This window comes from Cydia pomonella, chromosome 7 (assembly GCF_033807575.1).
Source record: "Cydia pomonella isolate Wapato2018A chromosome 7, ilCydPomo1, whole genome shotgun sequence".
NCBI lineage: Eukaryota > Metazoa > Arthropoda > Insecta > Lepidoptera > Tortricidae > Cydia > Cydia pomonella.
In genome coordinates this window covers 4,084,376-4,147,855 of record NC_084709.1, presented here as the reverse complement: position 1 = coordinate 4,147,855, position 63,480 = coordinate 4,084,376, and the positions used below count along the sequence as shown (strand labels likewise).

Here is a 63,480-nt window from a genome sequence, read left to right as displayed (position 1 = left end):
CAGTTGCCCCAAATACTTAATTAATTTCGATTTTGAATTTACACCATTTTATACTATAACAACCCAGGTACACCCCTAAAGCTTAATTTTTGTAAATAATTTACGAGAGTACTGGACGAGATTGTGGGGACAACTAATATATGCGTTGTTAAGCTAAATACACCAATCATCATCAAATAAAGGATTTAATACAATAAAAGCAGACAAACCTGGGGAAACTCCACCACGGCGCCAATATTGCCGCGATGCTCATCTGCATGTCAGTCTTTGCCGCGCTATAGTGATGTGACCATATCCAATACCGATTGTAGGCTGCACTCGAGAAAGCCTCATCATGGGTTACCAGTGTGCTAACCGCGATTGTCTTATGTGCTCCGTCTAGTAGTTGGGATGGTCTGTGTCATAATGTAGCGAAGAAATGTGGAGTACAACCAATGCTATTGGATGACTCACGTTAGGCCGGGTCGGGTTCAGGCCGGAGCTGCCGACGCTTACTTTTCTAAGACAGGTGACCGGTGGTCACAAGAAGCTTTCCAAAGAAAACGAAGCGCCGGAAAGTAGCAAAACAGAAAGGGGAGTGCTCTGTTTATACTCGAGGTGGTGACTGGCGCTGTAGGTACGGCCGAGCGAACAACACCGACCAACCGAAAAAACAGTGGATTAGTAAAAGATTCCGGGACATTCCATGACATGACTTGGAACAGCCCATTCATCGCCTTGGGAAAACTGGCAACTGTGTACATAGTTAGTTGGAACAAAGATTTACAATAAAATTCCATGTGACATTTAAATATGAAAACCATTTACTGATTCAAAAGGCCTATTACTTGATGAATGAGTTTGTTAATAGAATTTTGTACTAATCTTTATGCAAATTTACAGTATATTTTTCACTTTTATTTAATTTTGTATTTATTTTTTAGCTGAGTGACTTGTATATCACAGACAATTCATGATTATAAATAATATTATTATTATTTATTATAAAGTGGCATTAGAATTGAATGTGCTAAAGGCAAATTTAGAGTACGTGGATATGCATATCTTACTTTCAATGAACTGACAATTGATCTAACGTTAAATTGGAGCTTCTATTATATTATTTATATTTAAACTGTTATTTATAAACGCCTGATACTTTACGCCCGAGTAAAGTAAATAGGCAGTTTAGTACTGGAAGTTGACGTAATTATAATTAATTACTTACGTAGCTACTATTAATTATTCAGTAGTATGCTGAAATAACTTTTTTCGAGCGTAAGCGACGTGTCCACATGTAATGAGAGAGATAGTAACTTTTTTTTATGATATAGGAACGAGCGGACGTCTCAATATCAGCCACACGTTTGTTCCGGCTCTCGTTGACGTTTTCCCGAGAGATGTTGGTGCATAAGGTGTAAGGGGCATCACTTGTACTATCATCAGCTAATTGACGACCGGTTTGGCCTAGTGGGTAGTGACCCTGCCTACGAAGCTGATGGTCCCGGGTTCAAATCCTGGTAAGGGCATTTATTCGTGTGATGAGCATGGATATTTGTTCCTGAGTAACGGGTGTTTTCTATGTATTAAAGTATTTATATATTATATATATCGTTGTCTAAGTACCCTTAACACAAGCCTTATTGAGCTTAGTGTGGGACTTAGTCAATTTGTGTAATAATGTCCTATAATATTTATATTTATTTATTTATCAGCATAACAATGAATGCCGCTGTTTTGCAGCATGTCATTGATATGCAGAAGGAACAGGGTGGCTGATAGCACACATCCTTGGGGGACACCAGCACAGACATGTAGTCTGAGCATCCTCCGTCAACTACCTTTATGCTTCTATCTGATAGAAAGCATACACATAATATCTCGGGGAATCCATAGGATGGTCGCTTCGAAAGAATTGCGGGCATCCTCTTTTACTCCCATTAAGGCGTAACTAGAGTGACAGAGAAAGATGCCCGCAATTTGCGAACTTCGGTTTTCGCCGTTATAGCCCAGGGCGTTAGCCGCGTAAGAAGACGCCGGGTCGTATCCGGCCTCCGCCACTGGAGGACTTGGTTAATTTTTAGGGTTAGGGCCAAAGGGTCAAACGGGACCTATTACTGAGACTCCGCTATCCGTCCGTCCGTCCGTCTGTCACCAGGCTGTATCTCATGAACTGTGATAGTTAGCCAGTTGAAATTTCTACAGGTTATGTATTTCTGTTGCCGCTATAAAAACAAATACTAAAAACAGAATAAAATAAATATATGGGTGACCGTTTTTATAGTTAATGGTACGGAAATCTTCCTGTGCGAGTCCAACTCGCACTTGACCGATTTTATTCTTTAGTACATACAAAGATGTAATAATACTTCGTATATGATAAAGTCTAAGAAAAAAACGTACTCACCTCTGAAAAATCAAGACACATTTATGCTCGATAAGATGGCGCCATACCTTTGCTCTATACTCTAGTAGATGGCGAATTTGAAATAGAGGTGGATTGTCAAACTTTGTAGTCAGTAAATTTACAGCCATCTTTCAATACACAATTAAAACGTTTGGAACCCCAAAACTTTGTAGCTGCAAAGTTTTCTTTGACAATCCAACTCTATTTCAAATCCTCTGTGTATTAAATAACTTAATTCTCTTTGGTACATATATGACATCTACTTGAGTTTTTAATTTATAGGTACATAAATATAGTTAGTGTGACTACTTCTAATACAGTACGTTGTTAGACAAAAAATAGCTTAAATTTGAATTTTATTACGCAAGTTCAGTGAACAATTGAATGGATTTCCAGCAGACAGTCGTATTTTATAAATAGGTGTTGTTTCCATTATCTAAAGTTACCCTTTTATTCCCTGTTGATGTAAATTTACGTCATTTATAGCGTAGAAATTAATAAAATGATACCACAAACCTTAGTCGATGAAAATAGCAGTGACAAATATGATACGGGCGACCACGGGGAATAGTTATTTGTTTTACAAGAGGGCCAAATTGTTGTTTAACCGCTCGTGCTAATATTGATATCCGAGCAAGTGAAAGATTCCAAAATGGTTTGAAAAGTGGAATCTTGAGCGTTGCCAGGGTTGAAACTAGGCAGGAGGGTTAAACAAAATTTGCCACCGAGTGAAACACAAAATTGTTTACCACACTAAGCGTAACTGTAAAACATCAAACAAAATGAAACCCAATCAAATCCAAATGAACGTTATTATATATTTATCATTCGTCATCATTCAAAAGTCGATTCTACCAGCCAACATAAGGAAACAATTCAAAAATTGCATTAAATTACGTCTCTCGTGAATAAAATGCAAATTTCTCATCAGCTACTGAACAAACAAGACAGCCTTTACGAGCTGGTGTGTAGTTTAAAAAGGTTACATTAGTATAAAATAAACTTTAAGTTATTTTAAGTAACTCTTAAAACAACTTAAAGGATTATATATTGTTTCAATACATAATAAGAAACCGTTAAAAATAAGACCACATTAGCATATTCCATAAAGAATGAAAAGGTCCTCATGTTCAAATGAATAAAAGAAGAGACATTTATCGACCATCGACCTTTAGACGGTAACGGTTACAATGAAACTAACAAAAACAATTGATAATTATTTATTCACCATTTCCTATTTTATTGGTATCGCCGTACGTTTGGACAATTACTTTTTGTGTTCTGATGGTTTTAAGTAATGTAATCAAACGAATAAAATTATATGTAATGAAGATAAAAATATCGCTGGATCAATTTGGCATCATTTGTCTAAGTCCTAATTGGAATACTCATATAGTCTCACTTACAGTCAATTAATTTGAATAAAAATGGCCACAAACACAGTTCATAGAGTTCAAGAAAACACCTTACGTGATTGCAATACAATTTACGTATAGTTCGTTAACTGTTGCGATATTTGTTTAAAAGCTGTAGGTGGTTGTGATAATCTGCACCAAATAATGGGCCAATCGAGCTTTAGTTATTAAATCTCATTCCAATATGATACTGGTCTGATACTGATCTGTTGGTGTCATAAGTGACGTTTTTGGTTGAAGGTTGACATAATGCGCAATTCAGCAGGTCCTATAAAGGAGATCGGAACAGATCCATGTTAGATCAGTAACATTTTATTGTTGGAATTGACCTGTGATTGTGATCCAAAATTATTGGCCTTCCGTCTAAAGGCTAACTCTGCACCGGCTATGAAATAACAAAGCGTGGAAGTGACACTCTTTAATTCATATTTACATGGGACCAAAAAATCGATCGATGGGATTGGTGGGCTAAATTGGCTACCTAATGGACATCGCCGAAAAGAGATGGCGCTGGTGGACGACGTCGACGCATTTTGCAGCGATTGGTGGAAGCATGTAACAAACTGTAATGACTGGAGGAAGAAAGGAGACGCATTTGCCCAGCAGTGGGATAAAAATAAGGCTACTTAAAACATGGGACCAATTCCCATAAATGGTGGCACGTCCACACTCTGTTGCTGCAAAGCTTGTGCAAAGTTATCTTGGCCCGACTCTCTAACCATAAATGCGACTTATTAAATATACAACATAATTGGAAAATTACAAATAGTTTTTCTTCGCTAACAATGGCTTTTTGTCATACAAAAAAATACTAGCAGTACGTATAATATCAATTACAAAAATACTCATTGTGCTTATAATATTTGTTCAAATTTAAATTTAATATTTGTTATGTTATTTAAGTTATAAATTATCAAACAAATAAGACAACACAATTTATAAATAAATAATTTCGATGTCATATATAAATTGAGCAAATCGTTTATAGTAAAAATAAGACTAAGAATATTATAAAACTTAAACTACTCATATATTTCAAACATCACAAAATAATTGTCTAAAATAAAACCTCGTTACAATATAAATGGGGTATTAAACTCTTCATATACCTACTAACTGACTATACAATTAATTTAGATTTCATCCATGTTCACCTTTTACTTTAATTTCGTTTAGACTAAGAACTAAAACGAAGTAATATTAACATAGCATCACAAACTGTATCCTTACTTAAAGAAGTATTTTCGCTAACAATCCTTCTTTCCATCTGTAACATTAGTTTTTATATCTTCTTCATTAACTTCACTTGTTACTTTAACATGCCCATTAATTACATTGCTATCTACATTCTTAACTTCTTTTTTGATGTCTCCGTTTTGAACAACTTTTTTGTGTATTTTAATATAGTTTTGATAATAGAAGTTACCGAACATGTACAAGAAAAGACCAGCGTTTAACGAGAGCAAAAAGTTGATACCCTTCGGGTAGTTGCAATCACCGAACATGACCGAGAAATTGTGGTAGAAAATAATGCAGAACTGGATCTGAAAAGAAAAAAAAATACATTATTTCTGCTTTTGATGATTTTATTACTAGTAAAACCTATGCTGGCACCAACTTTTAAGACCCCATTGCCAATTCCATTATAGGTCCAGTTCAAGTTTGAATACACATACCTATATTATTCATGGAGGTCTAGCAACAAGCACTTATAAATAGTGTTAGAGCGTCTCTAAGATAACTTTTAATTGTTTTGCATGTTTCAACCCCCAACGCATTGTTTGACGCCAATGTATGTCTATCTGTGGCATCGTAGCTCTCCAACGGATGGACCGATTTCGATAGTGAATTTCATTACGGTAGTTCCTATTAGCTATGTTTCAAAGAAATCAATCTAGCAATTTGAAGAGTATCAGTTTTTTTTTCATAATAAAGTAAGGCATTTCTGGCATAAATTGGATTTTTGGCATATACCTAAGCGTAGGATGTTTTTAACATTTTTAAATGAATAGTTATTTATCAAACAATAATTGCACTTGGACAATTGAATAGAACAAATTAGTATGCTCTAATTCTCGTTTTTAATATTTACATTGGTTACTACATTTACATAGGAGAACAATATTACACGGATTAACCTGGCACCAAACTAAACATAGCTTGGATTGGACCTAGGCTCTTCTGATTGCCCGATCTTCTTCTATCTTCTCAAGGTGGCCAAGCCAGCGGCGACAATGTGCTTTGGTCTCACCAATTATATTCGGCTCGGCTTAGTTCTTCTATTTTAACATTCTTTCGGATCTTATACCTACCATCGTCTCTTTTGAAAAAAACAATAGGTATAGTTCGTGTTCCGCGATGACGCGCAGATTTGTCAAATCTAACCTTTTAATTAATTATAGGGAGCGTGCATGAACTGTAGGAGGCAGCACAGGAGCCGTCAGATTTTTGGCGCGAGGCGTAAATGTGATGTTTTTTGTTCCGATGTAGCCCACAAGATGGCAGAACCTACTATGCACAAGAAAGCACGTGACGTGTAAATGTGCATGTTTATGGTTCCGATTCAGACCACAAGATGGCAGACCCTCCAACGCACACGGTCCCTATTAGACAAGGCACATGCCTTGTGTCTTCGTAAACAACACGATCTATTTAAAATAAATGCTTACCAATTGCAGTGTAGTAACATGCTTCTTCCACCACAGATACTTCTGGTACTGCGGGCCCAGCCCCGAAATCAGGTAGTAGGTATACATGATGATGTGGATGAAGGAGTTGATGACACCTAAGAGCGTCCCGTGGCCTCCTGGAAGTTTTACATTAAGATAAAGATAGTTTATTATTCAAGAAGGCATATTACAATGCGCTTATGAACGCCAAATAAAGCTACACCGACTCTAACTCTACACTTCTGACCCGAGAAGATTTAAATCCTCCCTCAATTGGAGGCGGGTATCCCAATATGAACCGGCAAGAAACTCGGCGGGACACATCTTTTCAAAACATTACATCTTATAATTAACATGCATTAAGAAAAGAAATACAATTTAGATTACTATAGAAATCATGCAATTACATACAGGTCTTAAGGTCGTAAAATATTCTGGTAATTTAAGTCTGTCGTTTTCAAATGAGAGCAATAGTTAAATTGGATTGTATGGGAGCGGCTTTTAGGCTGCTGGTTCCTGTGACTCTTGAAAAAAGGAACCCTGTTCTTCATTAGCAATTTAACGCCACAAAATGTAGCCGCGGCCGGCAAAACGTCCCACTTTTTCACTTGCCATAAACACGCCTTGACAGGTTATTCGTATAAAGATACAAGCAAATCTCGTTCTTATGGCAAGCGACATAGTGGGGCGTTTTGCCGGCCGCGATCACAAATGGTGCTTTCTTGGCTCGCAATTTTTCTAGGAATACATTATCACACCCTGATCCCTGACATTCCTAATGACGATGAAACTAATATATAATTTAAGAAAATTCCAGAAACGAAAATAACCGACGAATTAGGGCCACCCATCCTCTTTTTGAAATCAGTTATTTAAATATCAAAGGTGAAACTATTTTAGAAGTTTTCAATCAAGGGGATTGAGGGGACGTAGGAGAGAAACGAACGTGAAAAACTTTATCTCAATAAATTAAATCCATACATATTTCCATATTAATTTTGAGATTATTATAATGTATGTTTACCTAGGTATAGGCTGTTATATTTATAAAAGTTGTTATGTATTTTTCATGTCACTATAAATGTTGTCCTTGAGGCCTATTTGCAGAATATTTTTTTAATACAGTTAATTACTATTTTGCCTCCTCTAAATGTTTAGGAAGGTATATATGTGAATTTAAAGCAATATTTACCTGGCAAGAATTTCACCCCAATCCAGGCACAAATGGGCATCATGAAATGATGGTACAGATGCAAAAAGGAAATTTGCCGATTTTTCTTCCTCAACACGAAGAAAACGGTATCCAAAAGTTCAATGATCTTTGCCATGAAGTACCACCATACTGCTGCTGCCATCTGTGAAATAAGTAGTGAAACTTAGTGGCGTAAAGAGCGAACTTTCGGACGTAAGCAGTAACTTCTTAATAGGTTTTAACATTGAGACCAGATGGCGCTGTATATCGCCTCACAATAAGGAGTATTACTGCAAAGTTCTGTCGCCAGAGTACATCACTAGCACATATTGTAAATCATGGAGTAACTTATACATAATATGCCGTAAACAGTTTTTTGAGAAGTTTTCACAGCGACTTTGATGCATCAAAGTGCTTTGTTTACAGAGAGAGCCTATCGCGAAATGCGAAAATCAAAATGTCGTTAGCTGCTTCTCTATCGCTCGAATATGCAATAGTGATAGAGAGGCAGATATCAAAATTTCGAAGACCCTCAGCACATGCTAGTGGCGCTCTCTACTCATAGTTTTATTTATTTATTTCTTATTTATTGAGAAACAAACAGTCTTAAAATAAACATATGAGCAACTTAGCTAATAGCTATGCATTGATTTCGTTATAAACCTATAGTATTGCGTAATATTCCCTATTTGCGGTACCTATCTACATGACTCGCATTTTAACATCCCTCTAATTATTCAAGTCAAGGACTTGATTTCAAAAATAATTCAATAAATATTATTTGACTGTATTTATATAATTAAAAATGTATGTACACTACAAAATAAATTAATGTACTAAACTTCGAAGAAATATTTTCAAACATTTTACGTGATAGCTTCGCCATAGAAAATGAACTGTAATAGAGATCATTATTCTGTGATTATTCCTATACACCGTGTTTTAGGGTGCATTCTCGAGCCTAAATTAAGTAACTTTCTCAAAGACACCGGTATTCTAATTACCTCAATTTCGGAGATAATCATTAATTATTTTTTTCTTATTATAAGGCCTTAACGAGCGTATACACTTACCTTAGGGCCTGTATACATATTGATTAGTGTTTAGTAGGAGTGTGTACATTTGATACTAAACGTAAATACTATTTGATTGATACTATCTTGGACGATTGATGTTTGGTTGAATTAAATGTAATGCCCGTGCTACAACAACGCTTTATGCAACATTTAATTAGTTTTTTCTTTAATAAAAAAAAAATAATTATAAAAAAAATTTTTTTTGTAAATTAACTACACCATTTAGTTTCCTTAAACGTACTTACCCATAACCCGGAGTTAAAGCAATTCAATAAAAACACGGTGTATAGGTATTGGTACAGTCAAGGTATTAAATATAGACACGGACAAAGTGCCAAAAATATGTATACACGCCTTTATTGGCCATACATTAAAGTAGTGTATACATATTTTTGGCACTTTGTCCGTGTCGATATCTAATACCTTGACTGTACCATGGTAAGTTTAAATTAGCAAATTCCTAACAGCTTGACTTGGTAACATTTATGGTACTTGACCATTATTTATTTTTACAGAATGCGCATTAAAATCAGAATTGTTATTAGGTCCGGAACTATTAGTGAAGTAGGTACATTTTTAAGAAATAATAAGACTGCAGTGTACATACAATATTACTCTAGTCTTATGGATCCTGTAACTATGTTATTATTCTTATTCTTACTTACTCTTTTTGCTTTGGGCGAATCCGAATAGTCCACTGGTTGGCAAGAGAAGTTATAGTCATTCCACCATCCGGATACTAAACCCTGGAATAAAAATACAGTAAGTTTTATTTAAAAATACTAACTAAAACTAACTAACTGCTTTGGCTCAGCGATCCAAAAAGAATCTTGGCCTCCGAAACGAGACACCACCTGTCCCGATCCAGGGCGGAAAATACAGAAAGTTTTATTTTAAAATACAGTAAGTGTTGCGACTGCAACTTAATATTATATAAAAATCAATGCAGTAGCTAAACGCAGCCGTCGGGCTCGGCTATTATTCGGAGGCTTTTTAAAAGCACCAATAGGAGCGCTCCACATAATCTGTATCGCGGCCAATTGGAAGCATTTAAATCTAAACCTTTTGTACTGAATAAGTCAAATATTGCAAATCACTCTTGCATCATCCTCCATACTTTCAACACCTACTTTCTACATTGAACCGTTTTGGCAAGAACCCTTGTAAACCAGTACCTTTTGGGAAGATTATACTTCACTTCATTATAAAACGAAGTTTTATTTAAGTCGTCGAGATCCTGACCTGCACGGCGGCTACAGTAAGTTTTATTTTTTAGAAAATTTGCCCGGGAAGGGTGTTATATCCAGTGTTATACAGTGTGTATTTTTGATATAACCACAAACTTAAACTAGACGTAGGTTTTGGTGCTATAAAACTATTTTGAAAGATTTTTTAAAATTAGTCTCAGCTACCAGAGCATAATTAATTTTTGATTTTATTTCGTGCGGCAATGTACGTCGTACCGTACGTCATGATCACTTGTGACAGTTGTGACATATAATAATTAGTGTTCATAGTTAATGTTTCTCTCTAGAGCATTAAGGGGTCGTGAAACCGATCTTTTTGTATATCAAGTTATATTAAATATTTATGTTATATTATTTTATGTTCATTAATCATGTTATTTAGCGACATGTTCACTTGACACATTGATGGTCTCAAGGTCATAGGAATTACGAGCGCCCATACGTCAATCACTACACCTTATAAAACAAAGTCCTCCGCCGCGTCTGTCTGTCTGTATCTTTGTTTGTTCGCGTTAAACTCCAAAAACTACTGAACAGATTTTCATGCAGTTTTCACCTATCAATAGAGTGATTCTTCATGAAGGTTAAGGTGTATAATTTGTTAAGGTTTTGTATAACCTGTTCGAACCCGGGGCGGGTCGCTAGTTACCTCATAAAGCAAGATATATCATTTACCTCATAAACCAGGAATACAGACATCAGCACTTGCGAAATATTGTACACAACTATGGTGTTCTTGAGGTCATATGGTTTCCGATCCCTCATGTAGCGAGGACCCACTGATGTGCAAAAGTACACGTATGTGGCTAAGATGGTCAGTAGGGGTCCGGGGCCTGACATCAGCGTCCATTCTTCTGTTCGGGGGTCTGAAAGGAAAGACAATTTAATAAATACACACGATGTTTTTTTTTTAAGTCTGTTAATTTCAAGGGTGCATTCCTGAGCTTAAATTAAGTAACAGTCTCAAAGAAACCGGTATTCTAATTTACTCAATTTTGGAGATAAATGATGATTTATTTTTATCTGATAAGGTCCCTAAAGAGCGTGTACCTTGTTGCCTTAGGCCCTGTTTACATATTGATTGGTGTTGCGTATGAGTTTATATATTTGCTAACAAACGCAAGTACTATCTGGGACGATCGATATTCGAAATTTCTTCTTATACATTTTAACTTCGAAACTAAGTAGCGGCTTTAAAATTACACCTTTGATCTAATAAATAATAAAATAAATATTATAGGACATTATTACACAAATTGACTAAGTCCCACAGTAAGCTCAATAAGGCTTGTGTTGAGGGTACTTAGACAACGATATATATAATATATAAATACTTAAATACATAGAAAACACCCATGACTCAGGAACAAATATCCATGCTCATCACACGAATAAATGCCCTTACCAGGATTTGAACCCGGGACCATCAGCTTCGTAGGCAGGGTCACTACCCACTAGGCCAAACCGGTCGTCAAAATAATATATAGATATACACAGACGGACGGGCGGACGGACGGATGGACAGACTGACATGACGAAACTATAAATGCCGTTTTTGCTATTTTGGCTACGGAACCATAAAATATATAAATAAATAAATAAATATTATAGGACATTATTACACAAATTGACTAAGTCCCACAGTAAGCTCAATAAGGCTTGTGTTGAGGGTACTTAGACAACGATATATATAATATAGAAATATTTATAAATACTTAAATACATAGAAAACACCCATGACTCAGGAACAAATATCCATGCTCATCACACGAATAAATGCCCTTACCAGGATTTGAACCCGGGACCATCAGCTTCGTAGGCAGGGTCACTACCCACTAGGCCAAACCGGTCGTCTAATATATTAAAATAATCCTAAAAGAGTAATCGCGTTTTTATTTCAGAATGGACATGTATCTACCAATTCAACTACCTATTCATACAACCTATTTTCGACATAGTGAAAGCAATTTAATATTTGACGACCTTGTCATTCCAAATTTTGATGGTAGTAGATAAACACAAAGATTAATTAAAGTACTCAAAACCGTGTAAAAACGAAACCTAAGCAATCATTGTAATGACTATTATCTTTAAGACATCTAATGGATTCGGTGCAATGCCAGTGGCTGTTTCATAATTGCAATTTGGATGATTGTTGGAAAGGCAAAGACAAAGATTTGTTGTTACTAACAACACTTTTAAGAAGTAAGCCAGTCAGAAGGGGACAGAAGATATGGCGCCGCAGGAAACTTACGAGGGAAGCAATGGCCATTCTGCGGGTTTTACTATTTAAGGGGCTCACTGATTACCAGTTCGCCGGACGATATCGGCCTATCAGTTATTCGCGATTGTTAGCTTTTGCGAATAACTGACTGGCCGATATCGTCCGGCGAACTGGTAATTAGTGGGCGCCTTTAGAGTTGGTGTATGGAAAGAGAAGAGTCATGGAAATAAGGATGGATAAATGATTCAATGATTTTAATCCCTCGGTTATATCACTAGCTATTTTATACTAAAATTATACAGAATGTTTATTGAGTCACCTACAATCATTCACGTAGTGAATATATAAGTCATACTGAGCAACTTTTATTTTCGGACCAACCGTGAAATCGCGAAAAAAATTGTCTGTTTCCTGCATTTTGGCTGTCTGACCTTGAATTTTTTATGGGAGAGTAAATTTTTTTGTGGAATTTCGGGATTGGTTCTAGTAAAAGTTGCTCAATATGACCTTTATATTCAGCCCGTAAATTATTGCAGGTGACTAAAAAAACAGCCTGTATCGATTCTGACATTTGCAGTAAAGCAATGGATTCAGCAGCAACGCGGCATCGCAATACCTACTGCATTCTGCGGACTTAGTGGCATGAAATTGAATTCTACGACTGTATTTGGCAGCAATGCTATGCGAAAATGCAGTGGCAATTGTAATAAAACTTTAAAATTTGTTAAGGTTCTAAACAACTATTTCGAGTGTGGCATTGCAGTCAATAATTTTAATATTTACCATACACCTTTTATAATATAGATACCTCTAAGTAAACATTATGTACATACACATATTATTTATGTAATCTATTATACGGACATGCGGTAGAATAATTGCAGCGATTAAATTGTGCTATCGATGAATCTTCACGGTCAAGTGGGGTTAAAGTATGACGCTGTCATAATTAAGTATTACCTACACATATATATTGTGTAATGGAATATTGATAAGTTTTCGCTATTTTTTTTTTCATATTTTATATGATGACTTGACAGACAGATAAGTAGGTATTTATTTATCTTTGGTGTGCCCCGTTCCCACGCCTCGCCACCAATTAGGAACACATACTGCGTAATTAATACCCTTTCTGATTTGTCGCCGCGTCAGTGCTCATGTATTTCTTTATTATTGGCACGGGTGTTTGAAAGCGTCAATCAGGTAGCAATACTGGGCCTTCATGGTCATCGCTAAGGGGGGACAAGACAAAAAATATGCTATAATTATCACTTTTCCTTCTTCCCCGCGATTTCCCGACATTTTGCCTCTGCTCATGGGGGCCTGGGCGCCGCTTGGAAACTATAAATGACGTAGGCTAGTATTTAAAAAAGCGACTGCCATCTGACCTTTCAAACCAGAGTGTAAACTAGGCCTTATTGGGATTAGTCCGGTTACGTCACCATGTTTTCCTTCACCGAAAAGCGACTGGTGGATATCAAATGATATTTCGTACACAAGTCCCGAAAAAGTAATTGGTACGAGTTGGGGTTTGAACCCACCACCACCGGATTGCAAATCGCATGTTCTTACTACTAGGCTACCAGCGCTTCATATCTTAATAATCACTTTCTCTCGAAACTCGAAAATTTGTAACCACTCGGTTACCCAGTTAGGGATTCTTTCCCTGCGCTATTCTATTCGATATTACTACATCAAATTCTTATAACTACGTTTTTCGTAAAGGCAAATATGCCTAGTGTATACCATCCTAGACGCCGACTCGGATTTAATAGTTTGTAATTAAATAAATAAATATAATAGGGACATTCTTATACAAATTGACTAAGTCCCACGGTAAGCCAAGAAGGCTTGTGTTGTGGGTACTCAAACCACGATGTATACAAATAATATAATAATTTAAGTATTCGTATAATATACACTAATACTTAAATTCATAAAAAAACATTCATGACTCAGGAACAAATATCTGTGCTCATCACACAAATAAATGCCCTTACCGGGATTCGAGACCAGGACCATATAAATATGTCTAATGTTATGACCCTGCCTACTTTCGGGCATACCAAACAGCGTGTTTGTCAAGGACATATCAAAACAACATCAAAATCTTACCATATTGTCAGATCTCAATCGGCTTCTATTCGCTATGTGCACGACTGTCACGCAACCTAGTGTCCGCAGCTCTAGGGGAAAAACGTCAATTCACTACATCCTATAAAACTACTCCAAAACTAAAAACTACTGCACGGATTTTCATAAGGACTTTCATCTATCAATATAGTGATTCTTGAGGAAAGCTTAGGTATATAACTTGTTAAGGTTTTGTGTGAATTAGTTCAAATATAACGATGTTGTCGGAAAAAATCACGCTGGCTAGGAGCTTTAATCGAAAACGCTGGAATGACCGAACGGGATAGTCTTATATACTTTATTGTTTGAAAAATCTAAAAAAATATATGATATACATTACCATGCAAACTTCCACCGAAAATTGGTTTGAACGAAATCTAGTAAGTAGTTTTTTTTTTAATACGTCATAAAATTTTAAAAATTTTTTTTCATCAAACCCATACGTGTGGGGTATCTATGGATAGGTCTTCAAAAATGATATTTAGGTTCTCATTTTTAGGGTTCCGTACCCAAAGGGTCAAACGGGACCCCATTACTAAGACTCCGCTGTCCGTCCGTCCATCCGTCTGTCCGTCTGCCACTAGGCTGTACCTCAGGAACCGTTATAACTAGACAGTTGAAATTTTCACAGATGAATTTCTGTTGCCGCTATAAAAAGTACAGAACCCTCGGTGGGCGAGTCCGTCTCCGGTTATTTTTTTATTCCCAGATCGTTAATTTTAGTATGGATTATGACCAACAAACCAGACCAAATTACGTAGGTTGTGTTTGGTATATTGTCAGGAATGTTAAAACGTGTTTTTAATTTAGTCGCATTGCGTATGTTCTGTCCCTAACGGCACGGGTATAGCACATCTATAAGATCCTACCTATATGAACACAGCACCTGCGCTTCCTTACGCAACGTTCGACCTTGACCGACGCCCGCGCATGCTCAAGCACGGTCTGGCGAACAACACGCACAAATGCAACTGCGGATGCATTACACGAAGCTTTAAGGTGCCGGAGGCTCCGGAGAGCGGAGTATTTGAAAATTTGTAACGATTTTTTTAGATAACAATACGGTTGCTAAAATTTGTGACAATCCATATCGAAAGGGACCTTATGGCGGTCGGCGCTTATTAACTGTTGTACAATTTTAATTCTGATATTTAACTCTCCATTCCATAAATAACGATACTTTCACATAAATTGATAATTCAAAGGACCCACAAGAAATACTATAAAAGTTCATACATCATTCATGTTCATGTTTTTTTTAAACACATGTGTTTTCAAATCAAAACAAATATTAATGCAGTACAGTCAGCATCAAAAGCAGCGGATCAAACAAGGTTTCAAAAGTATCTACCATTCTGTAACAGGTTAACAAAAAGTGATAGTTCTATATGTAGAATAATTAAGACGGTAAAAGATATACCTCTGAACATAAATTTTAGAGATTTGGAAAAGTTATACGGAATATCAGATACTATTGACGCGTTGTTTCATCCGCTACTATTGATGCTGACTGTACTACGCGACGTAAGCGCCGTCCGCCATAAGGTCCCTTTATGATATGGATTGACAGATTTAATAAGCAATTTTAAAGGATTTTCTCTAGGAACTTCAGCAATTCGAATCCCGATTTTATTTACTTTCGACAGAAAAAAATCACGAACATAACGGCCCGATTTGAAGAGTGATTAAGACACGTTTAAGATCTTGGAAAGATCTTTAAAAGATCGATAACTAAACGACATGTCAAAATTGACGTTTATTTCGATTCCGCTGTGATCCCAGTAAGATCTATCTACGATATTTCTAACGTCAAAGTGACATTGGTTGCCCGAATCGAGCTGCTTCTGTGAATTATACGACATAAAAAAGATAACTGATAAAGATAATTTGACGACCGGTTTGGCCTAGTGGGTAGTGACCCTGCCTACGAAGCTGATGGTCCCGGGTTCAAATCCTGGTAAGGGCATTTATTCGTGTGATGAGCATGGATATTTGTTCCTGAGTCATGGGTGTTTTCTATGTATTTAAGTATTTATAAATATTTATGTATTATATATATCGTTGTCTAAGCTCTCTCAACACAAGCCTTATTGAGCTTACTGTGGGACTTAGTCAATTTGTGTAATAATATCCTATAATATTTATTATTATTTAAGCTTACTTTGAAGATAAAGCGTTTTGCGTTTTGTTTGAGATGGTTGTAGTTTTAATTTTTAATTACATATTGTAAAATAAATGTTACTAAGAAAAATATTCCTAAAAAAAAGTTCCTAACGCTCATATAAATAAATAAATATTGTAATCTACTAACAGTTTAATAAAAACATTATATTACTAACATAATATCAATAATCAATCAATAGTCAATTTGTGTAATAATGTCCTATAATATTTATTTATTTTATTTTATTTTATAATATGGGCTTCATGCCTGAAATTTAATATTGAATTGAATTGGATTGAATTGAATTGATTTGATTTGCGATCCCGCACCGTCACAGTATTTTAAGTAGCAGTGTGGAGGGCACAAAAAAAACGGTGCGCTTACGGTCCGTCACAGCGATTCCGTCTGTCTGTCATCGTTTCAAGCAATTGTCGCCATCCGAAATCCGGATTAGTTCCCGATTCGCCGGATTCTTGTTTCGTCGGATTGTAACGTTCTAAAGGATATCCGGCGAAACAAGAATCCGGCGAAACAAGAATCCGGCGAGTCGGGAACTAACCGAAATCCGAACTTTGCCTACCTATATTCTAATAAAAAAAAAGTGTTTGCTTTTTTTTTTTAGAAAACAAACAGTCTTAAATAAATGAACTAAAACTAGGCCTAAAGCTTCCTACGTCTAAAAAAACTATTACATAGAAATGTAAATTACGCGATTATAAATTACTGGTTTAGTTGTGTACTACATGCAAGCAAAGTAAGAAAACATACAAAACTATGCAAAATATGACTGACTTAATTTTTATATTGCTTTTATACTACGTCGGTGGCAAACAAGCATACGGCCCGCCTGATGGTAAGCAGTCTCCGTAGCCTATATACGCCTGCAATTCCAGAGGAGTTACATGCGCGTTGCCGACCCTAAACCCCCCCCCCCCCCCCCTCGTTGAGCTCTGGCAACCTAGTTGTTTGCAGTGCTTTTACGCATATTAAACTGACGCTATTATTTAATGCCAGACATCGCACTAAGACAGACATGTAGATATGTAGCTTGCATAATAGGTGAATCAAGGAAGTTTCGTTATAATAAGGATATTTTATCCTCACAGTACTCAAACGCACTTGATCGTATTGAATTGAAAGATCGTATTTAAAAGATTGGCGCGTCACGGTCAAAATATCAAGAGAAATATATAAATAAGTTTTTCCCGAGATAAGAACTAACTATATCGAGTTTTCGCCGCCGAAAACCCGAGATCCCCGAAATAATTATACAAGAATTGCTCCTTTCGGTCTTATTTTTCAAACACCAGATAAAATTATCTGTCAGATAAAGATAGCACGCTCCCTTTCTTTCACAAGCAAGAAGAAAAAGATAGTGTCATCTTTATCTGACCTTATCAGACCTTAAGGGTATAGCATATTGTGTACATATTTACCAGTATATATATTATTTGAAATTTGCAATTAAATCCCAACATTAAATAACAAGTATCAAGTGTAATATGAACTCATAATAAACACTAATCAATGTGTATACAGGCCCCGGTATGAACGGTAGTTACGGTATTACCCCGCAGCCACACTTATCCTTATTGACCTTAAATAATGAACCATGTGACTTGGCTACATTTACATTGAATATCAAAGTTTTTTTTTACTACAAAACTTACTACGATTTTTTACATGATACGTTTTTGATAAGTAAGTTTACACACAGGTATATAGGATTTCACATAGTAAGGTGGCCTAAATGACTAGTTGTTGAAATTGAGGTTTACTACCTTGACTGGCAATAAACCTTAAATGAAATTACTAAAACTCATCATACTTTGTAATTTAGTCATTTAATATTCGATATCTCTAAAAAGGTTTTATGGTTAGTTTGTACTTGACATACACCGTGTTTTTATTGAATTTCGTTAACTTCGGGGTATCGGTAAGTACGTTTAAGAAAATTAAATGGCATAGTTAATTTTCAAAAAACAATTTTTTTTTCGTTTTTTTTTTACTATTTTTTTTGATAAAAGTAACTAAATGTTGCATATAGCGTTGTTGTAACACGGGCATTACATTTAACTCAACCAAACAATTAAAAACTGTGACATATCAATGTCATTTCGATCGTCCAAGATAGTACTTACGTTTAGTAGCAAATGTATGAACTCGCACTAAACGTTAATCAATAAGTAAACAGGCCCTAAGGCAAGTGTACACGCTCGTAAGGGCCTTATAAGATAAAAATTAATGATTGATTATCTCCGAAATGGAGTTAATTAGAATATCGGTGTCTTTGAGAAAGTTACTTAATTTAAGCTCAGGAATGCACCCTTGAAATTAACGCAAATCAAAAAAAAAACACGGTGTATAAGTAGTGTCATACATCTGATTTTTAAAGTTAATATTACAAGCATAATACAAATTGGCAACGATTTTATAATTTTATTTCATCAACACAATTTCATTTATTATATGTTAGAAAATTAAATTATCCCGTATTCGAAGTTACCAATGGCTTATACTAAAACTATGACTGTGGTAGGTAGGTTTTATTGATAGTTGACTACATACTTATAAGATCTTTTACATACGTTATATTTATATTACCAACATATTCAAGCTAGTCACGTTTAACTAGGTGAATCATGACAGAATGCATTATGCTCAAAGTGCGTACACCTATGTTTATCAGCTGGTCATATTTTGCATATTGATTCGAAAACAGCACCTTATTTCATGGTAATAAGGAATAGCACGCATAATTATGAGTACAAGTACGACTGGTTTCTAAAATTATATAATTTTATGGCATTTATGCATATTTATGCATTCCAATGCAAGTTGAAAGTCCTAGGATCAAAAAGTTAAGTTGGATGGGATAAGATACATATGTATTACTTAACATATATGTAACATATACATATATGTCTCTGTTTGACCCAAATGGTTGATGGTAGAATGTCTTGGGCATTAAGTCCGCCATTTGTCTTTTTTTTGTTTGTTTATTAAAATTCAAAAAGAAAAGGAACAATTGTATGAAATGTTAATTTATTCCTCGTGCAAATTTTGTGACAGTATAGAAGCTACTTTAATTTGACTTATTTCTTGTCTTTTATATTATTTAAATTTATGACAGCCGTGCTGTGATGCAAAAAAGCGCTAAGACTTTTTAAAATCCGTTTTCTGAACATACTACACCTTAACACATTACTGCAGTCAGTGTTGGCCGAAATGTTAATGCTGTAACCATCCGTTATGGGTTACGGTTCAATTTGTAATGGTTAATTTCAATTAACGTTCGGCCAACGCTGACTGCAGTACGGGAAGGTTCGTCCCCGTACGTGTACAAATAAAGTTAATTGCTTCAACGAACGTGTATTTAAAATTCTAGTATTATAATCATAAGAAACACGAAATCACAGACAAAATAGTTTGTATTTTAGTCACGTACATAGCTTATGGGTATTGCCCAATTTTATCGATTCGCACACAGGCGCCATTTTGTTAACGACTCTTTAATGATCATGTCAATTTATCGCATAACGGAGTCTAATTTATTTCCAAGGCTCATTATAATTATGTCATTATGTTTTAAAGTCATTGGTCTTGATGATTAGACATTGATGACAACCGCAAAATGCAGGTGCGAAAATGATACGGGTTTTTGTCTATTGGGAATATTAATTGGTCCAGTGGGGCTAAGACAGACGGTTCTTTATCATTTGTCACCATGTCTGGCACGTTCTATCGAGTATGTAAGTGCGAAATTGACGCATGATATGACAGGTGATAAAAATGGAACCATGATACCGCTACAGTAGGGCTAAAATGGTCGGCTCTTTATCATTTGTCACCATGCCTGTCACGTTCTAACAAGCATGCAAGTGCGAAAGTGACGCATAATATGATATGTGATAAAAATGCGACCATGATACCGCTGCTGGGTTCGAATCCCGGTAAGGGCATTTATTTGTGTGATGAGCACAGATATTTGTTTGTCAGGGATGTTTTCTATGTATTTAAGTATTTGTATAGTATATCTCTGAGTACCCACAACACAAGCTTTCTTAAGCTTACCGTGGGACTTAGTCAATTTGTGTAAGAATGTCCCTGTAATATTTATTAATTTATTAAACAGAAATAAATGTCATATACGAAACAAAGTGAATGACTAAGGCCTCCAGCTCACAAAACCTGGAAGCGAATCAGCGTCCACTCTATTCGCGGCAGGGGGCCTACCGCGAAAATCGAAGTTCATCAATTACGGGCATTTTTCTCTGTCCCTCTAATGACGTCTTAGAAAGAGTAAAAGAGAAAAATCCCCGCAATTGGCGAATTTCGGTTTTCGCGGTAGGCCTCCAGATGCCTAGACCGTTCACCCGGGCCACGGCGGAATGAGTCAAATCCTCTCACAATCCATGTATTTTGGTCTACGGCCTTTCCGGACTTGTCGGTACAGTGTACCTTCATAAACGCTGAGTTCCTTCCTGATGTGACAGCATAGTTCCATTTTTATCACTTGTCACTATGCCCGTCACTATCGCACTTACATACTTGTTAGAACGTGACAGGCATGGTGACAGGCAATAAAAATCAGGTGGTGACTATAGTTGATTCAAGGCCAATCGAATCTTAATAATGTATAAAAACGGTTTTTTTTACTTTTTGTTTAGCATGTCAATGCACGATGTTTATCTTGGCTAGGCCCCCAGGCATGTAGCATTGCACCGCACAGATTTCTTAATGCCAAGCTAAGAATGTGCCTTAGAAAGATACGAGTAGATTGGTGATATTTTTTCTAAGTGTACGTTTTTGTTTATGAAGCGCTGGTGACCTAGTGGTAAGAGCGTGCGACTTTCAATCCGGAGGTCGCGGGTTCAAACTCAAACCCCGCAAAGGTTACTTGTCACTTTTTGACATCTATCAATAAGGATATAGACTATAAAGCCATCAAAGAGCCGTTTTGCACTAAGTTACAATAAGTATATGTTTTTTTTAAATTGGTATTAACTCTGAAACTAGGCGAAATCCAGAAAAGTTTATATGACATTTTAGTCGCTAAATGTTATCAGGAATACACTATTAAAATCTTTCGGTTTCCTCATGTTACACCGTGTATAGTCCACGCTTTCCACCATTGAAATAGCATGTATTATTAAACGATAAAGCGATTAACATACCGAGTAATAGAATTATGTCTATGATCTCATCTAAGCAAAGATACGTAGTCAAATAATACATGCAAATATTACGTATACGACGCCGTACGAGTTATACGCAAATCACACACCCGGATTTTATTTTTTTTGCAATGGATCCGACAAAAGAATCATAGATTACTTGAAGAATTTACTATTAAGCTACTAATTGACAGGAGGTACAAAAACATGGTAAGGCACCAAAGTTTTGATTAGGTACTTTTTCTAATAAGTATGACGACATATAATAAAAACTTTGACATTACGGATTACTTTTTATTTAATCGTAAAGTTTAGTTTTTGAGGAACACGTTTGTGTCCTGTCCATGTTTGATTTAACTCAGAGACCATTAATAGGGGGAATTCGGGAGTATTGAACCGGTTTATAAGAATTATAAGAAAAGGTTAGCAGGTATACTTGGTTTTTTTCACAGTTCATATCCCGGTCGATTTAAGTCTAGTGATAGCATTATTTTTTGGCGCAACCCCAGTGGGGTTAGGTACGATAAATATTTTATAAACGTATATATAAATAATAATTCAGCCTATATACGTCCCACTGCTGGGCACAGGCCTCCTCTCATGTGCAAGAGGGCTCGGGCTATAGTCCCCACGCTAGCCCAATGCGGATTGGGGACTTCACATACACCTTTGAATTTCTTCGCAGATGTGTGCAGGTTTCCTCACGATGTTTTCCTTCACCGAAAAGCTAGTGGTAAATATCAAATGACATTTCGTACATAAGTTCCGAAAAACTCATTGGTACGAGCCAGGATTTGAACCCACGACCTCCGGATTGAAAGTCGGACGTCATATCCACTCGGCCACCACCGAACGTAACTGTATTTTTTTTCGCGTAAAGAATATACACCGTAAAATGTGACTATTTTGCTCCCCACTGGGTAATTTGTACTCTAACAGTTTTTATAATTATATGTAAACAATATCACAGCCTCATTTACGTGTCATGTACGGTCAACCAATTTGATTCCTAGGCCACTATAGAACCATGTCATAATGACTTCTACGACAGTGCTTATTGAGTGATGCATGTCATGTATAGAGTAGTTAAAGCAACAAGGTTCTATAGTGGCCTAGGATTCAAATTGGTTGGCTGTACATGATGGTGATGGCCCACTTTAAATCAGCATATAGGTACAGCGTGTATTTTTGAGACAACCGCATAATCAAAGGATTAGTTAAGGCTTTAATGAACACACTTTCATAGATTTCATAAAAAAATGGACGACTTTAATTTTTCCATATATAATAATTCAGTAAGCAATATATCACTACTTTGTTTTAACTAAAAACGTGAAACGTGAAATACATTGCCACTCGAAAAAAATTCAAAAATTAAATATGATCTGGTAGTTAAGACTTAATTTAAAAAATTCTTTCAGAATTGTTTTATAGCACTAAAACCTACGTCTAGTTTAAGTTTGCGGTTATATCAAAAATACATACTGTATATCAACATACCTACCACAAAATAATAATATTATTACAATTTTAATTTAATTTCTAATTTTGAAGCAAAGTAGGCACGTTTAACGGTATCTCAATAGTGTTAATATTTGTTACCGCTCAGCCAATTGGGAAAATCCATTATAATACAATGCTGATTTTCCTTATTCCTTACCGTCCGATTATGTGCCTAGCAGCAGAAGTCAAGCGGGCTCACAAATTAACTGAACACAACTTTATCCTCCTAACTCCAGGAAAATTTACTCGAATTTCGAGTTATAATAAAAGAATGTTCCAAATTCAAAACTACAAAAACTGCTGGGAATTAGGAGGTAATTGTTTAGAGAATAACGTGTGAAGGTCATTTTGAACACCTCAGCCGTTTAGCTCCTTCTACTCCTGCGTGGCTCGCACCAGTTCGGCACTGACATAAACGCTATCGAGAACGTAACTTACTTTCTATGCATCTCGCTCGTACTCGTATATAAGTGCAAGACAGATGTGTAGAAAGTTAATTACGTTTTCGATAGCGGATATGTCAGTTTTGACATTGTCAGTGAGTCATGGTACGGGTACACACTGTAAAAACTAAAACCGACGACTGGACGCACGCGGCGCGCGGCGAGTAGAGCGGGTGGCGGGCGGCGCGGCAAGCCGTCGCCATTTTCGTCCAAAATAGTCCCATTCAAGTCTATAAGGTAGAAGTACTAGTGCTCGACGCTGCAATAGTCACCGACATGGGCACTTTATTTCATGGAAATATAGGTTAAATTTGAACAACGAAGATTTTTCTGTATTCGAACTTAATCCTTGTCACTTTGACATAAAGTGCCCATGTCGAGTACTAGTGCAGCGTCGAGCACTAGTACTTCTACCTTACATTTTTATTCATGCCGCTCGAAACCGTGCGATGCGAACGGCGTGGCGTGCGTCCAGTCCGCGGACTAAAATATTTTGTAAATAACTTACCGCTGTTTCGTTCCATAAATCGCTTGTACGAGTCTATTATAGACATGTTGAATGGAGGATTGGCTACCCCTGAAACAAAGGTTTTTTTTTAATTAGTGTTAAATATATTTCAAATTAATAAAATATTATATGACAATATTACACAAATCGACTGATTCCCACAGAAAGCTCCGTAAGGCTTGTATCTTGGGCACTAGAGGGCAATATTTTATTTTATTGAGAAACAGTCGTAAAATAAACATATGAACAACTTAGCTAATAGCTACAAATTTATTTATTTCAAACTTTATTACACAAATACAAGTATAACGTACAATAGGCGGACTTAATGCCTTGCGACATTCTCTACCAGACAACCACTGGACCAAACAGAAATTATAGACCATTATTAGTTTTAGACCCATAGTTTCCTAATTTACAAATATCGATGTAGGGTACAATTTGACGACCAGTCTGGCCTAGTGGGTGACCCAGCCGATGGTCCTGGGTTCGAATCCCGGTAAGGGCATTTATTTGTGTGATGAGCGAAAATACTTGTTCCTGAGTCATGGATGTTTTCTATGTATTTAAGTATTCACATATTATACATATATGATTAGTTGTCTTAGTACCCACAACACAAGCCTTCTTGAGCTTACTATATGACTTAGTCAATTTGTGTAATAATGTCCTATAATATTTATTTATTTTATATCTGCGTTGTAAAATGCATTGCAAAATTTCATGTTCAATGCCAGACATGTATTTCACATTGAACTGATTGAAAATTCAGTTTTGGAGAAAGGTAATTAGATCTAACTACTCGTTATGGTTTGATGACTCGCGAAAGATTATATCTAAGTGCGTTTTGTCTCAAGGTTAATAATTAGAGGGGTCCTAACAGATACACTCGGCCCGATTACAATGTATCTAATATCTGTCAGTGTCAAATGTGACGTTTTTTGGTTGAACAAATGTCATTTTTGATACTGACAGATCGGTATCGTATCGCTGTGACTTCTTATAAGGATTGTTCGAATCAAGCTGACTCTTAATGTACCATCGTTGTCTTGTCTTTCTAATGATGTTTGTAAACGCAGTGGTGAACGCATGCGTCAACTGAAGAAATAATGATAATGCGCTTGCCGCTGCGTTTAACGCGTAAATAAATGTAGTGCCATTAAATTGTTTGATGTAAAACAGGTGTGCGACAAACGCATCGCGTGAAACGCTGCGTTTGTCGCATAAAACAACTGCGCGCTTAAATGCTTGCAACCAAACGCGACTTACGCAACTACAGACTGTTTAAAATGACCCAATGGCAGTGAACTGTCACTCTGTCTGTACTCACACTGACAAACGCTGGTTAAAATAAATGAACTGGGTAACATGATTATAACGGCTCTCTTGGAGTTTGTCAATGTTTGATCTCACATGTTTAAAACTTATTTTTAAATAATATAATAAATTCAATGCAAACGTAATAAATGTTTTATTAGTAAACGTTAGAGGCTATTAAATTCAAATTATTTATTTTGACTGAAAATACACAGTGGTCATGGGTAATAATGTCATCAAGGTTTTTTTTTTTATACTACGTCGGAGGCAAACAAGCATACGGCCTGCCTGATGGTAAGCAGTCTCCGTAGCCTATGTACGCCTGCAACTCCAGCGGAGTTACATGCGCGTTGCCAACCCTAACCCCCTACCCCTCATTGAGCTCTAGCAACCTTACTCACCGGCAGGAACACAACACTATGAGTAGGGTCTAGTGTTAATTGGCTGCGGTTTTCTGTAAGGTGGAGGTACTTCCCCAGTTGGGCTCTGCTCTAGATCTGGAATGACATCCGCTGTACTGTGCCCTACCACACAAAGCGAGATGACATTCACAATGCCCATACCTCTCTTTTGGACGTAGTTTAAGGACGTACCCGGGTCCAAAGTGTTTTATAATAGGTACCTACATATGGTAGCTATTCAAAAGTGCATAATTACCAACTTTATGAATCTTTTATTGTCTTATTTTTCTTGCGATAAGTTAGATAATTTATAGGTATTTAGAATTCAATCAAAATCATTATTTATTCATTGTTGCTGATATTCAGTACATTATACAATACACGGTGTTTTTGTAAAACTCCGTTAACTTCATGGTATGGCTAAGTACATATTATGAGAAAATTGAATGGCATAGAACATTTTTTTTTCGTTAAAAGTAATTAATAGCGTTGTAACACGGACATTATATTTAAATTTACCAAACAATTGGAAACTATGACATATCATATAATGCATAAACTTATACTAAACACTAATCAATATGTAAACAGGCCCTAACGCAAGTGTACACGCTCGTAAGGGCCTTATCGGATAAAACTAAATCATTGATTATATCCATAATGGAGGTAATTACGAGAAGAATACAGGTTTCTTTGAGAAACTTAATTTAAGCTCAGGAATGCACCCTTGAAATTAACGGATTTAAAAAAAAACACCGTGTATACAAATAGATTACCCACTCATACACTTTAGCAATCGTACAAACCTCTGTTTAAATTTTCTCTTTCTAGCATTCAGAAATGTCAAAATAACGGATAGGGACAAACGATTATGGTTTGTTAGATTTGACAAACTTTTTAAGAATAAATTAATCACTTTTATTCACTTACCAACTTTAAAAGTGCGGAACTCCTTAACACGAGTGTTTGTTACTTAAAAAACTAACAACTTTTTACTGTAATCTATCTAAAAACTTATTAATATGTTTACGTATTGAAATGAACTTGTTATTTAAAACATTATTTCACTTGAATACTAATTTCACTACAGATAAATTTTCAACTAACTAGATGTCAGTCCCCGACTGCATCCAAATTTGCAATGACCTCAATAACGCTTTGATTGATCAGGTACCCCTAATTACACTATACGTGACTTGTGAAGCATTTAAAAAATAATTAAGAATGCAATCGTTGCCTGCAATTAATAATAATGAGACTAATTTCTCCTGAATGATGAGTAATTTGGGGAGTTGCATTTTGTTATAGAAAATGGTGGATTTTACGAATAATCTTTTATAAAAAGAATACACAACACAAACACCAACAATCAACAAATAACACTAGACCCTACTCCTAGTGTTGTGTTCCTGCCGATGAGTAAGGTTGCCAGAAGTTAAGGTCAGCAACGCGCATGTAACTTTTCTAGAGGTGCAGGCGTCCATAGGCTTCGGTAACCGCCCACCAGGAGAGCTGTGTGCTTGTCTGCCACCGTCGTAGTACAAAAAAATACAAAGAATTAATGTGAGTGTTTCCTTCGAATTTCTTGACTTTACGCCCCCACTTAGATGCTAAATGATATGCATTCAGACACAGACACATTACTACATATACCAAGGTCATTTCTTACTTCACAAGCAGGTCATGCATGCAAAAATACACTTCAGTTTTTCTCCACGATCGAAACATTCCCAGCGTTACACCACGTCAACGGGAAATGCTAACAAACGAATAGATAATTACCTTATATTTTGATTAGTAACTATGTCACACAATACGGCATTTCCCACACCAAAAAACTGAGATTTACCGCTCAAAGGAAAATGATCTCTTTGCTTCAGTGAAAGGGTTTTATTTTCCTTGTAAATTTCCGGTGAGATATTGTTCCAATATCGATGTAGAAAGATTACTGGAAATGTCTCATTAGTTTTTGCCGTAATTTTAATTAGGGTTGCATTAGAGCGATTGGTAATTAGTGTAGCGGTTTTGCATTCCGAATCAGTTTGGAACATTTTGAAAGGATGGAAGGAAATGGAATTCTTTTGGACCTGTTTACAGATCGTCTACAGATCGCTTCGATGTATCGATCTGTGCGATCAAATGTCGAAACTTTTAGCAGTTTTTAAAGTTACTGTTTTTTGCTATTTTTTTTCTAACGGAAAATGAACCAGGTAGGTTAATGCAGTTCAATCTGTTCATTACGAATAGGTATCACAAAAAGTCAATTTCAGAAAAATGCCTAATCTGCTTTTTACAATATGACGGATTGTCCCCAAGTATTTAATATGGGAGCGCGACCCCTCATTTAAGTAGATTCCTCATTTTAGACCTGTAATAGGAGCTGTATGTAATATATAAAAAAGGTTTTTAGGAAAAATTTTGGCAACTACTTTAATTTTTACTTTTTTTCTATAAACTAACAACTTTTGGGTTATTTCGGTATTGAAGAGGTCTCTGGGAGTAGTAATAAGAAATGCAGAAGTACTTAAGTACGGAACGTGTCACACAATCACGACCAGCGTGGTGTAGTACGGTCGCATTTTTTATCATTTGTCACTATGCCTCTCACTTTCACACTTACGTACGCGTTAGAACGTGACAGGCATAGTGACAAGTGATAAAATGCGACCGTGCTACAGCTGCAGGAAACTACTCAGGAGCGAGCTATACGTTGGACCTTCTGTAGGCGTGCGGAATGCTGACAATACTAAGCTGTCCCTTCATTGATTAAAAGAAAGATAGAAATGTTGGGTGTAAATACTATGACGGACCACACAAAATGTATGTTAATACGCGTCACTTGTGGATTTTTAGGGTTCCGTAGCCAAATGGCAAAAAACGGAACCCTTATAGATTCGTCATGTCCGTCTGTCTGTCCGATTATGTCACAGCCACTTTTTTCCGAAACTATAAGAGCTATACTGTTCAAACTTAGTAAGTGGATGTATTCTATGAACCGCATTAAGATGTTCACAGAAAAATAGAAAAAAAACAATACATTTTGGGGGTTCCCCATACTTAGAACTGAAACTCAAAAAATCTCTTTTCATTTTCCTTTTATTTCGATAGTCCTCCTAATTATGAGTATAAAGAACCCGAAAGTTTATGGTATTTTTTAAAGTAAATAGTACCTACACTGTTGGTTGACAATGCCCACATAGGCGTATAAAGTTTTAGTTTGGACGTATAATTAAAAATAAACAGCTGATGATCGTGGCCTTGATAACCGTATTGAGGCCAAGTCCGTTAGGCGCGAAACCCATTACTCTCCATTTTTGGAGTCGGTTATCACCGGCGTGTCACTGACACGTAATGTTTCTAATACTTTGTAACTATTGGGATTCTTATTAAGCTGGCACCCGCTCAGGCTTTTAACATGAGTGGTGGTGATTTACCGCGTCTGACTCGATCGTTTTACATTTATGTATTTTTCACCACACCACCTGGTAAAGGCCCTCTTTATTGTTCAAACACGGATGAAAAAGTTGCATTTTATCCACAAGTAATCTAATTGGCTGGTAGAATCATCATTTAAAGATGATTTTGAATGATAGATACTTAATAACATTAATTTTGAATTGATTTGGTTCGATTTTGTTCGGTATTTTAGAGTTAGTATTTTCCTTACGTTGGTATGGTGAACAATTTTGTGTTTCACACGGTGGCAAAGTTTGTTAAACCCTCGTGCCTTGAAACCCTCGCAACGCTTAAGATTCCACTCTTTGAACCACTCAGTACGCTCGTGGTTCAATTTGGGAGCCGCTCGCTGGCTAGGGTATCAATATTAGCACGAGGGGTAAAACAACAACTTTACCCCCGGAACATGCAATAAAATGGAGCTAACCTGATGATGCAGTCGGGAGGTAGCGAATGGAACGTATCCATGGAAAAACACAAATAAACGAGTTTCTTCTAATCTTCTTCTTTCTCGCGTTGTCCCGGCATTTTGCTACGGCTCATCTTAGCCTGGGGTCCGTTTGACAACTAATCCCAATATTTAACGTAGGCACTAGGTCTTTTAATTATTTTTTTAATTTTTTTTTATGATAGAGGAGGCAAACGAGCTGACAGATGACCTGATGGTAAGCGATTACCGCCGCCCATGGACAATTTTTTACGAAAGCGACTGCCATCTGCCCTTTCAACCCAGAGGGTAAACTAAATTATATTATATTCATTAGTATTATATATGGAATAATATTTACAACATCAATAAATTGCTCTGATAATTAGCTTAAGATAATTATATGTAATACTGTCTTACTATTCATAAGTGCTTGTTGCTAGGCCTACATGAATAAAGTATATTTGAACTGAACTAGGCCTTGTTGGGATTAATCCGGTTTCTACACAATGTTTTCCTTCACCGAAAAGCGACTAGTAAATATCAAATGACATTTCGTAGAAAAAACTCCGAAAAACTCATTGGTATTTGCCGGGGTTCGAACCCGCGACCTCCGGATTGCAAGCCACACGCTCTTACCGCTGGGCCACCAGCGACGACAAGTAAACGAGTTTAAGCTCATTAAATAGACATGTATAGGCAATGAAGTACAGTTAGCAATAAAAGTAATAATCAAAAATATACTTAGGTACAGTGACTTGAATTTATTTATTTTATTAGTGCTGAAAAAATCGGAGACCACACAATCATTCAATACAAATTAAGGATAAAATAGAAAATATAAAACCTTAAGTAATAATAATGGTTTAGGTTTTTAAATGCCAGCTGAGACTGGTTCACGGGTATCTATTGCTATACCCATGAATTGGTTCCAGCAGGTGTTCTACATGACATCAAACTCGTCTTCAAGGGCCTTTGCGATGTTGGCTTTGGTCCGACGCATGTCTCACAAAGGCCTGGGACCCCATTGTCCCGAGATAATGGAAAGACATGGTTTAGGTTTTTATACAAATTTAGACATCATTTTGCCATTTTTTTTATCGAGGCAAATTAATTAAATCGTGTGTCCATAGAATCACCTACAAGTATGAAATCATTTGACGCAAACTTATAAAAATAACTATTTTACCTATCATAGTTTCTGACGGATATGAAGACTTGCAAATATTAAGTTTTTTGCTTCTTACACACGATTAGTAATCCGGGTGAATTGACCTTCAGGAAAACGTACAATAAGATGTTAATTTTCTGAGTGTAGGTACTTAAAAGCTATTGCTACTGATAATTACTATTTCTTCCAATTTTAATTGAATTATATGCAGAACTGACAGTATCAGTAATAACGACGTAATGATTGCGCTTTCCTCAAATCATAATCTTCCTCGGGTTGTCCCGGCATTTTGCCACGGCTCATGGGAGCCTGGGGTCCGCTTGACAACTAATCTAAAACTACGGAAGCTATTGTCATCTGATCTGTGTAGGAACCCAGGTGGTAAACTAGGCATTACTGCGGTTTCCTCACGATGTTTCCCTTCACTGAAAAGCGACTGGTAAATGTCAAATGATATTTCGTACATAAGTTCCGAAAAACTAATTTGTACGAGCCGGGGTTTGAACCCGTGAACCCATTATTTAATAGCATTAGCGTCTTACCCATATTAGAGTACTAAAAAAACAGACATTATAATAAGATGCACTTTACACATGGGTTTTACCGTCCGTGCTTTTTCGGCCTACCGTATCCGGGAAATAAAAACTTAGAGAGAGAAAAATGTTGAGAAAAATTCCTAAATGATTCCCATTATAACTAACATACCTAATTAATTAAATGATTTATCTATTAGGTAGTAATTAGTATTTAATGACTTCAAATATTGAATTGATTGTGATACAAGTATGCAGTGAGAACAGATAATTATGCCGATGACATAAAAACTAATTTATAACAGTCGCGTCAAAATATTCGTAGGCAAGCAGCTAATTTCCCTGAAAGGGATAAGTTGGCCTTTGTACAAATGATGTATGTTCTTTCCCGTTTTATGTTTCTTTCTGTACAATAAAGTGTTTTACTACTACTAGTACTACTAATTTCGCTGTTGTATTAAAAATGCTTAACTTGTTTTAAAATGTGATGGAAATCGAGTTTTTAGAACTAGTCGCCCCACCATTCGTACTACATATAGAGACTATACTTTTCTTTCCACAGGCAACTAATATTTATCGAGAATTCAATTCAATTCTAGCAACCCCAACACAATTAGTTTGCTAAGATTAGATATAATTTCGATAACCATGTGTTGGATCAAAAGGGCAAAAAATTATTTGATTGTTAGTGTCTTTTACAATTGTGTCTTAAATATGTTATTATTTTGTGTTGTCCTATCACAGAGTTCCCATGGCCACCATCAGATCATCAGATCAACTCCATCGTATCATCATAATATCGCATTGTCATCAGATTTACATATTTATGCAAAATTTCAGCTCCATCGGAAATCGGGAAGTCGGTCAAATTCAGCTTCCAAAATTTGGCACACACTAACTAATATATTATATACTCTTACTAACAGCGCAAGTTAAATAAAGGCTTGTAATAACAAAGTTAAGGGTCGTAAAGCCTACTTTTTTATTAAACCCTAATCCGCGTAAACGAATAGGCGATCCAACTGTGTGATAAAATAGAAATGGACTAATATTGGTAGTGCAGATGCTACCAAGGTTAGGTTAGGCTGACGTCACACACCGAGTCAATGTTGCTTGGCAAAGATAGTGAGTCCTCACGGGTGTTCTCTGTGACCGAAGAATGCCGATCACAACCAAAGGCAAGGTGTATAAAACGGCAATAGGACCTCTGAGCGCCGCCGCCGGGCACTGAAAAAGATGCACGAACAGAAAGTCCACACCAACGAAGTGAGGATGCTGCGATGGGACGGGTGTAACTAGAGTTGATAAAGTGCGCAATGAACACGTCAGAAGCACCAAATAGCACCCATGACTGAAAAACTCGCCGAACAGAAGCTGAGGTGGTATGGACATATTATGAGACAAAGACGCTGGTCCTCCAGGAGACCAAAAGAGGACCAGGGCGCCGGTCTGCTACCTGGTAGTCCACCGTGTCAAAAGATTTAGAACGAGCCCAATTACATCCACAGACGACCCAGAACAGATAATCCTGGCGCATGAGAACGAGGAGAAAGAAGAGAAGACAGTGCAGCGATGAAAACGAATTCAACAATAACTGGCATAAAATTAATAAATTACAGCATTATCTATTATTTAATTATTACTGATTGTGTCTAATCCACAATATAAGCGCCTTTCTTAAGGATAATATACAATTATAAACATTATTAAATCATACAATTATAAACAGAGCTTCAAGAAACCATTTCGCAATTTATATTATATAAGTACGATTAGCTGTAAAATGCTATTGATTACAATTATAATGTACCATGGAAGAGTATGAGCGTAACACATGTTATGTTATGAATGTCAATACGCATAATCTGACCATTTGCATACTAAACATATGACGTTCACTGATCGCTTGCGTATTTAAAAAGTAAACAAAGGTTGAAACTCTAGGTCCATGGGGTCCCAACGCGCAAGTTTTTTGCAAAAATCGCGAAGCGTCTGGTTGACGTAACTGGTGACCGAAGAGCTGGTGGCTTCCTCGCAGAAAGTATCAGCATTGCGATACAACTAGGAAATGTATCATCCTTGGTACAATGCCTCAAGGTTCTATTTAACATTTAAGCTAGTTATAGTAATAGCACGGTATATATCCATTATGTATGTATACTGTTATTATAAATAAAACATGTAGTTAACGAAAGTTTAATCAACTTCAGGATATCGCAGGAGGCTCAATTCGTCGAAATCTTTTATTTTTACCGATTTCTCGATGAATGCTGCAACTGTATCGTAAGGGTCTCCCCAAACTAGTCGACGCCGTTTCGGCAAATCGCGTACAGAAAAAGCTTTATGTCAACGCAATAAGAGCGAATAAGTCGTAAATCGGCTCGGCCCACGCGAAACGACGTCTTTCGACGGGAAAACGGCGTTTTGCCGTAAAGCTGTTCGCATTCGTACGACGCTGTTTGCAGCCTACCGCACACGTTCGCATTCATAAATCTCCTTATGTCGCCGTACGGTGCCGGAAAGAGTTGAACGCCTCCGATCACGGCCGAGTACCTACGATAAGGACCGGTCAGAGCTGGCGGAAGCCGTTCAGCGTCTTCGACGGCCGAACATAGCTGACGACGGCCGAACAGAGCCGATGACGGCCGAAGTAGCTACTGATGCGTTTGTATTTGTTCATTTGAATTATTACCCACATTAAAATCTGCAATAGATCTGACAACACGGAAGTAATAATGACGGAGGAACATTTAATAATATTAGTCGGTAAATATAAGTGTTTATATGACGTGTCTGACTCTAAGTATAGTGATCAAGTGTACAAGTAAAATATCCATCATCACAGGTTATTATATAATATGTAACAATTACCTAGGAAAATAATCTTACAGGTCTGTTCAATTTCAAACTCAGGTTGTTACTAACAACCAGTCTCCAAAAATTAGATTTACGATTGCCGATCACCCGCTGTCCTACATCTGTTCGTCGGACTCAACGGCTGTACGTGTGCTGTCTGACGTCTCGACGGCAGGACGGAGCACGGGAGAGCCGACCGTCGCTTTACAACTGTTGCGATAGCAAGTCGCAGGCGATCGGGCGTCTCTACGGCCGCAAGGAGGATGAGACTGCTAAACGCAGGTGTCCAACCGCGGAGACGGTCGATCGGCTAAATGCGAATAGTGTGGTGTAAAACACTCGGCGAAAGCCGACTCCGCGTCGACTGGTTTGGGGAGACCCTAACAAGAAGTGTGGTTAAGAGGCTGTCAATACCTAAAGCGCGCATACTGTCTATTTGTATCAGAGTAAATGAGATAGTACTGTCGCATGTTACTGGGCCTGGGCAAGGGAATAATAAGAAAAATATTTAAATAAAAAAAGTGGATTATTAGTGTAATATTTTACTCAACAGCGGTTTAGATATAAATGTTTTGAAATTGTTATTTTAAGACCAATCTTTGCAATTATTTTCTATCGAGCCGATTTCGTTCAATCATGTATCGAGTACAACCACGGTCTTTGAAATATAATTAATATGAACATATATTTTTCTTACTTGACTAAAACAAATAGTCTTTCTTAAAAAAACTGTTTAAGTAACATCAATTTCAAGGACATTGGGTGTTGACAGCCTCTTAACATATCGCAAGCGCCCATAAGCCATACAAAATGTTGTATTTTTGTTGAAGAAACGTCTGCAAGTAGGGCCATCTCTAATAATCCACTGAGGACACCGAACAATGAAGAACAGCCTTGGCATTAAGTAAATTGCTTAATAGCTGTTTGGCCAAGACTGATTAGTACTTGGAAGATTGAGTATCAAGACACTATAATTTCCTATTTTGAAGTCTATTGAGCCTTTTGTTTTGTAATGTACTTTTGAAAGAAACAATGCGGGTTTTCCATATGGATTTTTCTAGACGTTTTAGGGTGTGGTAATTAAAAGAGAAAATTATTGTTTGTGTTTTTGATTGCATGGAAAAATTTATAGTTTTCCGGCCTCTTATTTTGTTTGTTTGATGTTTATGTTTGTTTCTATATTATTTTATGTTTGTTTAATAATTAATAATTCGTAACTATAAAATGATTTCACAGAACGGTTTTATTTATTTATTTATAGTACATATGGTGTTACTTCATCGCACTACTGTAGTGCGATAATAAGTACATACGTAAATATGTCGAAAAAATAAACGAAAAAGTTGTACGATACATGTGCCAATAGGTAATTCGCAACTCGTGTCGATTTCAAACACTCCTAATTTATCGCCACTCGTTGCGAATCTCCTACTTTTCGCACTTTTATCGTAATGTACTATTATGATATAGAAGGCAAAGGAGCAGACAAATTGCAGCAATTATCGTCGTCCATTGACACCTGCAATACCAAAGGGTTTGCAAGTGCGTCGGTGGCCTTAAAGATAGGAGTACTATCTTTTCTTGAAGGTAACCGGTTGTATAGGTCCGAAAATATCGCAGGCGACGGTTCATTATACAGTTTAGCTGTGCGAGGTAAGAAGTTTCTGGAGGAATGCACTGTTAACATAAGATCATAATTCAGATTAGATGACGCGTGACAATGGGACCATCTGTGAAAAGCCCTTCCAAACTAAAACTAAAGAATTTCATAATCAATAAAGCCATCTTCGCGAAATCGGGGACCATATATAACTGTGATAAAGTTCCCGAGTACTTGTACAAGTACAAATTAAATTTGAGGGTAAAACTTTTTTAGAAAAAAGAAAGTTCCAAATTTAAAACCACATAAAATTGCCCTGGGTTTTAAGAGGACTAAAAACAAAAAAACATCTCGACATTCTCGACGAATTGCGATCCTCCTCCTTTTTTAAGTAATTTAAAAACAGAAGAGTTTGTTATGTTCTCAATCAAAGCTGTTATGACAAGGTTACAGTTAACACTCCGAATTTAGTACCTACAGGACAATGAGGGAATGTTAAAAGGGGGAGTTACATGTCATTTCAATGTTTTAAATTCTTGACATTCACAGTATTGCTCGTCACTTTGATCTGTCCCGTTCATTGATTCAATGATGATATTGATAATAATGAAGGACATTTTTTGTAAAACTTCTACTGGTAAAGTCACGTCTGTAAATATCGATACGGACAAAGTGCCAAAATATCCATATATTAAGGTGGTGTATACATATTTTTGACACTTTTATGCGTGACTGTACATGTGTATTTATATGCAAAACTGCTGCTTACTCGAATTTATTTGTACTTATTACAATTTCTAGCAACAAAAAGTTCGTTAATGTGCACATGTGTTTTTTTTTTAATTTAAGCATGTCATGCTAAAATGATAGCATAAATTTGATTGTATGGGCTCTTAAATAAATAAGGTAAGGTTAACGTCCTAGAGATCGATATGCTTTGCTATAATAATAATAGTATTTTTTTTAAGGCACAAATACATTTGCTGTAATGAATGACACCTTGCTGTCACCTCTAATTGCTATTGACGTAAATTCAGAGGATTATATACCAGACACGTCTGAAAACATCAACACGATTGAAGTGCCAAAAATAGGTATACACAACTTTATGGGCCATATATTAGGGTAGTGTACATATTTGTGGCACTTTGTCTTTTTGATATTTTCAAACGTGACCGTACTGGGGGAGTGAGAATCAGGCAGGCGTTTACCTTAAGAGGACGCATTGTACATCTTGTTTTATCTCAGTAATTAGAAAAACATGATAATATTATTTTTAGAACTGGTTATTCATGACATCGACTTCATTTCTGTAGTTGCCGTTACAGGTGGGTTAACTTTCATAGCAGAGAAAATCGTATCAAAGATGCCTCTTTTAAAACAAACATTTTCATTACACCCATACATACATATAATCACCCCTATTTCCCGAAGGGGTAGACAGAGACCACGGATTTCCACTTGCTACGATGCTGACATACCTCCTTCGCTTCCTTCACTTTCATGACATTCCTCATACACTCTCGTCGGTTTAGGGTGCTCTTGACCTGGCCTTTCTTCAGGATTTCCCCGATTTGATCAAAGTCCGCCGAGGTCTACCCCTTCCAGCTCCCTCTTCTACTTCTCCCTTATACACTCTCTTTGTTAACCTTCTTTCACTCATTCTTTCCACGTGTCCAAACCATCTCAACATACCTTTCTCAATTTTTGTCACTACATCTTCGTTCAGGCCACACTTTTCCCTTATCACACTGTTTCTAATTCTATCTTGTAATTTTACACCACACACACGTCTCAACGCTTTCATTTCCACTGCATTCACTTGACTCGGATGTTGATGACATTTTCATTGTACAGGCAAATGGGACTGATTCAGGCCTCTAAGTTTTCCATGTATAGATAAATCTAAGTACACACTTCAATTCTGTAGTTATGATTTTTCGAGTAATTTTTTTATAACTTTAAATGGTAAAACCCGTTTTACCGCATACGAAGAGTTCCGATCTGATCATCATCAGCAGTTCCAATAAAAAAAACGGGTATTTGATGAAATGTCAGTTTTTTATCATGTAAATGCTTGATTTGTTGATGAAAATACAAAAATCAGTATATGATGTGAGCCTTTAAGATTTCAGGAGTTCCCTCGATTCCCCATGGATCCCATCATCAAAACTGAACCAATCAACCAATCTCTAAAATGGAACCAATCTCTTTGTGCTTTCAATCATAAAAAGAATCTTTTAAATCAGTCCAGAAATGACGGAGCTATGGACTGTTAAACATAAAAAAATATACAACCGAATTGAGAACCTCCGCCTTTTGAAATCTTGAAGTCGATTAACAAAACAGAACAGTGTGCATTACGAAGAGACCACTCAAAATAATCCCAGCTGTAAAGCTGCGCTGGTCTTCCGTAGTGCCAAGCCAGAAGGTATGAATGATATGTGCAGTATGTCAGTATTGGGCAGTGTATGTGACGAATGTGACTTGTCTCAACTTTTACTTTTTGTTCGTCAATCAAAGAGAAACTGCACTGAGCCGATGAATTAGTGGGTTTGACGTTGCTCACGGCTGTACAATGAGCTTTCCATACATGTAATACTAAGTAATAAATGGAATAATATTATAATAACAGGGTAGCAACAGAAAAATAGAACAAAATACTCTCCCGGTTTCAATATGGTTTCAAACACTAAATTCCAACGGCGATCACTCGTTGATAGGTAAATACTCGATTTATCATTGTCAATTGCGCAAAAATTATATAATCAATGTTACTTTATTACTTAAATCTATTAAAAATCACTAAATATTTAAAAATATAATTAATTTTCAATATTTGAAATCAACTGGTCTCAGAGTCAACATGACAACTCGGCGACCGTTCGGAAACTTCCATAACACTTCCAGAAATATTCTTAACATAGGATTATTTTTATCCTCAAAACACATTTCTTTTTATATCACATTCTAAACATGTTAAAAGTCAAACCTGTTCATTTTGTTAAAGTATAAAGTGAGTCTCAATTCCTCTAGTTCATTCAATAACCACCAAACAGTTTATATAAGTAACACCAATTGGTAAAGGCCCTTTTGATTGTTCAAAAACTAATGAGAAAGTTGCATTTTATCCACATGTGGGGCAAAGTAATCAGATAGAAATTTTTAGTTGTTTCCTTAGGTAGAATTGACTTTTAAATGATGATTTTGAATGATACGTTATTTATTACGTTAATTTGGATTTTAAATGGTCTAATTGTTTTGGTATTTCATACTTTTTCCTCCCGTTGGTGTGGTGAAATTTTTTGTATTTCACTCGGTAAGTTTGTTTAATCCTCGTACCTTGAAACCCTCGCAACGGTCAAAATTCCACTTCTCGAACATAATTCAATTTTGGAATCTTTCGCAAGCTCGGGTATCAACATCTTTCCCCCGTTGTAAAACAAATAACTATTCTTTGTCATTGTTTGGTCATTGTTTACAAATAAAATATTTAGAAGGAAATGAGAGTTTACGCAAACCAGATAACCTTGCACTTACCGCAAATGAATACTAAAGTTACCTACGGTTTATATGTTTTCTCATAAAATGCGGAATCGGATTGAAAAAAAAAACTAGTGACAGTAACTCAAGGTTAAGCAATACCTATAGGCCAATTCGAAACTATAAATTACAAACTGTACCCCTAGTGTAAATAAATTCGATTTCCAAACGTGACGTACGCGTTTGCGTTTAGTCTCATTTTGTATTGAATTTCGAAAGAGCGCGCCAAGCGGGACGTTTTGGAAACTCAAAATCCTATACAAAATGACACTTAACGCAAACGCGTTCGTCACGTTATGATGTCGATCAAAGTTACACTAGGGGTACTGTATTATTTATAAACGTATAATTTCATACAATTTTATGATTTTTTTTGTCATTTTACTCTGTATTCTGACCCTGCACCAATTAGGATCTTTCGGTTTGGCTCTTGGTTGACTGGTAGAGAATGCCTTCTGGCATTAAGTCCGCCATTTGTACTCTTCATGTATTGTGCAATAAAGTTTAAATAAATAAATAAATAAATCTGATATGAGAGCGTTCCTTTTTTATGCTACTTTTTTGCCACTTTTGTGTTATTTCTAGTCAGGATTGCGAGACCTTTTTCAAACTTTTCCATATATTTTTCAAACTTTCCTTTTTGTTATCACTACACAAAATATATGGGAAAATGGCAACGAAATAGGAAAAAAAACTCTGGGACATTTTTTCATTTCATCAAAATCGAAAGAGCTCGTGATTCTGAGTGGACATAACACAAAATTTATAAAAAAATACAAAATTTATGTAAGTGGCATTTTTTTCAAGAAACGCACATGATTCCATATAAAATGACTCGCACTCGCGTGTTCCAAAACGTAATTTATATCATATCAATTACAAATCTGGGTTGGCAGCATGGTTCCATTTTTATCACTTGTCACTATACCTATCACTTTCGTGCTTACATATTGTTAGAACGTGACAGCCATGGTGACATATGATAAAGAGCCGACCATCTTAGCCGCTTAGCAGCTTAGTGTTAAGATTTTTTTTTGGTTTCGAATAGATCTCCAGTTAAATCTTACTTCGTTAGAATGACAAATGATGATGAATGGTGATGTCAAGTTTCTGTTTAACCCAATGGTTGACTGGTAGAAAATGTCTTAAGACATTAAGTCCGCCATTTGTACAATTTTATATCGTGCAGTAAAGTTTAAATATATAAATAAATGACATCACCACTTCTATGGGCATAAACACACAAATATTTGTGATAAACACACAAAAAATAAAACACACAAACCTCCACCTTGCAGAAAACAGCAGCCAAATAACACTAGACCCTACTCAAAGTGTTGTGTTCCTGCCGATGAGTAAGGTTGCCAGAGCTCAACGAGGGTGCGGAGTGTTAGGCTCAGCAACGCGCATGTAACTCCTCTGGAGTTGCCGACGTCCATAGGCTACGGAGTCCGCTTACCATCAGGCGAGCCGTATGCTTGTTTGCCACCGACGTGGTATTAAAAAATTGCACCTACCAGGATTTGAACCCGGACCTCCTGCTTCAGGGTCACTAGGTCACTACCAACTAGGTTAGGAGGCCTTTAAAAAGTTCCATGATAATTAAAAGTCACCTATGTTCCGGTCGCTAATGATTGTGGTTGTTAACCAACGATTATAATTCAAATGTTTAGATCACTTAAGTATAACACAATATTATTAGCGCCCGATTCAGATTAAGAACTTGTTACGGTTTTGATATTATTTTGATATGACCTTGAAGATCACTGGCGCTGATTGGTGCATGCGAAATGAAGTGAAAGTCCCGAGATGCGCGCCAATCACCAATACTATCAAAACCATCAAAAATGGTAAGACGAAAGGGGTCTGCTTTTCATGCGCTAATTACATGCCCACTGCGACAAGTAATTAGTTTAATATAATTTAATTGATAATTTTAATTTAATTTAATTGATAATTTTAATGTAATTTAATTGATAATTTTGATTTAACGTAATGAATAATGTTAATTTAATTTTATCCGTATTTTTAATTTAATTTTATGTAATTTATATGGAAATATTTAGATTGTTTGTTGTTTTGTGTTTTTGTATAGGCATATGGATCTTGTCCGAAATAAATGCTTTTTATTTATTTATTTTCCATACAAACGTAGTCCCCATTTTCCTCTCTGGATATTGACATAATGAAAAATATTTTTCTATAATTTGATGTATAATAACCATAGCTAGGCCCCTACCTTTAACTTTTTTTGAGTTTTTGATGATTGTAAAAACCAGGTGCGAAAAACAGATTTCATACAATTTTTTAAATACTCCTAACTCTTATAATAAGTAAAAAGAGAAAAACAAAAAAAGAGAAACGGTTATCGCTGTTTAGCGATAAGTCCGCATGTTGTTACCTACATATTTATACCGTTTCATACTATGTGCAATAAAGCATTTTATTATTATTATTTAAATAATTAAAAATTCGAAATATATCAAGGGGCTTTGTTGTATGAGGGGGCTCCAATACATATTTTATTCTGTTTTTAGTATTTGTTGTTATAGCGGCAACAGAAATACATCATCTGTGAAAATTTCAACCGTCTAGCTATCACGGTTCATGAGATACAGCCTGGTGACAGACGGACGGACGGACAGCGAAGTCTGAGTAATAGGGTCCCATTTGAGCCTTTGGGTACGGAACCCTAAAAATGGAACCATGCTGCCACCGCTGGTCTCTAATGAGTAATGATTTTGGTTGTTAACCGACGATATGTTTGTTATGCTAATATTAAGATAACTCAAGTTATATCACAGTACCTGGGCGACCGAGCTTAGCTCGGTTATAACTATTTATTGTAATATGGTGGTGTATAGGTGACAATCTTAACTACATTTTTTACTAAATTAAACTTGTCTAAAACAATAAAAATTTAAAAATTATATATAAACTTGAACATATAAAAAAAAAAACAAAAGTTAGTCACCGGGCGAGATTCGAACCCGTAACACTCGTTTAGCAGTCCGCGTCTTAACCCGCTGGACCAGACTGACAGTGGCCGGTATCACGAAATTAGCGACCATATTCTGCGTCGAAAGAAAAACGCATGAAAACTCGAAAACACGCGTTTTCCCAAACATAAGACTAATCTAGATCAATTGTTTACCCCCAAAAACCCCCATATACCAAATTTCAGCAAAATCGTTAGAGCCGTTTCCGAGATCCCGGAAATATATATATATATATATATATATATATATATATATACAAGAATTGCTCGTTTAAAGGTATAAGATAATACGATTGTGGTAAAGTGACGCACATACATTAATTCAAGCATGCTTGATGTTTATCCTCTATAACTTTGTTTACATAGTTTGATCGGTTGAAAATAAACCTTATTCTCTATGTCATATAGTTGTATTTTGAATACAGTTGTTATTGACTTGTTACATTTTGAATTTATTATTCAGGTACATTGTTGAAGCGTTTAACCTAATCTGTGCAATATCATGTGCTTATAAAATAAAAGGTATTTTTATGTATTTTACTGCACCATAATAGTACTTTGCGATACAAGTGCGAAAAATAGGAAATTCGAAACGAGTGGCGATAAATTAAAACACGACCGAAGGGAGTGTTTTAAATCGACACGAGTTGCGAATTACCTATGCGCACATGTATCGTACAACGTTTTACAGTACATATGGCCCTTTAAATGTTGGACACAGTAACGTAATATGCTAATTTTCGCACTAGTGCGGTAAAGTACCACCATATGTACTGTAAAAAATTATAGTCACCTCAGCGCGTTCCTGGTCGAATCTAAAGCCAGGCGTCCATTCTGGAAACCTAATCCCAAGATTGGTACTGGCACTATTTTAGTTTTTACGAGAACGACTGCTCTGTGACTTTCCAACCAAGACGGAAAATAATTTAAAATTATTCATTTATTTTATTTTCTTTCATCTTTATTGCACAAAAGAAAACGTTATAGTACAAAAGGCGGAATTAATCACATTATTTAGGGCTTATTGCCAAACCTTCTACACCAGCAGCCTGCGGGTGAGTCATACAATACGCTCAGAGTTCTATATAATAACATATTCAGGATGCTGATGAAGCTGCCGCGACGTTGCAGTGCGTCGGCTATGTTCGCAGAGGCGCGCACTGATGGCTTTCACGCCGTCAGAAGGAAGAGAGTAGCGTCACTGCTGAACAAAGTACGCGGCAGCCCCAACACCATCCTGAGCATGTTCGCTGAGCGCTTGAACTGCCCCATGACAAAACACTGGGAAAAAATTTCTACCTAGTGCCGCTAATAATTATTTAAATTAATTTATTTTTGTGATCATTTATTATGTTTGTAGCTGCTAAATTTGTTATTTAATCTATGTCTTGTGGGTTGGTATACCTGAAATAAATTATTTTAATTTTATTATATTTATTTTTTATTTATTTAATGCCCATATTATGGGCTGTATTGATTTCGTTTACTGGAAATATCTGGAAGAAGCCACCTCACTACCGTTCAACTGGTAAGCGAATATCATATTCTTTTTAGGGTTCCGTACCCAAAGGCTAAAACAGGACCCTATTGCTAAGACTCCACTGTCCGTCCGTCTGTCCGTCTGTCACTAATAGGCTGTGTATCATGAACCGTGATAGTTAGTCAGTTGAAATTTTCACAGATGATGTATTTCTGTTTCCGCTATAACAACAAATTCCAAAAAGTACAGAACCCTCGGTGGCCAACTCGCATTTGTAAGGTTTTTAATGATATAGGAGGAAAATAAGCAGACGAATCGCCTAATGGTATGCGATTACCGTCGCCCATAGACGCCTACAACACCAGAGGGTTTGTAAGCGCGTTGCCGGCACATAAGATGGGAGTACGCTATTTTCTTGAAGGCTTGAAGGTCGTATCGTTTTTGTCTTTATGTCCCGAAAAAAAATCGGTACTAGTCGGGGTTCGAACCTACAACATCTGGATAGAAAAACCGATTTTTTCAAATTGGAAAATAATTAATAAATATTATACGTTCCTTTCTTTAAAAAAAAGGGAATCAAATGAAAATATTTAAAAATTATTAAAAAATATATGTTTTTATTTTTTATCCAAATTAAAAGCGTTTTATTTATATTTACTAGTAAAATCTTAAGTTCGATGTTTATAAACAAATAGTCCTAGATTATTTTAGAATTAAATGTTTGTGACGTAAATAGAGGAACGCATAATTTGCGTTACAAATAAACATTATGAACAAGGTAGCGAACAAAAAAATAAAAAACCTATAAACAGTGGAAGAAAACGAAGATATTTTTAGATAAACCGTTCTAGAGTTGTCGTACTTATAACATATGTGTGTGACACAATTCAAGGACGTTAAGGGTTGTATACAATATATGTTTGCTTTATTTTTTATGTTTTATCTGCAATCTGCCATGATTTTTAGTTCCGTACCATTAGTGGTGGTTCCTTTAGAGGAAAAACCCTTATAGGATTACTTTTTTGTCCGTCCGTCTGTCTGTCTGTCAAGACCCTTTATTTCGGGAATACGTGAAGGTATCGAGTTGAAATTAAAACCATATATCAGGTCTATCTACAGTCCCTTGAAGCTGTGAAAATATTAAACTTCTAACTTAACGAAAAAATAAGATATGACCAATTATGCCGCAATAAACGTATATTTTGACACTCTTAAGGAAACATCATTTATACGGTACTTCCTGTTGACCTAGAACTATGAAATTTTGCAAGTAATATCGCCTTACACTACAATTACAGGGAAAAATCTGAATACAATAAATTTGTAAAAAAATAAATACAAAAAAGTTACATTTGTACGGAACCCTCGAGTGGGCGAGTCCGACTCTCACTTGACTGGTTTTTTACACTTGATGGGCCCATCGAATGATCAGCGCTAGCATTTTCTATTTTTATGAATCATCTAAACTAGTCGGCTGTGACACTGACTATAAAGCTGGAGGTCCCAGGGTCGAATCCTGGTCAGGGCATTTTATTTGTGTGTTTATCTCGAATATTTATTCCGAGTTATGAATGTTTTCTATGTATTTGAGGGCTACATGCACCATTTTCACCCTGTATATGTAAATGGTTAACTCCGAGTTAGCTGGCTAAACCTGGAACGCACGTATTTATTATTCTTACTATTTTATATGTTAAAGTTTACGAATAAAGTACTTCTTTTCATGTGTTAACCTTGTTTAATGCAATTTTTTGAAAATATTATACATTATTATAAAAAAAGTAAATACACAATCAAAAACTAAAAATAACTACGCAATGAAAAAAATATTCCATCCAGTTAGACCCGACCTCTCATCGACATCTAACTTTTCCAAGGCTATAGTTAGTTTTTTAGCACAAGAAAAAGGTAAACAATCTTGTAATGTTTTTTTTTTCTCAAGTTGCAATGAAATCGATACCTCCTAAGTATACTGAAGCAAGTGACATTTTTATGATTTACGTTTTTACATATAGGTACCAATATTTAAATTCCACTGAAATTTCATGCTGAATTTCGTATTCGTTTTGGAAATAAAGTGTCGTATATGGATGTAACTAACATGTACACGAACATCGTATATTGAGGCAAGTCCACACACACACACAAGGCACCACAGTACGCGGGACAGTTACCGCGAAGGAGGGTAAAAAATTAATTCATACTGATACAACGTACCAGGTTAACGACGTGGTAAAGAAACTGATAATAACAATTCTAATTACAGTCATTTGATTAATAATAAATGTTTTGATAATTGGTTAACATATAATTCTAATTTACGTAATTTACTTTCTATACATCTCGGGCGATATGCGAGTAGGTACGAGCGTGATGCATAGAAAGTAAGTTACCTTCTCGATAAATTTGAATTTTTGAATTTTGATGAGTAAAGACGATATGTTTGAGAAAACCACTACACCTACAAATCTCGGCGAGAAATGGGGTTGCCGGCCGCGTATTCCTATCCGGTCTATATCTATTTGGCCTGCAACCCTTCGTTTTCCGGCCTCTTTGGTAATGTACTATTATTGAAAAATGCTTTTTAAAAATCAATAACTATTACTTATGTAGGAAAAATAATTAAAATTTACGATCCAGTATATGATTTTTCAGGAAAACATCGTGAGGAAACCTGCATACATCTGCGAAGAAATTCAAAGGTGTATGTGAAGTCCCCAATCCGCATTGGGCTAGCGTGGGGACTATAGCCCGAGCCCTCTCGCACATGAGAGGAGGCCTGTGACCAGCATTATTATTATTATTATTTGTCTGTCTTACCATATCTCGGGACCATGGGGTCCCGGACCTTTGGGAGGCATGCGTGGGGCCGAAGCCAACAGCGCAGAGGCCCTTTAAGACAAATTAATCTAAAAGCAAGGGATACACGTGGCAGATACCATCCCCGAGCGCACAACATGATACATCCGGAGATGGTCCCCGCCAGGTGCAAAGACTATTGCAGTGCAGCACTTTTGTGCTGCGATGGGATCTAAGGTCATAAGGCTATTGATTTGAAAGTTGGATGGACTGGATAATGGGCTATGGGAGGAGACTAACGGACACCTGCCGTGACAATCAGTCTCGGAATTGTTTAAGACAGGTGGTGACTCGCCAACTCATTGAGTGGGCCCCACAACGGCCGCACGCACAGTGCGACAATAGGGCAACACTTTGGAGCGGCTGTGAGGTTGTCGAGAGGTGAGTCTGCGGCAGCCAGATCCCGGTAATCCGTTCAGCAGGCCGCCGGCGTTATGACATTTTACACTTCCAACCTGGAGCATAGGTCCCGCTCTTGCGACTCCACTCTGGCCGGCCGGTGAAGGCAAGCGCAGAGGCGAGGGCCAAATAAAAGGACCCTCTGGAATAGGGGTCCGCGGTGTCGCCACTCACCGTCAGCTCGCCACAATATTATTATATGATTTTTAATTGTTATTATTATTATTATTATTATTATTATATCTCCTTGGATTTCACGGGCCTATAAATCCCGGTCTTTTGATAGGCTTGCATGGGGATATAGATCCAACACGTAGAGGCCTCTTGGAGAGCTTTAATGTCATGTAGAACGCCTGCTGGAACCCGTTCACGGGCGCAACAATAGACACCAATGAACCGGTCGCAACAGGCATTGGGACTATTGTAGTAAAGTGAACAGTATAACGGTCTATGGATTGAAGTTTGGGAGGACAATGAGACTGGGTTATTGCAAAGACGTCCGGACACCTGCCATAACAATGTTTTCACTAGTTATCGAGGCAGGCGGTGACTCGCCGCCCACTAGATGGGCCCCTGAAAATGCCGTCCTGATTATATGATTTTTAATTGTTACATAGTTATATACCGTGACACTCTTTCAAATGTTTTTCAGTAAGACACGTCAAAATATCTTAGATTTTTTATAATTCTTAAAATAATAAACGAGCTATAGGATTGGTTAAGATGCAGTTGGTTCATTCAGCAGAGTTTTTGAAAAATCGTAGTGCTTTTTTCGATCATAATACGGTTGCCAATGCCATGAATAAAAAATATGATATTTCTCTAGTAACTTCATCGATTCTAAATCTAATTTTCTAAATTTCGCTCAATAGAAAACAACCTTCAAAATTTGTAATCATTTTGCACAAAAGCTAAAAATATGAAAATTGCTTCTAAAATGCGCAATTTTATTTTGTAATCGGATTCATCGATAACTTTTTTTGTTATAAATTATATCCGCAATATGGGGCACCTGGCTCACCCTTACGCTCAATAAGAGTGAGAAAGAAGAGAGAGTGAGAGATGGCTTTGTAACTATATACGGAGAACCTCCGTAGACCAGTAGGGCTGATGGTCGGCTCTTTATCATTTGTCACCATGTCTGTCACGTTCTAACAAGTATGTAAGAGCAACAGTGGCGGGCATAGTGACAAGTGACAAAAATGGAACCATGCTGCCACCGCTGGTGTACCAAAAGCTAGTAAGAAATTTTAAAGTAAAGAAATACCGAAAAATAATTATCTGTCGAAGGCGCTTTCTACATTTTCAAGGCCATATACTTAAATAATTGTATGATAGTAGGTAATAAAATATATAGCGAAATAATACGTGCGTAACGTGCGCAGAAACCTATGTAATTGTAATATATACATTACAGTTACATTACTGCTATGAAATAAAATTGAATGCAACTGTAAGTGCCGGTTGTATCAAATTGTTTGTCACTGTTACGTCACACGAACCCGCTGACAAAAAGCCGCTTCCAAACAAACCATACAATTCAATAATATTTAATGTCATTTACAACCTATTCTCGGGGCGTTATAGAAGCTGTCAGTTCTTTATTTACAAGACTTTGGTAACAGTATATTACTATAGAGGCCGGGAAATGAAGGGTTGCAGGCCAAGTAGATATCGACCGAACGCAGCGAGGCCGAATAGGGATACGCGGTCGGCAACCCCGTTTCTCGGCGAGATTTGTAAGGTGCTTTTCTCAAACTTGCAATGAAAAAAAAATGTAGTCAATTTGTTTTATTCGTAGGTTGACACAGCTAAAGGTATATTGTCTTGTTAGTGGCATAGCTGTGTAATAATAAACTCTTCTCATTGGCTGTTACCGTTTATGTTTTCCATCAATTATAACAGCAATTAAATATTCAACTATTCATACTAGTCGCCAGTTGACGCACGATGTAGGTATATATGTTCTAGAAAAAGCTGCAGTGAACATGAGTAAAGATCTATATTCTGATAAATAATTAAAGATATGATTTTGGATTTGTAAAATATGTATTACTTTTTTTGTTAGCCTAATTTAGTCCCATTGCTGAACAGGGGCCTCCCCTCGTTGCCTCCACTCGATTCTGTAGTTTCTATTTTCCCGCCGATCCAGATAAAATGCATCAAAATCGTCCCGCCAGCGCCATCTCTTAGCTTCCCTTACTGACCAAAAAACGCACTACAGACTAGCGAGTCACAAGAGACAGTAGGCAGCATTTTAAAATGAAAGGCTGGTTCGGACTTCATTTTGTTATATACATATAAAGCGTTACAAGCAACGTCAATCACAATGATCATAGCGTACATTATTATTAGTTATATTAATAGTACATTTTAATAATTAATTTGTATGAAAAATAGGAAGTCTAAAAACTTCCAATTGTTATACATTGTTAAACAAAAGCTTTAGCATTTGAGGAGTACGTTTATATTATTTACGTTTTAATTATTTGCTCGTGTTACAGGGCCCACATTGTATAACAGTACAGTTTACAGGAAAACCTGCCCATTCCCATTATCAAATTATATTACTGGCCTTGGTTGATAATAGCTGCATTGTTGTATCGTTAAGTTTAAAAGATCGCGTCTTGATTTGTAAGTAGTTTATATAACGACGCATATTATTACTTTTTTTGGATAAGTGCAGTCCTTGGCAGAAATTCGATAATTTTACTATTGATTTTGAAGAGTTTTTGACAGGCAGAACTAGATGGTGCTTTATGGTTATGTTGCCATATATTTCGTGGTAAATGAATTTGTCTAAAATTATCTTATGGCGAAATCACCAAAACTATAGGTATAAGCTACGGAACCGTCCGGAACGAGTCCACATCTAATTTTACCTAGTTGGCCGTTTCAACTTAAAAATTGTGCCATTTACTTTTTATTCGAAAAACCATCAACTTTAGTGTTTTTCCTAATCACGAGAATTATCAACTAAAAATAAAAATAAAAAGTGTCCCAAAAAACAGTTTTGTGACGCATTTTCACATACATTTTGTATGAACCGGCACAAAACGGACACCAAAAATTTTTATGAAAAACTGGGGATACTGACCTTTGTTTTAATTAATAGTCCTAGTGATTCTTAGTCGAAAAAACACAAAAATAGTTTTATTTTTCAAAATAACCATAAATAGTATCATTTTTTCTGACATCCCCTATTTACCCACCAGTAGAAATAAAAGCGAAGATACGTCTCGGACGTTTCGGTGGATATACATGTATATATTTATAGCTGTCTCGGCACCAACTACGAATTCGTAGCTTTTGATGTCGAGACACTTGGTCCGTGGGGCAAAGGTGCGCGTGGGCTCCACAGGGAGCTTGGAAAGCGATTGAGGGAGGCAACGGGAGACCCTCGCGCAGGCAGTTTTCTCGCGCAAAGGCTTGCCGAATGCTGCCTGCGTGATGGGCACCCTCCCAAGAGGCCAGGGTTTTTTTTTTAAACTACGTCGGTGGCAAACAGGCATACGGCCTGCCTGATGGTAAGCAGTATCCGTAGCCTATGTACGCCTGCAACTCCAGAGGAGTTACATGCGCGTTGCCGACCTTAACCCCCTCCCACCCTCGTTGAGCTCTGGCAACCTTACTCACCGCCAGGAACACAACACTATGAGTAGGGTCTAGCGTTATTTGGCTGCGATTTTCTGTAAGGTGGAGGTACTTCCCCAGTTGGGCTCTGCTCTAGATCTGGAATGACATCCGCTGTGCTGTGCCCTACCACACAGAGCGAGATGACATTCACAATGCCCATACCTCTCTTGTGGACGTAGTTTAAGGACATACCCGGGTCCAAAATAGGTCCAGGGTCTGTTTTAGGTATCTTTATTTTTTCTAGGTAGGTTTAATTTTAGTAGTTTTATTTTATAAGTAGTCGTAATTTAATTTTATTCAAAATGTATCCTTTTTTCATCATAAATAAAATATGATATTGTCTTTTTGTATGAATCTGCATAAGTGTACACGTGTGTGTGTAAATGTACAGTCGCCATCAGATATATCAATCAATAAAGAAGTCTCTGTTGTCAAGGCGTTAGAGTGCATGATTTTTTTTAAGATTCCGTAGTTAAAACTTTTTATCGGTCGATGCAGTGATGATATTAAAACTATGGTATGAGAATGAGAAGATGAGAAGATGAGAACGTATAATACTTAAGGTTCAGAAAACGGAGTTTTTAAAAGTCGTGGCGCATTTTTGGATCGCAATACGGCTGCCATACATTTAATTAGCAATCTTGAGGTAGGCCTCAATTTATATTTAAATAAATAAATAAATATTATAGGATATTATTACACAAATTGACTAAGTCCCACAGTAAGCTCAATAAGGCTTGTGTTGAGGGTACTTAGACAACGATATATATAATATATATAAACTTAAATACATAGAAAACACCCATGACTCAGGAACAAATATCCATGCTCATCACACGAATAAATGCCCTTACCAGGATTTGAACCCGGGACCACCGGCTTCGTAGGCAGGGTCACTACCCACTAGGCCAAACTGGTCGTGGATATTTAACTTATAAAATAGTGTTAGAGGAATTTCAAACTAATAAACTATAGGTAAAATGAGATTGAGAATTTAGTGTTATATTCCTTAAATAATCGTGGCCATCCATCACAGAAGGATCCTTATACTTCATGTGCAATAAGGACGTTTCTATCAGCATTTTTGTTGGAATTTCACATAAAACGGACCTTATTGCACTGGAAGCATACGGACCCTTCTGTGATGGAAAGATACCATTGATTATTTCGGTATAGGTGTCGGTATCGCTTTGTATGGGTGTAATACAGACAGAAGGATAGGAAACGATTAGATGCTTTTGAGATGTGGTTGTGGGGAAGAATGGAGAGAATAAGTTGGTCTGAGAAAAAAACGAACGAGGAAGTGCTGCGAATCGTTGGAGAGAGGAGAAACCTACTGAGGACCATAGAGAATAGACGAGGAAAAATGATAGGTCACTTGATAAGACACGACACTTTCTTCAAAACTATTTTGGAAGGCAAGATCGAAGGTAGAAGAGGAAGAGGAAAACCACGAGAAAGCTACACGCAGCAACTGAAAGGAAAAGCAAATATCGTGTCTTACAGGGAACTAAAGAACTTGGCCGAGGACCTCGAAAACTGGCGACTACCGCGAACCACGTTCAACGTGTTGCCTCTCTATCGCACTTGTAAATTAGTACGTAAGTGTGAAAGGGATGCAACACGTCGAACGTGGTTCGCGGTAGGCCCTCTGGCGTATATTCCACCGACAAGAGCCATGCTCTTAAATGATGATGATGTTGTCAGCAATAGATTTGAAGTCACGCACACAAATACAAAATCATGTAATGACAGTTAGATTTTGAAATTAGTGTTCTTTTTTCGTACCGATAGTTAAACAGTCACTGCAAGATAGATCAAAATAAATCTTCAAGGTTTTATTAGCTAATTAAGCTTAATATCGTGCGTTTAAATCGCGAAGCGGCGCGGTGGCCCACGGCATTTACGTTCGCAACGAGATCGTCCACGTACGACACTTCCATTAGGCATCAAAGGATTGATTCACCCGCGTCGCGCCGCGCCGCTTCGCGTTCGCGAGTTATTCGCTCACGCAAGCCTCTGCGTAAGTCTCATTCATTCATTCAATACTGTGTTTGCGATTAGTCCTCTGTATAGCTGTGTGGTGTAATCATTCACCTCAACTATCTTGCCGATACCTAAATAGTATCAAAAATAGTGGTGGTCCCTTTAAGGGCATATTCGATATCGTATCCTGATTAGAAAAAGTAGAAGAAAAATTTTACTAACACGATTTCATTTTTTCCATGGTGCAGGTTGTCTAAGTCGGCCAAACTTCCATACAAAGACCAAAAATTTTTCGCGTCAAAAATTGTTTTCTTTTATTTTTTTTCTAATCAGAACCCCTAGTGTAAATTTATTCGATAGCGTGACGTGACGTACCCGTTTGCGTTAAGTCTCATTTTGAATGGGATTTAGAAACTGAAAATCCTATACAAAATGAGATTTAACGTAAACGCGTACGTCACGTCACGCTATCGAATAAATTTACACTGGGGGTACTGAACACTATTTTTGTTACATTTTGTATACTAGCATTAACTCCTCCATACTCCATACACATAATAAAACAGGCAAGCAATTGAAGTCAATGCACTAGAGTAAAATAAAAAAGGTCTCATTCCTGCAGTAATCCAGTTTGAGTCCGGTAACACAACTGCCATTTTTATTACAATGAAAATTACATGTTTTCAACAAAATAATAGGTTAAATTATCGACCTTACTACTCAAAGCTTAAGGTTCAAACTTGTGCTTGGTACAAAATGTTTGCGACTGTAAAAAATCATTGCTATGAGTCCTTGTAATGTAAGTGTATGTATTTAGGTACAGTCGCCATCAGATATATGGGAGCGGCCGAGGCGCTCACAAATATCTGCACACGCCTGTGTCAAGGCATTAGATGCGTATTCAGATATTTGTGAGCACCTTGGCCGCTCCGATATATCTGATGACGACTGTACCTTTTACCATCTTTAGGTTGAGTTGTTTTTGTCCTTTTATTAGACCTTTTCTTTTCCAAAAAATCATTCAAAATGTTTATAGCAACACTTAAAGAAATTGTATGTTCAAGTGGACACTATTATAAAAAGCTAGTAATTAAAGAAAATACCGGATACTTTTTATTTATTTATTTATTTTTTTATTTTTTTATACTTAATTTTATACTTATACAACGTGCTCACGGAGAAAGATTTTAACCACACATTTCTGAGGCCAAAAGACGGTTATTGAATGTATATAAACAGTAAATGTTATGGGTAAAACTATCACTTAAAATGAATTGATTTTTTTTTCCGTAAAACCTAAGTTTTGCAGTGTTACTTATCAAAATGGTAATGAAATTATCTGTGTTGGACTGCTTTGATTTTAAGGCTAATTGATATGATTTTTGAACACCATGCTTCTCTTTGCGGCCTAGTAAATTAGACCGTTTTTGCGAATATTTGAAGTGCACTAGCGCCTTAAGAAACAAAAATATCAAAAAAGCAAAACAGTCCGACACAGATATTAATATTAATAATTTGTGTTGAAAAAATCATTGCTTTAGCTTCAAAACCCACGGAGGAAACAGTCAAGTACGTTTGTATGGAGAAATGACCACTCCTGTTGCCTCTTAAGGGCGGAGGTGTGTCAGATTTTACGCTCAATTAGGTATATTATAAGGTTGGTATTATTTCCTTTGTTTATATAAGTAACATTACGTGTCTATACATTAAAAAAGTTTGATTTATTGCTTTAGTAAATAGGTACTATACAAATAGAAATCGCATTTTGGTTGTGCACAAAAAAACTTTTTTTAAATGCATATCAATCTGTTTGCATTTAGCTCACATCAATTTATCTCCAGAATATTTCAGCAGTAGTATTTTATTGAAAACCAGAACATTAGTTATTCTATAATAAATGCGTAACTACCCTACCAAGATTTTCAACTACCCACGTTTTTTGCTAAAACATTTTTGTTTTCATTAATACCTAAAACCGGTTCAAGTGTAGCTTAATAATAAATAAAAATGTATTTACCATTCATTTTTGAAAATACGTCACAACCCACTCCAAAAAAATTCACTCACTCACACAACACAGTCACTGGCCGAAAACCCGAAAATCGAAAACAAACAAAACAATATTTAAAAAATTTCAGCCAGAAGCGAGCGATCAACGCACGGGATCCAATCAAAATGCAGCGACCTCGCTTACTGCCTCTTTTAATAAACTCACGCGCAGGGGATATTATTATCGCTTACATAGCACGAGTGAAGGCTAGGACGACCAGTGTATGTGCGCTCTGTGACTATGCATAGCTATTGTGATCTGAAGATCAAGTTAGAATGGTTATTACGAGAACTTATTTGATCGCCGCTTGCGCACCGATGGAAATATGTAATCAAGCGCCATTTGATCATAAGCTAAGTATGATCAAAGGAGTCCTATGAGAAATAGTTATTTACGATACACGTGCGAAAAATAGGAAATTCGTAACGAGTGACGATAAATTAAAACACGACCGAAAGGAGTGTTTTAAATCGACACGAGTTGCGAATTACCTATTCGCTCGTGTATCGTACAACGTTTTACAGTACAGCGAGCAAGCGAAAGATTCCAAAATTGAACCACGAGCGTAGCGAGTAATTTGGAAAGCGTAATCTTGAGCGTTGCGAGGGTTTCAAGATACGAGGGTTAAACAAATTTTGCCACCGAGTGAAAAACAAACGCAAATCAAAAAATACCAACTGTAAAATATGAAACCAAATTAATTAAATAATTATATTATTAAATATGTATCATCACATAACTATGTACATACCAAAGAGTATAGTAAGTACATAGGTATATACACACGTAACACCAAGGCCCCCCGTTGTCTATTCTCAGTACAAAATTTGATACTCAAGCCGTAGCAATTTAGGTGGTGGGCAAGCAGTGTATGCGTGTGTGTGGGTTTTTAGCCAACTAATAAAATATGTTTTCTGTAATAATTGAGTTATTATATATATCATAAAGTATTCATTATCCATTAGCATTACTATGATGTTAATTTTTAGTGCCGATATCGAAGCTTCAATTAATTGCCCACCACCAAAATGGCTACGGCTTGAGTATTGTACTGAACAGACAACGGGGGGCCTAATTGACCTATTTGTTTAAATACACTCAATAAATAAATAAAGAAAAAAAAACGGGGGGCCTACCGCAAAAACCGAACATCGCATATTGTGGGGATCTTTCTCTTATACTCTTACCAAGAAGTATATAGAATGACAGAGAAAAATGCCCACAATGACGAACTTCGATTTTCGTGGTTATAGCCCAGTGTCAAACCGTGATTTGTGACGTCATCAGAATCTTCAATGTCGTTTCGACTTGGGTCACGTGACGTGTGTTAAAAGATATTTTAAATTAAGATAGACTGTACGTCAAATGGCGGTGCATGAAAAGTTTTTTCACGCATGTAGTTTTTTTTTTATTCAGAGACAAACTAGAGTCGGGGGCCTATTTCCGTATCATTCGATACAAACTAACATGCGAGATATGTCAAAATTGTATGCAATTGATATTTCATTTCGAACAAAAAGGCATCTCGACTGATATTAGAATAGAGGTCAAGTCGATTTGCTTTTTGTTCAGAGATGTTCCAAATTTGAATGCATAACCAAATCGATTTTGATGTAGTTATGAAGCTATAACTACATTACCACAGATAAAAAAAAAGTTGTAACAAAACAATTTATCATAATGTTGGCTATTATTTACGGATTTTGAAGGCATCATAGAGGGATTATGATATGTGTGTAGATAAACTCATTTATGTTACTTGGTTTGTATGAATAAGTGACATAACTTTAAACAAAAAGCTATAACTACCTAGGGAGTTTCATAACCCATGACTCCCGCGGGAACAAAATAGGCATATGTCTTTCAGTACACCTGCATGAAATAAGGTATTTTTCGAGCAAGTGTGAGGAAAATCTTATGAAAAAAGACGTACAAAGCGCTGCGAAGTTACAGTTACTCCCTTGTAATGGACATAATACTTACTAGATAGTATACCTACAACACAAGCCTTATTGAGCTTACTGTGGGGCTTAGTCAATTTGTGTATTAATGTCCTATAATATTTATTTATTTATATATTTTTCTTACTTGACTAAAACAAATAGTCTTTCTTAAAAAACTGTTTAAGTAACATCAATTTCAAGGACATTGGGTGTTGACAGCCCCTTAAATCGCCTAAATAACACATAACGAAGGGTATTAAATATAAAATAACATAAGTAAAGTGGGCACCTTGGCCAAACACTTGAATCGAACTTAGAAGGGCCTGGTTGCAAAACTTAAGAGTAACCAAAACTCATGGTCAATTATTATTACATTATATGGTCAAGGTCAGATTAAACAACGGTACTCGTAAAGATTTATCATGTTCGTTGGCCACGGTTCTTCAAATTTTAGGGTTCCGTAGCTGGAGAATCCATAGTGTCAGCAGATTTTTTTTTATACCACGACGGTGGCAAACAAGCATACGCCTGATGGTAAGCAGTACCGCAGCCTATGGACGCCTGCAACTCCAGAGGTGTTACACCTCTCTTTACAAACCTGTTATTTATTTATCGTAATGCTTTATGACGTCACTGCTGCCGCTTCGATACAAAACTGTTATACTTATACTAAAAACGAGGTAACTTTTAAAATTACTAATATCTACTAAAAAAACGTTAAATAAGAAGCTTTCTATACTTTAGCAATACTTACGGCCCGATTCGAAGAATGATTAAGACACGTTAAAGATCTTGGAAAAATCTTTAAAAGATCGATAGCTAAACGACATGTTAAAATTGACGTTTATTTCGATTCCGCTGTGATCCCAATAAGATCTATCTACGATATTTCTAACGTCAAAGTGACATTGGTTGCCCGAATCGAGCTGCTTCTGTCAAATATACGACATACAAACGATGTATCATGGTTCCATTTTCATCACTTGTCACTATTCCCGTCACTTTCGCGCTTACATAAACGTGACAGACATGGTGACAAATGATAAAAAGCCATCAGAAAAACAACCATCTTAGCCCTATAGAACTTATCGTTATCGTATCACATTCTTCGAATCGGGCCGTTATGCTATTGCCATATTTACCAAGGCGTTTCGTTTAGGTACTGTCGCTACATCAGAAAGTGCTTTTATTTTAGTAGGTATTTGTTATTTTCAAAATTACTGCGTGTTGAAGCTACCCCAAAACAACTTATTTATATACCTATCTGTCGGTTTGGGCGATATATGAAATAAAAACCCAGTAGGTAGATACAGAACATTTTCAACCGTGCGCCAAGTACTCAGATCAGGCCGCGTAGCCAACGTTCATATCGTTCACGCTCCGTGGCGAACGAAACGCAACTGTCACAGTCGCACTAATATGGAAGAGTGATAGAGAGAAATAGCTACGATACGCTACGGAGCGTGAACGATTGTAACGTTGGCTACGCGGCCAGTTGAGTGAGACATTTCTGATCAGAGGGCCTACCGCGAACCACGTTCGACGTGCTACCTTTCTGTCGCACTTGTAAATTCGTACGTAAGTGTGACAGGGAGGCAACACGTCGAACGTGGTTCGCGGTAAGCCCTCTGAGGCTCTCTTATTTATCGGCCGAGATATGTGTACTGTTTCTATTCGTTTAGTGCAAGCAGGCCGAAAGTTGACGCTTTCCGGCCAGAGAACAAAAAAATAACTTTATTAAACGTGGTTGTAAAGGAAGGGTGCAGGTTATTTTTTTTATAATTGTGATAAACTATAGGTATTTAAATTATTATCATAACAAATCATTTGAAAAATGTATACTTATACGGAACCTTTAGAGCGCGCAACCAGTTCTCGTTTATTTGATAGCTTCATTACTGTCTAGACCTAAAATGCCTGTGCACACCGGATGCGTACCCGTGCACGAGCACGTGCACGTTGTAATATACAGCTTCTTATGATAGGCGGCATCCTGGGATTGGATCCTATATCATCATAATTTTAGTCTCCAGTAGCCCACTGCTGAGTATAGGCCTCCTCGTGTAGGTACGCCACTTATCCCGGTCCTGGGCTAGTCTCATCCAGAAGGGTCCCGCGATTTTTCGAATGTCATCCACCCAACGAACCAACGGACGCCAGGCGCTACTTTCACCCGGAAGCAGCCACCAATCCGTCAGCATTTTGGTCCACCTGCCATCACTTTGTCTGGTAACATGTCCCGCCCAATTCTATTTTAGGTTGGTCATGGTAGTATGGTGATAAAGAGTTTGACTAAAGACTAAAAAAATCGAAAAATTGTAAATACAACCCACCGCACCGCTCGCCGTCGGCAGAGTGTTCATCCTCACACCCTAGAACCTAAATGGTCACGCACTGTGCGGTTTAAGAGGAATTTACTCCCGCGGACGTTTCGGCTGTGGAATGAGCTCCCTGCTGAGGTTTTCCCGAAGAGCTAAAGTATGGGGCTCTCCAAAAAAGGAGTGTACGGGTTTTTAAAGGGTCGGCAACTTGCATGTAATATATTTGCTCTTGCAGGCGTCCATAGGCTGTGGTGACTGCTTACCATCAGACGGGCCGTATGCTTGTTTGCCACCGACGTGGTATAAAAAAAGGAGAAATGGAGAAATTCGCACAGTTAAGAACGATTGGACCGGTGTGTTCCAAAAGATGATTTTTTTCATTTTTCTTCAACTTAATAAGAAAATTTTTAGCATCGTTCAAATCCAGAACCAACCAACAATTCGTTCGTAAAAATATTCTGCAACTCATTTTACTTTTACTAGCCACTCTTATAATCAAACGTTGTAAGTGAAACTGTACCCCTAGTGTAAATTTATTCGATAGCGAAACGTGACGTATGCGTTTGCGTTAAGTTTTGTACAGGGCTCGGAACCGGTTTATTTTTAAATCCCAAAATAGCCCAATATTTTTAATTATTTTATACTCTTTAGGTAGGCTGGATCATGTATTTAGGTAACAACTTCGCATTATTAGATAGTCCCATTAAAAATGAGATAATAAACCAAAGAACGAAAAAGAACGTAATAATACCGGTATTTTTTGTATGAAGAAAAAACCGGTTCCGAGCCTTGGTTTTGTATGGGATTTAGAAACAGCGCGCCAAGCGGGACGTTTTGGAAACCCAAACTCCCATACAAAATAAAACTTAACGCAAACGCGTACGTCACGTTTCGCTATCTAATAAATTTACACTAGGGGTTCTTTTTAGGGTTCCGTAGCCAAATGGCAAAAAACGGAATCCTTATAGATTCGACCGGTGTGAAGTTAGCGGCCAAAGTTATCGGCCAACGATAACCCGACCAAATTAAGAAGTTAACACTTTTAATACGTGTATTTCCATAAAAAAGAGCTTAAGTGGGATATTTATAGGTCAATGGTGAAGAAAAAAGTGGGGCTTTATACAAATAATAGCGTATCACGATAAATTTTACCAACTAGGTATCAAAAATGACTTGAACAGACACCAACATTACGTACTACAGAAGTTAACTATAAACGCATTTAAAGACATAAAGACGCTTCAAATCTATTATTCACAGAAGATGTTGATTAAATCCTCACATTTACTGTTTACAAAATACACTTACCATGATTATTAGAGTTTTTGTTAAAAAAAATGTACGGCCATAAGATTCTAAGCATACAAAACTAAATTAAAACCTTTTCTAGACAGAAAGACATTTTCTAATTGATACAAACAATAAAGAGTTATTTTTTTTTAAATAAAAATGCATTCAGAACCGACTTTCCTTGCTATATATAGATATTGCAACTGAATAATAGTAAGCGGCGCAACGATTCTAAAAATATTTTTTTTAAAGTTGACACAATTCTAGATTATGAAAAGTAATTATTACAACAATGAAAACCGTTAATCAAAAGCTTTTGTCGAAATATTTAAAATCCAAAAAACACGCTTTTCAAAGTCGTTTCCCGAAAAATATCCATTGGCCGAGTCAGCGGCCGAAATCTTCCTGACACAAATCACTACTTTTGACGAACTTCTAGACATTAAGACGCTCTCAAACTTACACCAACGTAGGCAGCTATCGTGGGCTTTCATAAAAAGCTTTCCAAACCGACTTTCCTCGCTGTCTATAGATATTGCAACTCAATAATAGTTAGCGGCGGAACGATTCTGAAAATATTTTATTAAATATTGATACAATTCCAGATTACGGAAAGTAATTATTACAAAAATGAAAACCGTAAATCAAGAGCTTTTGTCGAAACTTTCGAAAACCATAAAAATCGCTTTTCAAATTCGTTTCCCGAAAAATATCCATTGGCCGAGTCAGCGGCCGAAATCTTCCTGACACAAATCACTACTTCTGACGAACTTCTAGACATTAAGACGCTTTCAAACTTACACCAACGTAGGCAGCTATTATAGGCTTTGAGAAAAAGCTTTCAAAACCGACTTTCCTCGCTGTCTATAGATATTGCAACTTAATAATAGTTAGCGGCGGAACGATTCTGAAAATATTTTATTAAATATTGATACAATTCCAGATTATGGAAAGTAATTATTACATCAAAGACAACCGTAAATCCAGAGCTTTCGTCAAAGCTTTCGAAACCCAATCGTATCACTTTTCAAAGTTGTTTTCCGAAAAATATCCATTGGCCGAGTCAGCGGCTGAAAGTTTCTTGACAGAAATCAGTGATTTTGATAAGCTTCCAGACATTAAGACGCTTAGAAACTTACACCAACATAAGCCGCTATCATGGGCTTTCAGAAAAAGCTTTCAGAAACGACTTTCTTCGCTAACTATAGATTATGCAACTGAAAAATAGTTAGCGGCGGAACAATTCTGAAAATATTTTTTTAATTGTTGATATATTTCTCGATTATGGAAAGTAATAATTACGTCAATGAAAACCGTAAATCCAGAGCTTTTGTCAAAGCTTTCGAAACCCAATCATATCACTTTTAAAACAAATTTCCCGACAAATATCCATTGGCCGAGTCAGCGGCCGAAAACTTCCTGACACAAATCACTACTTTGGACAAACTTCTAGACATCAAGACGCTTACAAACTTACACTAACGTAGGCCGCTATCATGGGCTTTCAGAAAAAGCTTTCAGAAACGACTTTCTTCGTTAACTATAGATATTGCAACTGAAAAATAGTTAGCGGCGGAACAATTATGAAAATATTTTTTTAAATGTTGATATATTTCTAGATTTTGCAAAGTAATAATTACATTAATGAAAACCGTAAATCGAGAGCTTTTGTCAAAGCTTTCGAAACCCAATCATATCACTTTTACAATTTGTGTCCCGAAATTTATCCATTGGCCACGTCAGCGGCAGAAAGCTTCTTGACACAAATCACTACCTTTGACGAACTTCTAGACATTAAGACGCTTTCAAACTTACACCAACGTAGGCAGCTATCATAGGCTTTCAGAAAAAGCTTTCAAAACCGACTTTCCTCGCTAACTATAGATAATACAACTGAAAAATAGTTAGCGGCGGAACAATTCAAAAAAAATATTTTTTTAAATGTTGATATATTTCTAGATTTTGCAAAGTAATAATTACATTAATGAAAACCGTAAATCAAGAGCTTTTGTTAAAGCTTTCGAAACCCAATAATATCACTTTTACAATTAATTTCCCGAAAAATATCCATTGGCCACGTTAGCGGCCGAAAGCTTCTTGACACAAATCACTACCTTTGACGAACTTGTAGACATTAAGACGCTTTCAAACTTACACCAACGTAGGCAGCTATCATAGGCTTTCAGAAAAAGCTTTCCAAACCGACTTTCCTCGCTAACTATATATATTACAACTGAAAAATAGTTAGCGGCGGAACAATTCTAAAATATTTTTTTAAATGTTGATATATTTCAAGATTTTGCAAAGTAATGATTACAATAATGAAAACCGTAGATCGAGAGCTTTTGTCAAAGCTTTCGAAACCCAATTATATCACTTTTAAAATTTGTTTCCCGAAAAATATCCATTGGCCGCGTCAGCGGCCGAAAGCTTTTTGACACAAATCACCACTTTTAACGAACTTCTAGACATTAAGACGCTTTCAAACTTACACCAACGTAGGCAGCTATCATAGACTTTCAGAAATAGCATTAAAAACCGACGTTCCTCGCTGTCTATAGATATTGCAACTCAATAATAGTTAGCGGCGCAACGATTCTGAAAATATTTTATTAAATATTGATACAATTCCAGATTACGGAAAGTAATTATTACAAAAATGAAAACCGTAAATCAAGAGCTTTTGTCGAAACTTTCGAAAACCATAAAAATCGCTTTTCAAATTCGTTTCCCGAAAAATATCCATTGGCCGAGTCAGCGGCCGAAATCTTCCTGACACAAATCACTACTTCTGACGAACTTCTAGACATTAAGACGCCTTCAAACTTACACCAACGTAGGCAGCTATTATAGGCTTTGAGAAAAAGCTTTCAAAACCGACTTTCCTCGCTGTCTATAGATATTGCAACTTAATAATAGTTAGCGGCGGAACGATTCTGAAAATATTTTATTAAATATTGATACAATTCCAGATTATGGAAAGTAATTATTACATCAAAGAAAACCGTAAATCCAGAGCTTTCGTCAAAGCTTTCGAAACCCAATCGTATCACTTTTCAAAGTTGTTTTCCGAAAAA

General features: G+C 36.6%; 1 protein-coding gene across 1 annotated transcript; it reads right to left on the bottom strand.

Annotated features, from left to right (window-relative positions):
* Positions 1 to 3,590: 3,590 nt before the first annotated feature.
* On the bottom strand, positions 3,591 to 54,985 carry LOC133519605 (elongation of very long chain fatty acids protein AAEL008004-like). Its single transcript, XM_061853635.1, has 7 exons — positions 54,817 to 54,985; positions 24,138 to 24,206; positions 10,661 to 10,851; positions 9,404 to 9,484; positions 7,663 to 7,825; positions 6,471 to 6,607; positions 3,591 to 5,345 (listed from the first exon to the last, which is right to left on the bottom strand). The coding sequence occupies exons 1-7, from the start codon at positions 54,821 to 54,823 to the stop codon at positions 5,049 to 5,051; spliced, it is 945 nt and encodes a 314-aa protein (XP_061709619.1). The 5' UTR covers positions 54,824 to 54,985; the 3' UTR covers positions 3,591 to 5,048.
* Between the last annotated feature and the right edge of the window lie 8,495 nt (positions 54,986 to 63,480).

Bases quoted from the DNA above. Each gene is read 5' to 3' on its own strand.
- LOC133519605 (XM_061853635.1), bottom strand. The intron at 9,485-10,660 runs GTAAATGATATA...TTTTTATTCCAG, and splicing joins CTGTATTCCTGGTTTATGAG to GGTTTAGTATCCGGATGGTG. The intron at 5,346-6,470 runs GTAAGCATTTAT...TTTTCTTTTCAG, and splicing joins ATGTTACTACACTGCAATTG to ATCCAGTTCTGCATTATTTT.